At 37.0% G+C, this 72,089-nt stretch overlaps 1 protein-coding gene across 2 annotated transcripts; it reads right to left on the bottom strand.

Moving 5' to 3' along the window:
* Window positions 1-13,755: 13,755 nt before the first annotated feature.
* VSTM2A (V-set and transmembrane domain containing 2A) lies at window positions 13,756-37,626 on the bottom strand. Of its 2 annotated transcripts, none has more exons than XM_030445517.1 (5): window positions 37,548-37,626; window positions 34,772-34,938; window positions 33,837-33,887; window positions 30,152-30,488; window positions 13,756-14,336 (listed from the first exon to the last, which is right to left on the bottom strand). In XM_030445517.1, exons 1-5 carry the CDS (start codon window positions 37,624-37,626, stop codon window positions 14,260-14,262), a joined length of 711 nt encoding a protein of 236 aa, XP_030301377.1. In that variant the 3' UTR covers window positions 13,756-14,259. The 2 variants fall into 2 exon arrangements, with proteins under 2 accessions (XP_030301377.1, XP_030301376.1); XM_030445516.1 differs by having other exon boundaries at window positions 13,756-14,214.
* Between the last annotated feature and the right edge of the window lie 34,463 nt (window positions 37,627-72,089).

Here is a 72,089-nt window from a genome sequence, read left to right as displayed (position 1 = left end):
TATAATTGAAAACCAATTACATTTTCACTGTAATATATTGACCTCTTTTAAACTATTGTAAAATTGTTGCAGGATGTTATTAGAGAGTTATGTTTCAGATGAGATGTGGAGAAGTACAATGCAGGATGAAGTGATTCTAATGTGTAGTTTAAAAAGTACATGAGGAGTGCATAAACAAAAGGACTATACGAATGAAAATCATCGTTATTATTCATAGGAAACAGTATTAATAAAGAGAGAAAAATAAGGAAGTGATATATGGTAAATGATAAAATCCTAAATAGTGAAATTGGATACTGAAGGAAAATTTACCATCCTGGAAAACAACCAAAGATGATCTTATTCAATGGAAACCTTTGTGTTACTTCACATCATCAAGGTACAGAAAAAATATCTTTCCGAAAAAAAACTTTCCGAAGAAGAAAACTAATTGAGAGATTGGTGGATTTCCACAGTTACACACATTTTATAATGAAGGAATTACTATTGCTCCCCTGTACATTAAAAATAGCAGATCATGACTGTGGCTACATGAGCTGTTCAACTGGATATCCATTGCTCAGGAAATTCTCTCATCTTGTATACACCCTTTTTTTTTTTCTTTTCTAGAATCTATTCCAGACCAAAGTCTTGTCAGAGTAGCCTACTTGAAGTATATGATTAGCAAGAGATTAAGTGTTGTCCAAAGATATATTCTCTAAATAAATTGTGTGGTACAGAACGTTTACTATTGGGAGATAAAACTATGGAGATAAAAACTTTCCCTTAAAATCGAGATTAAAAATTTTATTTTACTTTTAAAACTTTACATGTAGAATTTTTCAGAGGTCAGTAAATCTTTAAAAAAATTCTCTGCTTTGTGTTATCACTATATAGACTGGCAAGTTTCTTCTCTCGATTACTTATCTAAAACTGATTCTGAGCAGTGCAGGGGATGGAATTAAAAAGGAAATGTGAATCCAAGAAAAAACTGTTTAGAGGTGAAAACTGATACTTGACTGAAAGAAGTATTGCAAATTTTCAGTTGGCAGGTAGAAGCAAAAACATCAGAACAGAATGTGATTTCAGAACAACTGTAAAATCTCATGCATAAAGGACAGAATCTCTGGGAAGCTGAGAGTGATAGGAATAACAGGCATGGAAAGTTTGCTGAAGAGACAGACAGAAGAAAATATGGATGTTAATATGAATATGTTATTATGGATGAGAATATGTGTTTGGGCAATACATTAAAAATGTGACAGATAAATAAATCTCCCTTATGAAATTGGTAAGAATAAAAAAGAAAGTCATTGCAAGTTATTTAAGAAGTTGTAAGAATTCCTATAGTAGTTATTAAGATTATATTGAGTTAATAGAATCAAATACCTTTGAAGACTCTTTTACAGTTTCACCTGGAGACATCAGTGAATGACAGCAGCTAGAGAAAATAAAACAATTTTAGCACCTGTAGTGGCTCAAGCCAAAGGCAAAGTTGTGTGCTCTATCCAACAGCATCCAGAAGTGAATGGCTTGGAAAAAGGAAGAGCAAGACAAGATTATAATACGAATACTTTTGCCCAGTGCTAATTTCAGACTCCAGCTATTTTCACATCTCCTGACTCTATGTAATTCTATACATATATAATCCACAATTAATTTATCTTCCATAAAACTTTTCAGTCTCCTAATCAACCTATATGAATCTAGGATTCAACTCAGTTTTAGCAAGGTCTTTTGCATCTTGTCGTGTTTGCCTTGAACTGTGTTTGTACTGACTTTGGTAGACAAATCCTGCTTCCTGCACTAGAAAAAAGAGTGGATAATTTCAGTCTGTCTCATGCTACACCATTTGTAGATTTATTTTCGAAATTTTTTTTATTTGTAGTTTTATTATCAGACCCCCTCTAACATTTCTATTTTTCACAAGGGAACATGACAGTAAGCAGAAATCATACACAGGCATATTTGCTAATGAGATAAAATATATTTCCAGTATGTGGTCAAATTCACAGTACAACTATTTGAATGGTGTGATTAGCAATTTAGCATGCACCAAAATAACTGGAGAAATATGACATTTTCACAGAGGTTTAGCCAGATCAATATATTTATGTTTATTTTATTGGCAGCATATAGAGTTTCATGTGATAATTTCTGCTCCTTTCCCATGCTGAACTGAGCAAGTTACAAAGAGTGCTTTTTTTTTATTTCTATCTTCACTTATGTGTTATGTAGTTTAACTACTGCCACAGAACAAGATTAAGTACAGAGGCTACTGATTGTTGAGCTCATGAATTTCCTCATCAGATAAACTGGAATATTTTGCATTTCATTTTTTCTTTGTTCCAGACCACTTGTAATAGGTTCATTGTTATCAGAATTTTCTTTATCTTCTGCTTTTTTTCCTCTTCACCATTGAACTACCAATTTTATCTTTTTTTTTATTATTATTATTTTCTTTCTTCCTATTTAACAAAGTCTGAACTCCTTCCTTTCATACATTTTTTTACCTTTGTCTGTATGAGACCACTTCAGAGATATCCCCCATGCTATTTAACACTGTCATTATCACTGCTCAGGCCAACTGTGAAGAAAAGTTGAACTTGATTTTACAGCAATATGAGAGGCAATTCATGATCCTTGCCATTTGTCACTACAAAATCCTCTTCAGAAGAGTCTCTGAGGAGAATTTGACATTGAAAAACCTCCTACCGGCTAAAAATTTCTCTCTTGTTATTGTTGAAGTTCCTTGACTAACTAAGAGAAAAATGTGGCCTAAGCATATAGTAATTTAACCTGAGAATTTTTGTTTCAAGACCAAATTCTAAACCTAACCACTTAATTTCTTTAAAATGCCATTTATTGTCTGGTGATATTTTTGAAGTTTAGTAATTATTAGATTTCATTACTGTATTACCTGAAAGATTTGAAATATCATTCTTCTTTCATCTTTACTTTTCTTCTAATGACTCATGAAGGAATTCTTTTATATTGACAAGATTCACTCAATGATACAATCTTCAGTCTTTGGTTGGCTTTGGACCTTCCTGGTCTTCAGATCTTAGTTTTTGAGTGGCTTCGAGGCAGCTTTAGTATTGCTGCTCTGTCCTTTTTAAAAGGCAACATTCTACAGAAAATAAGTCTTATTTTCTCTCTCTAACATGACACTGTCTGTGTCTTCTCACCCCAGCACTCATTGCTGAACAACCTTACCAATTTCCATTTGAGAATAAATATTTCTAGTCAAAAGACACATCAAAGCTTCTTCTTCTCTTTTGCTTTTCTTCCTTTCCCTACGAGACACAAAGAACTGCAATGAAAAAGAAATGCATGAGAAGAAACATTCAGGAGAACCCAACAGAAAATCACCCTGCATGAAAATTGAAAAGAGCCATCATCCTTATCAGCAGTAAGTGACAGGCGGTGATGTGGGAAACAACTAGGTCCTTTGAGGTATATAACCTGTATATGGCAAGGATTTCTGGATACAGATTTTTAATTTGTTTCTGTGACTGTTGCTTAGGGAGGGTGAATTTTTTAGATGACAGATCTCTATTACATACCTTCTACATTTTAACATCAGCAACTCTTGAGAGATTTTAAAGACGTATTGTAGCAGGATTGAGAGGATGGGTTTTTTTGCAAAGTTGTTGTAACTGCATGTATGGAAACAAGAAGCCAGAATGGGAGCGACCTTCTATTTGTGTGGATTAGAGCCGAATGGTCCAATACACTGACAAAGGCAAAGGACAAGGTTGTCTGTTTTGTTACTGACAGGATGCAGACTAGATCAATGGGAGGTTGCCCTTGAATACAAATTCTGGTACTGTTTAAATAATGCTTATATATATTATTTTTGCTCTAACCTGTGATGAACCAGGCAGGAAGACATAGTTTCACAAATGTCTCACCTATGTATTTGAATCATTTGATTCTGAGATCTGGACCTGTACTCTGGAGCATTTAGCAAAAATCCTAGAGACAACCAGAAAAGGTTTTGTTGAAATTGAAGTGAGTCACATGTAATCCAATGGATTTTGTAACTGAGAATATGTCAGAAGATTGTAACTTTTTTTTTCACTCCTCTTAGGAATAACAAGGACAGCTGTGATGGATTGGTCCCAGCTGGCAGCCATACTCCCACTCAGTCACTCTCTGACTCCCTCTCCTTAGTGGGACAGGGGAAGAAGAGGAAGAACAGAAAAATCCTTTGGAACAAGATGGAGACAGGAAGACCACTTACCAATTATCACTGAAGGCAAAAAAGGCTTGATTTGGGATAAAATTAATTTATAGACAATAAAAGAATCTGAAATCACAGATTTGGATATTGTAAAAAGAACACCAAACCAAAATTTTACACACATAGAGAAAAAAACCTTTCCTTCCCTTTTTCCCATGCTCAAATTCAATCCAAATTCCTTTCTTTCCTCCTTGTTATTGCTCTAAGTTACATTCATTCTCTCCAGTGAGGCAACACACCATACGAGAGTGTTGTTGGGGTAGACCTATATCCATACAGAGTGGTTTTCCTTTGCTGGTCCTTACTCCTCACTTTTTTCCTCTGCTCTGGTATGGGCTCTTCATGGGCTGCAGTCCTTTTAAGGACTTGTTCTTCTTACTTGTTCTTCCATGGAGCACAACCTCCTCCTCTGACCGTGGTGTTCCCTTGGTAGCTTCTTATTCTCTTGCTCCATCCCTCTTTTTCTCCTCAACATTGTCTGAGCTTTCTTATATATATTTTCCCAAAGACATGATACAGGTGGCTGATGGAGTCATCTTTGACCAGTGGTGGATCTGTGCCATCTAGAACTGGCAGTGTCTAGCCCAGCACAGTCCCAGGGCAGTTTCCACCGAGACCATCACTGGAGCCCCCAAATTACCAAATTTTGTCATTTTACACTCACTCTGAGAGCAAGGGAAGCAATATCTCTTTTTATAATAAGATGCTCCTTATGGAAGAAAAATTAGGAAAAAAATATACCTTAGGAGTCCTATTTTGCCCTAACTATTAACAGCATCAGTTACAGTTCTACTACTTATTTTCTCCCTCTCATTTTAAATAATCTGTTCTGCAATGCAAAAAGAGTGTTTTAATAAATTCTAATCAAACCCCTTCAAGGTGTGTCCTGTCCCCCAAAAGCATATTGTAATTTAAAGTGTTGCTTTGTTTTCTTCCTAATATCAGTCCTTGTCTAGTTTGTAAACTAGACAAACAAATTCTGTAACTGCATTACTTTCCAGGCAGTTTAAACAGACAAAAAGTTCTTTGTACCAGTTCACCAGAGGAAAGCACCTGAGTCTGAGATGGGCTCGCTTCACTCATTCCTTTATTTCTTTTTAAAGTGAGCATGAGCATGCCTTACAGCTTGTTAACACTTAGAATTCCAGCCTGGTACATCACTGATAAAAGTCAACAGGATGCAGCTGATGAAGGAGCTAGTTCTTTTAGGTAAAACTCCCAAAGTGGGATTTAATTCTAAGCTTTCTGTGCATTTTTATTTCTAAGTTGCTTGCCGATCTTGAATGATGCATGATCAGTAATAGAGCACATCATATTTATGCATTCCTTTACAGTAGATGAATGAACAGAAAACAGAAAATGGAGAGGGAAATGAAGGATTAGCAGCTTGGGATACTAAAAGGCAAAAATGTGTTTCCGTGATAGGTCCTGCAAGAAAGACATGAACTGTGAGTCATGATTACTTTTATGTTAATATATTTGTGTTTAACATTCACACATTGTCCAGTTCTGGAGTTACCAGCATAAGAAGGACATAGACCTCCTGGAACATGTCCATAGGAGAGCCACAGAAATGATCAGAGTATCTCCTGTATGAAAATAGGCTAAAGAAGTTGGAGTTTTTGAGCCTGGAGAAAAGGAGGCTCCAAGGGAGACTCCCACCTTGCTACAACTTTCTTTCAGGTAGTTTTAAAAGTGGTAAGGTCTTGCCTCAGCCTCCTTTTCTCCCCTGTTCCCACACCTGCTCCTTGGAAGACTTGTGCTCTAAATCCTTCATCACTTTTATTGACTTTCTTTGGACACAGTCCAGCACCTCAGTGTGCTTCTTATATCGGGGGAGCCCAAAACTGAACATATCATTTGAGGTGCAGCCTCACCAGTGCTGAATAGAGGACAATTATTTCCCTAGTCCTGCTGGCCACGCACCTACACAAGCATATTAAAACCTTCCAATGGATCTGTATATTTTGTTATTATCTTCACAAGTGTACAATTTCAATTGGAATTTTGTTATCTATCTTAAGTACTCTAGAGCTACTTCATAAGAAACAATGGCTTCAGTGATCACAGCTCCATTTTTAGGGTGGGACTGTGTCTAAATGCCACATTCTGGTACAGATGCTCTCAGGGATTACAAGTACAGCAAAAAGATGTCATAACATGTCATTTTCAGAGTTTATTATGTATTTTATTTCATACTTTTCATAACATATTTTCCACTTTTTTGCCCTTTAACCACTACAACTGTGTTTTTGTTTAACAAGTATTTCTCTGGAATGACTATGGTTAGTATAGAAACTAACCATTCAAGCATTTGGTTCAGATTTTTAAGAACTTGCCATTGTAACAACACATTGAAATCTATATCCATGATAAGTGTTACTGGAAGAGCCATTTGCAGTAGATGGAACCCAGTTGCTGTGATGTTCATCCTGACTCCTAAGTGTTGTGTTTTTCCACTGTCATAGCTTCACTGACACTCCCTTATTTTTTTTCCTGTTTTGTTTTTTTTTTCATTGTTGTAGTTTGGTTTTGTTTCTTTTGGGGTTTTTCTTGTTTTGTTTGTTTTTTATTTGTTTTTGAGGGGGCTGTTGGTTGATTGGTTGGTTTGTTTGTTTGGATGACTAGAAATAGCTGTGACTGTTTATAAAAAAATTCTACCACTCCACCTGTTTGTTACCACCCTACAGCTAGGAAGTCAGCACCCTCAAAGCTGATGAAGCAGATCGTGCAAGTACTTCTGATCCATTCCAGCAATGTTCTATGGCTTACCAGTTTAAATTGATGAAACAGAATACAGTACAGAAATCCATGTGAAAATGAGGATATTTTAGAATTTTGCAATGGGAGTGTTTTAAGTAGAGCTTCCATTGTGGTGTACATGCTGGCGAATCTTTCTGAATACTGTCTCAAATATGACATATATACAAGTCTATCTTACAAGAATAACATGAATTCTTTCCTTTCCTAAGGGTGTTTGGCCTAATTTTATTTATCCAGTGAAAATACTTGGAGACACAATGTTCTATACACTGTCTGTGTTTTTGCATGTTCTACACATTTCTGAGGACTACCAAAAGTCTAGCCTGATGAAGAAGGAAAAGTGGCTAATAAGAAAAAAAAAAATCATTGCATGTATACATTTCTGGTGTAGAGACTGATATTACTGCTGGCACCTACTGATTAGTAGGAAAAGTGTGAAGAAAACATGAGTCATCCATCTGTTTCACCCATCTGCTGAGAAAAAGAACTGTGTTAGCATTAGTAGGTCTGTCCCTAAAGTTCTGTGTGTTCTGTGTACACCTTCCTGAAAAATATCTTGAATACTTATATTGCTTAACTTTATAGTTAACCATACTAGCTAGCATTTAATTAACCAAACTACAAGAAGATCTAAGGTTGTTATTTTGAAGCAAATAAATAATAAAGTCCTAGATGTATCCTTAAAGTTTGTCATGGTAAATGACTGTCCATTAAGAGTTTGTGCTAGTGTTAGATATACTTGGCAATTTGTGTTTCATACTGTTTTGAGTGAGATTTTTGCCATAATGCACTGCTTTCGCTTTTCTTTATTTGCTTATATTCTATTTAAATGCTGACATACCTTTCAAAAGTAAAATCAATAAAGTTTGGCTATCAACTTCAGGTGAAACAGAATCTTCCAAGTCTGTGGAGGTTATTGCTGAGTAAAGCAGCTCTCTTGAACTTCCATATTAGAAGTGTCAATTGCAAACACAGAAAGTGAGAGACACACCTGAAGAATTTTGTTCAATATTCTTTATTTCTCAGCATTCTATATTTTATTTCTTGTATGGGTTAGGAGCCTTAGAAAGGGAATATTTTTCCTAGTTAGGTAAATTCCATCCAGAGGCAGAAGCAGACAATATCTAGTAGCTCCTTCTGTGATGTGTGATGAGATTTCCAGTACATGTCAGGCACATAGAATTTTTAGAATCCAGATAATGCCAAATATCCTACTCTTCTGCACAGTGTAGTTTGAAAACTCAGTAGGTCCCGCACAGGACTGTCAGCAGTACTGCATACATTATTTATTCTGCTGCACATGTACAGAATGTCCTTTCAGAATTTATTCCCTTGCTTGGTCCAAGAAGTATACAGGAAATGTTTAAGACAAAGATCAGACCACCATAATCAGAATCACTCAAATGGCTTTCTCCTGGCCACCTCCTTTCCTTAGAAGTTTGCATACCTGATTAGAATGAACTCCAGACCAGGAGTTGCTTTTTTGTTTGTTTGTTTGTTTGTTTGTTTTTCATTAATGCAAGTAGCTCTTGCCAAACATACATCTTTAGAATGCTACTGGGTCACTTCTTAAAACTGTTGTTAACTTGAGTGTTAAGAGAAAAAAAATTAAAACAACTCTATGATCTAAATTATTTATGATAGTATGTAAATATAGTCTTACTTTTAAAAAGAAAATTAGTTCAGTGATGTAATAAGATTTTTCTTCTTTAAAGCTAAAAATTGTCAAGACAAATATAGAAAATAATTATTCTGTGTATGCATCTCCTGAGTGCTCTCATCACAGATACTTAGGTGTAGGGCAGTGGTGGTGGAGGGGAAGCAGCTGACAGTCTCTTCAGGGTTGTCACTGTGCAGTTCCAAAAGGCAGACAAAAACTCCTTGTACAAAGCCTTTGTTAAAAGACTTTATTAGAGATCACTTGAGAGAGTCTTAGCTTTGGAAGAAAAACTTCTGCATTTTGCTAGAGAAATCACATCTAATTTCACTGAGTGTTTCACCTTACTGCAGAGCTGAACTATCAGTATTTTTTTTTTACAGCAGTGATTTTTGCTTCATAGTCCCTGTAAAAAGCCTTGATTGTTGGCTGCTGGGAAACAGAAAGAATCACATCTTTTGTTTTCTGTCTCTTACTCAAGACTCCAATTAGTAGGTGAAACAATAGGATCCAGATTTCCACAGCTTTTCTGTTAGTACTTAGCCACTTTGAGGTGATGCCATAGATGGACAAAAGTAATATAACTTATTCCTGATTCACCAAAGAAAAAGACATTGAGGTGGTTTAGTAAATACGTTGACATTTATTTTTAATAGAGTAATTTTGCTTAAAAATCTGAACCCCCATATCATTTAAAAGGTCATTGTTATGCCAGCCTTTTTAACAAGGAATGTTTGAGACTTTGCTTCTTCAAAGATTTAAATGAAAGTTTATTTTAAGCAGCCAGTTGTTAAATGCAATCTTCTCTCTTGTTTTCCAAGTCCATGGTACATAAAAAGAGGAGAGGAATTAATAGTCCATTATGTACATTGTGGCTTCCTTATGAGCCATCCCTGTAATTAGCCTCATATACATGTCTTCTTCCTGTGTTGTGATGTTAATGCAAAGGAGCATTTCAATAAGTGGCAATTTCATTTGCTCCCATCTGAAGGATCTCTGTATTGTCACCATGATAAAGCTGGAATTAAATCCAGAGTATTTATAGTCATATGAATAAGAGTGGGCTACAATAAAACTTGAAAAAAAATCCCAACAAAAGCCTTTTTTTGTATAAAAATATTCATGATATTTTGAAACTTTTGATACTATTGATATTCTTCTATACTTGTTTATGGCTTTAAGAACTGCCATTCCTCATAGCATTTATAAGTGTATGGAAAAATATTCTGTGCTGCAAGTATGTATAATTTCATAAGTCAGACCAAACTTTCCCTGCTATTTACAGAGAAAATCACTATATTCGTGAAACTTACAGAAGAGTTCTGTCCTTGGCTGTCTGATGACTATTAACTGACAACACTCTTAGATCTGAGGAGTCAAGCTGAAACAAAAAACACTTTCTCTGTCATTTCTTCACTGTAAACCTATGAGCAGAGATATTTTTGGGTGATGTTTTTAAATGAAAAGATACTTTTTCCCCCAGCTTCTTTCATAAAAAAGATGACATTATTTTGTCCACCGTCGTCTTGTAAGGAGTAGTAAGAAATACAGTACTGTCTAGTTTCCCAGGTCAAAGTGCTAAAAAAACACAAAATAAAAGAATAGCCTAAAAATAAGAAAATTAAATAAGGCTGTAGTTATACTTGACTCTCAAGAAAATGCCCTTCTCTTTCTTTGCAAGGAACTCTTAACTATTGGTTGTGATTCATTATTACAGACAAATTTAACTTTCTTCTTTGCTATTGGCTTCCTCTATTGTTTAGATGAAGAACACTAGAAAAACTGTATAATCTTTTCACAATGTGAATGTACATTCAGACTTTAAGGCTGTGAAATCAAATAAATCAGTATTTAGGAAGCTCAGAACAAAAGACCGAAGACATTTATGGTGACTTGCATTAAGTAATTTACTTTGTGCTTAGCATTATTTAGATAAACTAATAATGGAAGATTAACCTTTACAAATTTATATTGCAAAGTAGGTTGATCCCATTCTTGATTCTTAATGCTTTTAGCTCTGTAAACAACATTTGACATTTACAGAAAAATGTTCCTCCATGTTGCAAATAATGAAGATTTAAATTCTTTTATCTCCCTTTTTTTTGATGACATCACTGCAGAGATCATAAGAATTTCAATGTTTAAGACTGAAAAATATTAGGCAATCATTCAGATTTTTGTGGTGGTCACTGTTTCCTCATTTTATTTGAATGAAGTGAAAAGCTTTAAATAATTAATGGAGAAAAACTGGTTCTAGGGCGTGTTCTGATCCTAAATCAAAGTGACACTGAATTACATGCATAGGTATGAACCTCCAAGCAGTCATATTGCTTATTCTGTGCTGCTTTATGTTTTTAAGCCTATTTTTGATTTTTGCCTTTGGGTAGTGCAGTTATATAAATATTCAATATTGAGAAGGGAAAAAAACATAACAATCACCTCCCTAGTCCTGCTGACCACACTATTTCTGATGCTGCACAGAATGCTGTTGTCTTCCTTGGCCACTTGGGCACACTGCTGGCTCAAAATTATAAGTAACCTAAGGGTGGGTGTCAGGAGGATCAGAACAGACTCTTTTCAATGATGTCCAGTGACCGGCAAGGAGCAGTGGTCACAAACTGGAATACAGTAGGTTCAATCAAAACATTAGGAAAACCTTATTTACTGAAAGAGTTACTGGAGCACTGGAGCAGGCTGCCCAGAGAGGTTGTGGAGTCTGTCTCTGGAAATATTCAAAATTTCCCTTGGATGCCATCCTGTGCAACCTACTCTAGGTGAACCTGCTCTGGCAAGGGTGTTGGACTAGACAGTCATCAGAGGTCCCTTCCAACCCCTAACATTCTGTCATTCTGTGATTCTTTCTTCTGAGTTATTATATCACACTAGTCCAAGCAATCTAGAATTCTGCTTTCAATTTCAACTGGTTCTTTAATCTTATTTCCCAGTACATGGTGTTTTATACCTAAGCAGATAACATCATAAAGCAAAACACAGTATCAGTTCAACATAGTAATCAGAGGCTAACTTTAACAATATGAGGCGAAACAGCTTCTAAGAAATGCCACATGTCACTGCAGGTTGTCTATGACGATGTGCATACATGGGATTTTCATACAAGAGATTTGTAAAGTAGTAGACATATGAAACATGTGACATAGTATTGGTAAAGACCAATAGAAACAAGTTTTCAAACTCCACATGGGAGACTCTCACATCATCCAATCATAGATATCTACTTCATGGGAAAAATGTAGCCTTTCCTCCAGAGTTCTGAAAGTTTGGTTCCATAAGTGTGTTCAGAAAATCAGTCTTCAAAAAGCTCTGGCTCTTTTTTCATTTACTTCCTCTTTGATCCACCATATTGGTTTTGATTTAGAACACTTCAACAGGGACTGTTTCTATTTTCTTTTTCAGTAGGTTGATAAGCTATTATTACTAGGGAGCAAAACCTTTTCACTACACAATATTCCTAGTGGGCTGTAAATTTTATGTTGAAATAAAAGAAGTTTTTCCCTTTTCCACTCATCAGTTATTCCTGATTTGCCTGTATTAGATCAAACTTCTACTCTCTTTATTACAGCTAAGGCTTTACTAAAACAAAACAAAAGACAAGCTCATGGTACAGAATAGGTGTTTTTGTAGAGGATTTGCACAAATATCTTATCCTATTCCAAAGTGTTGGTGTGTTACCCTTTAATTTTATATTACCATTTGTCTTTTTGCTTTGAAATTAATAGGGGAAGACTTTGGACTTACGGGCATCTGGAAGCAAATTAGACCTGTAGGCCATGGACTGGTGAGAAGAGTGAACACTTTTTACTTCCGTCTACATTACTTACAAAAAGAGGAGAAATCATGCAGCTGACCACACTGCAGCTACTCAGTGCTGCTGTAAATAGATCATAATAAGCATGTGTTATACATGATTGTCTGTACTGATAAATTAAAGGGTGTAGATTGTTCAGCATCAGTGGAAGGCGGGGAACAAGGAAAAAAAAACCCTTCTGATTGCAGCTGCAAATGGTAGCAATTTCTCCTTCCTGCATTAATGAATGTAATTCATGTAATGCATATTACTTCATTCAACAGCAAAATTCTTATTCAGTTCACAAAGTATTTTAATTAAGAATATCAATGAAGAATGACAATCCACTTCCAGAAAAAGCAAAGAAAGACATTTCTTTGGCCATGTCGAAGGAATATGAATATACTCTATCAGTGTAATAAATTCACCTTCCTAAAACCCTTTATTAAAAGAATATCCTTTAAGTTATATTGTATTTTCATTTTCCCTTTCTAACCTTTTTTGCATGCAGTATTTGACTGCAAACCTGCATTTTACAATCTTTAGTGATCAAACCTCTTCATCCTCCATAAACAACATGAATTAAAAGAGATTTCAGCATTTGAACTCCAACACAACATACACAAAACTAAAGTAATTCATTGGCTAGAGACCATAACAAATTTTAATGGGTCAAACCAGTGAAAGTGAAGGTATGCATTACAAAATTGACACAGTACTGAATTAAAACCTAAAAAGTGATGTTTTGTAAAGAAAGGAAATAAACGTGTCTATTGGTGGCACGACATATAGATAATATTAAAAACTGGTTTCCATGAGGACCGAAGTATGTCTACTCTGAAGTTATATCACACAGACTGTAAGCAATTTACAGAATTTAACTTAGTTTTGCATATACAGGAGTTGCAAAATTAAAGAAAACACACTGAAATATAGAACGCACACAAAAAAAAGATGTATATATATAAACCTCCACACAACCATCAGGGGTTGGCCTAAGTCAGTAATTGCCACCATTGAATGAGAAACAAACAAAAAAAGACAAGAAAAAAAACCACAGGGGAAAAAGAAAAATAATTTAAAAAAACCCCTAACAACTCAAAGGAAAAATATCCTCATTTGTTTTCCATAAGAAAGGTCTTCTAGTCTGCTTTGTAGACTTCCTTTTCTCTTCCCTATTTCTCCTGAAAAGAAACCCAAAACAAAACAAAAAACAAACCACAAAAAACCTCAAACAAACCTACAACATCAACAACAAAAAAACCAATCCAAACCAAACTGAAAAAAAAAAAAGCTTCTGGATTGGTGTCAAATCACTATTTTTTGTTTCACTGTTTGGCCTCTGTTTGCTTCCAGGCTGGAATGGTTCTTTCAGTGAAGGAAACCAAATGTCATCCATGTTTTATTCTGTAATACTGACGACTTGCAGGCCAACCCCTGAGAAGTCAAGGATGAGGCTTCTCCTTGCCGAAAGAAAAGGAAACTAGGTCTTGCTGTTACAAAATGTTTGGTTACATCACACCAGTTCTCTTCAAATAAAAGATCAGTGATACGCCAACAAAAAGCTTTATCAAGAAAACATGTGGTATCCTCTTCTTTTTATAATATTTACTTATTTATTTTATTTAGTATTTTTGTTTGTACTTCCTGAAGAAGGTGCTCCTTGTGTAGAGATTTAGAGTACATTGGGTGCAGAGTGGTGGTTGGAGGTTAGGGTCAACTTTGCTGTCCGCTCCGTGGATTTTACAGGCGATTTGCTCTTTGCTTTAAGAAGAGAAAGTGATATTGGAAAAAGTCAGCACTTTTAGATTAAAGCAAAGCACCCTTCACAAAGCCACAAACAAGAAGCAGGACAGAAAGTCCATGGCTTGTAGCTATCCTCGCACCTGCGGAAGAAGTTATAAGATATTCGCTCATCTTGCAGATTTCCAATGCTCCTTATAAGGCTGTTTTAAACACATACATTTATATATTTAATTAGCTCGCCAGGTTGGCTCTGGTGCCCATGAATGTCTTGGCATGCACTGCAAATAACAACACATACAAAGTATTTCAGTCCCAGGGAGGTTTTTTGGTTTGCTTTGTTTTTGTTTCTTTGACTTTTTAAGAAACATTATCCAGTGTAACCATATACCAAGAGGCACAAACCCAAACACCTTCCAACTCAGAGTCCTTTTTACATAATAATTTCCAGCATTACAACATTGCCTGCTAATAACAAAGTAATCTAGTGGCTAAAGAGACAGAGAAGATACTGGCAAACAACTGTACAATTTACAAGGGGAAAACAGAATGCTAAAATATTTTGAGCATTTATTTTGGAGAAATTATTTTTTCCATATTTCCTGTTTTCTATATAAAAAGATATAAAAACAATGGTACATATCATTATTTCTAAACCCAAAACTTTGTATTTTAAATATATTATCAGAGCAAAACTAATCAGAACTAGAGTAATTAAACTGAAATATTTGCACATTGAGATTAGTAGTTAGATGTCCTACATAACAAGTCTCAGTGCTTGATAACTCCCTATATCATAAAGAATTACACTCAGAATTTGAAACCTATTACTTGAGGTGAAAACATTAAATTTAATTTGGTCACACTATTAAAAAAAATTCCAATTATAACATTCTACTGCAGGATTAATAGATTTCATAGATGTGTTTATGTTTGAAAAGGATGAAAGATATTGATGATTACAGGCATCAACTATAACAAAATAATAATGGTGTTATTAACAGTCTATAATAACGCTTAACTTAATAACTGGTTGGTTTAAAAAAAACCAATTTTTTATGTATAAGGCTTTTTTTGTAAAGTATTTAATATTTAACTGAATGCTGGATTCCATTGCAGCTCCAGAAAGCATATTTATGTTCTAGTCAAGAATATAAACCACAAGGCAAACACTGTTTTTTAAAGTTTTCAGACTTTCACCAGTAGAATATTTCTCTGCATATGCTAAGTGTAAGTGTAGCAAGAAGTATTTCTGGTCCTGTCTTTAGTATGTGTTATCCTTCAAAAATAGGGATTGAACTAAATCCCAGATCTCTAAACACTACTTCTTTTTTTAAACACGTTGTGGGACATTGGCTGCATATAAGTTGTCATACAAGACTCTTTGTCCTCTGTCACATGCACAAGAGCCAAGTAACAGTGATATTTCAATTGCCCACGTGTGAAACAAATTTCTGAATGAATGCAAACTTTTAAATAGAACCACGGCTCAAAGACATTACTAAGATTTTCAAAGAAGTCTGAGCTTAATTCCTACTGAACATAGATAGGCACGGGAAGCCCACATTTCTCTTGCTCATCTGTAAATGCCACCCTACCTGCACTACCCTGCAGTAGTTCACTGGACTTCTCAAAACACTTATTCTGTAGTAGGAACAAGGAAACACAAGCATATTTGCTGTTGTGCCTTCCTGTAGGTTGTTCTCATACAGATGGTATTTACAAGCATGCACCTAAGGGTCAAGTTCAGTTCCTGGTTTTGGTTTTATTGAAGTATTCATTTATTCTTTCTTTTATATAGGGTATAAATTTGTCATTTGACAGATTTGTATAAAGGCTTTTATTTCCTAGCCAGGTTAGCTGAACTGAGTAACAACTTTTGCTAGTCTTAGATGATGCATTGAATTATTTCAACTCATTTTATTCCATTTAAATATTTTTTGATTGAACTAGAAAAGAACACTGCTCAAGATAATTCTAAAAAGGTCTTTGGAGATACATTTCTTCTGCACAGAATATATACAATTCAAATAAGGATAAATACCCAGAAGAGCCTCGTGGAGTTAAAAGACTTAAAAGAGTTTTGTTAACTATTAATGGCACTATAATTTGAGAATTTGCAAGCTGTAATGTGTGGAAGAGAAGCAGTATGATACAGATTAGGTTTGACTTAAACTATTTGACAATGGAAATCAGCATTATAATATGTGATGGCAAAGCATTCTTTGATTTTTTGTTTTGGTTTGTTTTCAATGCCAATCTGTAGATTACCAAGTCAGGGGTCGTATACTGCATACTATATTTATAACCTTTTTATTTATGATGTTTATTCTTGCTATAAATTGCAACCTCCCACCAATGCAAAAGACATGTTCCACATGCATGTTCTGTAAACCATAATTCTGGGGTTTTTTGTCTTGCCAGGGATTTAAGTAGACTACCCATGGTAAGTACAAGTTGAGGCAATACTAAATACATGATAAAAATTTAGGGGAAATACAACAAAAACAACTTCAGATTCTAAGTGAAAAAAGAAGCTGTTAGAATCATAGAAATCACTGTCATGAACAGCGTCCTCTCCATGGTTTTGGGAACTGATTAGTATATCCTAAAGTCATATCAGACCTCTACTAGCATAATATTTTCCAAAATGCTGTCTAACCCAAACTGATACATTTTGAGTAATATATTACCCCCAATTAAACTGACTTGCAACATACAGTGAAATATATGGCTATTAGGTGCATTCTCATATTTTCAGTAGTTATGGACTACAGCTGGAGTTTAAATACACTCCTGTTTCCTTTCTTTCTTTTTTTTTTTTTTTTTTTTTCCCTTTTTTTTTTTTTTTGTAATGGAAATGTGTAAAAGCACTGTATTTGTCCTCTCATGAACCTAAATATTTCTTGAGATTTTGGAAGAGTAAAAGCTGCAAATGCAGAATAATGACAGCAAAACCGAAAGCAGCCTTTTTAGATTTTTTCTACTTTTTCTATTATGTCATATTTACTCAAATTATGTTATATGGTTTCCATTTAACAGTATGTATGCATGCATGCATTGTTCCTACATTATTAGTTAGACCCTACTTGATGTGTATCAGGGATTCGTATGTTTTAAGCTATCAGCCACTGGGATCCAGCTAAATTCTTCCTGTAAGGTGTAAATGCCTATCTGTTGTCTTTTGTTTCTTGCTATTGACATACATCCAAAAGAGAAAATTTCCATAAAATACTTAACCTTCTACTGTAAACAAATGGTGCATTGCTAAAGGCATGTGAACATAAGTTTGTGTACAACAGCATGAAAGACTAGTTCATGCCATTAAATTCTTCCAAATTGTGATTTATTCAAATATGTGTCTTACTTAAATGCTAGGAAAAGATAGAAAAAAAAAAAATTGATAAATAATTGTGATCTTAGCATTTAAAACAAAGTAATCTGTCACAAATGCTGAGCCATATTGGATGACTCACAGTGTATGGATTAAGTGTCTAAACACCATTTTTTCTGGCAATGACATTAATTTCAGAGCATCTAATATAAAATAAAGCCAGCAGAAGTTATAAGTTGTTAGTAAACTGTAACTGATCAAAAAAATAATTATTTGTTGAATGCCTCAATTACTAAATCTCTTGGTTCCATTGCAATATTGATCAAATTTTGTGAAAAAATAAATGAGATTTTGGGATACAAGCAGAGAAAAGAAAATGCTGGTTTCATAATTTCACCCCTTTATTTTTCTCCACTGGATAAAACACTGATTTAAAAACCAAGCCACTGCCTTAGGACCTACAGTTTTAGAATCCATTATTTTAAGGGTACCTTACATGGTTAAGCATTGGGGCATCAATCAATTTGCATCTTGTCTTTAGTTAGTAAGCCAGTGATCACAAGTGATGGATAATGCCTCAACAGAGTCCTGGTTTAGTGCTGACCAGTACAAGAGCAATACAGCCAGTCACACAAAAGTCCATTCTAGATTCTCTTTATGCATTACATAAAGCTAAAATATCTCTGCTTATGGATGAGGTATATGTCTGGCTTGTGCTTAACAAAAGTTAATTTTTGGGTATCATTGGTTTCTGAAATCACAGAGGTGTTGAAACCTTGAAAGTGTCACTTTTCAGGAGCTGATATTTTCCATCTTTAAGTGCATGGTTCACTGTTTGGCAACACTTGGCTTAACTTTATAGTGCTAGATTTGAACCAGCCTCCTTGCCAGCCCTGGTTGCAATCAAATGAAATCATAATTTTGAATTATTTCTCTGTAAGTAATAGTTTGTGAAATGCACACCTTTGTTTTACTGCAGGTATTAATGGACCTTAAGATTTATTAGAATATGTTTTCAGTTTTACATCCATAAAGATAGGTAAAACCAAGTATGGTTAATTTTATTTGAAATTTTATTTGAATGTCTCACACAAATTTTAGATAAAAAGATTCTGCCTCTATTGCCTACCAATTGCTATAACTTTCATTCCCCTGAATTACAAAAATCACAGTTACTTAAAGCTCTCCTATACTGCTGGATGATACATGCACATTTAGGAGGACAATTTCCCTTCCATAAACATAAGGTTCCCCTTTCCTTCCTCAAGTGTGTTTTGAGGTTCAATCACTTGTTTTATTGTGGGAAGCTGAATGACAAAAGACAAGCAGCAAGTACCATATTCAAGCCTCCTAATGTAGATACTCTTAGTTAGGCTTCCAGTCCACCTTTCTCCATTGCCTGTACAGTTCTCAGGCTAAAACAGTGTGATTTCTTATCACTGTCTTGGGCAAACATAGCACATGGGGCAAACAAATTCATTTTACAGGCAAGAAGAAAAGTTCTGAATTTCTGATATATTTTTTTTTCATTTTGGAAAAAAACTACTGCTTCAAATTGCTGGAAATTTAGAATAGACTATGTGATGAATTTTCCTGGTCTACTTAGACTTTGAGTCCAGTGTGTAGCTCTGTTCATCTGTTGTGTGTTCCTTTTCTTTTGATGCCCAGAAAATAAGGTGAGGAAGAAGGATGGGATGGATGGTTATTCCCTACTTTTCACTAGGTAAGGTGCCCAGGTGAACAATGGTGTTCACTCCTGTCACGGGGCAAAAGAAAGTGACAGCTTTCCAACCCTGAGTAGATGAGAGCTTTGAGCCACAGCAAGTCCTGGAGCTCTTCCTGGGGTAAAGCAGGTCACAGACTAACTTGCTTCCAGCTACACCTAAAGCCATGTTCTAACACAAATTTGAGCTGGAAACACTTGGGAGAGAAGAAAATCTGAGGACACTTTGCTCCAGATAGTGGCCCAGAACAAGCCATAGGAAATCTATAAAAGGACAATAGATAGCAGCTTGAAGGGAGAAACAAAGAAGATTGGGACTCATTCAATTCCATGATGCCAAGATGGAATAAATGGAATTAGAGGTACACTGGTTTGAAAAAACATAGGATTTTACATTCAAACCACTTTCCACATCATTTCTTACATCAACCCCTCTCTAGGGAGACATTTGAATATTGTTATTCCTCTGCAGCATATCTGAGTCATTGTTTTCTTTCTAATTCTTTAAACAGTGATCTTGCTCATCTCTCATTCTTTAACCCCTTGACTAGAATAAGGCTTCCTAATTGTGTCATGCACTATGAAAAAGCTGAAATGGTATCTAATGTCTTTCTCAAAGATGCAAACGAGATTATCAATAATACCTGACTCTAATGTCCTTTTACCTTGAACAGACAGGAGAGAGGGGTGAGATCACTGAGCATATAACTGAAATGGGAATTGCACCAACATTTATAGATTTTCATACTGCTCTGATGAAAACAGACAAAGATCACTGCTGAGTTTGAACACAATTTTTCAGAAAGACGAAATGGATAGGGTAGTTAGTTTAGTCCACCTCTAGTGTCATTTTTATTCTCTATTTTGCTCTCTTATGTAATTCACAACTTCCATTCTTATCAGTGCATTTCCCTCTGCATTGCTATGTAGATTTATTTAAATCATGCTAATAACTAGTTCAGGACTGCATAATATTTCATATACTAGGAAATTCTGACAAAGTTTTGCATGAGTTTCATGACTGTCATTAATTTCTCTGGTGGTGATCCTAAATTTCTTTCCTAAGCTTATTCTTCTCAGAAACTTATTTAGTCAAATTTGATCTGAAAGTGAGTCTGGACAGATTATTCCATTAAAAATTCAGCTTCTGATATTCTTAATTCCCTATCATTTTAATGTGATACTCTTATAAACAAGTTTAGAGTAATAAAATGGCAGTAAGTTAAATACTCATTCAGTGAAATGAAGTGTAGATGAATTATTTCTGCAGGTGATATGTAAGAGTCAAAATAGTTGTGTGAGAGTCCAAATTATTTTTGAACCTAAGGCACACAGCTTTCAGCTTTACCCAGAAGAATATTTCTCCTTCTAGCAGCCTAATTGCTTTTAATTTTAATTTTTTAAAAATTTTTTGTTTTTGTACACGGCCACCTCAAATTTCCTGTCTTCAGCCAAGTATATAGTGAGTTCTTGGTGTCTCTGAATTGTTTAGTGGTTGTACAACGACTGCTTACATCACTAAAAAACATACTGTGGAAATTTTATTTTTTTTTTTTTATATTCAGACTTCCCTCACTAACTTTTCTTTCTTGGGAGAATGACATTCTTTCTACCAGGGTATAAATGTTAAGGCATCAGCCATTTTTATCAGACATTCTAATTATCATTCTTTAGCCAGTGCTTCATCTTGCAAAATTATGAAGTTTTTTAGTTTTTTTTTTTGGTTTTTTTTTTTTTTTTTTTTTTTTTTTTTTTTTTTTTTTTTCTTTTTTCTTGACATTGAACATTTCACATGTATAAGTAATGCATTGACTTTAGCTATTTCTATTTCAGTGAGAGAGTACTTTTTTGGAAAAGGGTTGCTAAGAGAGGTGTTGACAAAAGTCTGTGAAACATCTGTGCTAACTATTTAAATAAATCTAATGTTTGCTGCAACAGTTGAAAACTGAGGTGGGGGGGAGGCAAGCTCAGGATAATGCAGGCCCTAAATTGTTTAATTTGTATTGTTTGAGAACCACTGGAAGCGTGGTTTGTGACTGCTCTTATCACCACTGGACATCTTTCTGTCTCATCTTGCCCCTGAAAAACATAGATATAAAATTTCTTAGACTATATGAAATGGCTGATTCCAAAGCAAATGCAGTTTCTTGTGACTGTCCCGAGCTAACACATCTTCAACCTTTTACTTACATCCAGTCATGAATATCCTGAAGGAAAGTGGGAATGCATCTCTTTAACAAAAATCATTCTTGAACTGACTCTTTTGTTAGTAACCGGTTTCTACTGCTGTAATGAAACATAGGTCCAGCACAGATTGCTCAGCATTTTTGTAAAATATATATATTTGTGTATATTTTATATATGTCAAGTTATAATTTAACTCTTAGCAGAGTAATTTCTGAAAAATATCATAATGTTGCAACAAGAGCTTTATTTGAGGAAAATAGAATAGAACTCTTTATTTTGCTCCTGTGCTTTTTTTCATCTTGCTCATCATGTCATCTATCAGAAAAAAATCTGAAGTGGGATGATACATAATATTACTCTGTCATCTCAACAGCACTATCATACCAAGAAAAACATGTACAAAGAGAGTTATTATAACAGAGACAGAAGGAAAAGTATAATTTTTTGTAAATATTTCAGCATGAGATACTCAATCCATTTTCTCCCTTTTCACACCTGACACTGCTTAGGCTTATATTTGACATACAGTCAGCCTGATCTCTTTCTATTTATATCATTTATATAAGAGCTATTTTCACGAAACTCAGCTAAGCTTCCATTTATCTGTACCCATCTGGATGAGTCTGTTTTCTTCTTTCTCATTCCTAGATGTTAAGTGTTTTGAGGCAGGGACCATTCTTCTGATCCTTTGTTTGCCTGTTGGGTGATGCAGTTGTGATAGAGATTAGAACAATGGCTCTGACTAACAGAACATGCCTCTGTCTAAGGCTTTGACTCACAAGCTCTTAATGGTTTTAGCTAAAGCACTTCAAGATGATAGTGCTTCCATCTCTTGACCTCTCCCTCTTATGGAAATTAAAACCCCAGTAGCAGGAGTGAGCAAACCCCCTTCCACCTTTTAATCTATCTCAGTTTAAAAACCTGGTATTTTAGTTTACCAGCTGTCATAAAGACTTAATTTTATGCTCAGCACGGAGCTGACGGAGCTGGGGAGTGGGCACCTGTTTCCTTCTGCCATTCAGGTTTGGGGCAATAACTTTTGATCAGGGCAAGAGAGAGACTTTAGGTAGCAAATAAAGAAATTATAACATCACTCCTTTAACCATAAAATCTAAAAAACTTCATAATTTTGCAAGATGAAGCACTAGTTGGAAAATAGTGGATTGTGAGAGCAAAGCTTGAAGTATTTGTGCTGAATCCTGCACTAATTCTATCTCCTTCACATTCTGTGCTGTTCAATTTTTTTGCTTCTATTTCAGATTTTTTACATTTCTCATTACAATTCTGAGATGTGGGACCAACCACAATAATGAAGTGTCAGTCAATGTTATTCAAAGTCTCTTCAGGTGTAAGACAGTCAATCATCAGTATATACCGTATGCATGTGAAATACTCATCAGAGTACAAAATAGGTAATTGAATTGTTATTTTGGCAGAGTTTCAGACAGGTACAATGCTATGTAGCCATGTATTACTCTAGTAAAGGTCTTCGCACTATCTGAATGTCTAACTCTTTGTGCTACCTTCTGTTAGCTCTTGGCTTCATAATTATTACTGTTCCTTGACAAAATATCTTGCCCTTTTAACCCTTTTTCAGCTGCATAGAATGAACTGGGGGTGAATACGCTATCTCCTGTAGTCATGTAGAAGTCACTTCCATAGCCCTAGACTGTAATTCGGCCTCACTCAATGTCACAGGCAACACCAGCAGCTGAGGGAATGACAGCAGCAGAAATAGGACAGGATGCAGAAGTAGTATCCAGATTTGCTATTTGTATTTTTATTGCTGCTGATGAACACAGAGATCTTATGTAGAAATCATTGGGAATGCTGACTATGGAATTTTTATTCTTCTGATCACATTAGGCAGCTTTGTTCCAAGAGAGTAACATTTGTCAGTAAGTGACAAAACAAAATTTCTGTGAGGGGGATAAGACTGGGATGCTGATACACAGACAGGATAGCAAGTTATGCTACTAAAAAGTGATGGGAGCCTTCCTACAATATGGTAAAATGAAGGGCTTGGGGCAGTCTTTTCTTCACAAGACCAGAAGAAAGATCATCAGTGCTCTTCAAATGAGATCAGCGATGCAGGATTAATTGATTATTGCTGTAGCTGTAAAGGTTATGTGACTGGAATCATTGAAGCATTGAATTATTCAAATGAAAATTCTTTGTCCAGAGAGTAAGAAAAATACTGATAGTGTTGTAAAAAAGTTGATCAGGGTTAAAAAAGAAGCACACAAGAAACCTGAAGAAAACAAATCCAACACCAAAAATGCTTCCACCCTCTGAATCTGAATGAGTGAAAATAGTAGTTCAAGTGTTTTCCTTCTTTTCATTCTGCTCCCAGACATCTTCACTGTCTTAAACTTCTTTAGGTGGTTCAAGCTGCATACAGCTTCTATTGTAATTCATTCTCCCTTTATGAGTAGAATACAATCCATCTTCATCCTCATGATTGAGCCATTTTGGGGTTTTTTTGCTACTGTAAATGAATGTCATTATTATGGCTTCAGCAGAGTTGTAACATTCTGACCAGCAGATAATTCTACCCATTCTTTTTAATTTTAAGTGATGCAAAGGATTTTCATAATGAAGTAGGGCACCATAGACAGGTAACTTCCCGCTTCTTGTCTCCAACAAGAAAAATGTCCTCTCCTTTGCTGTATATGTGCTAAGTAATAAATGAGTTGTGTTCTGAAGCATGGAAATCCCATCAGTTATTTCAAGTATAGGCCCTGTCACATATGCTGCGATCTCTGATGACCCAGTGCAAGCTGCCTGATTGTGTAGCAATGAGAAGGAATTTGAGTGAGCTGACAAACAATTCACAAAGAGCTTTTTTTTTTTGTCCCTCCTGGTTTTATTTTCTTTCTTATCTTTCTTTAGTAACTGTGTGGTCCTTATGCAATCTTTCCAGTAGATAATTAGCAAAGAAAGCTATATCAGGCTTGAAGAACAGGAGTGTGACACTCAGTGAACACCTGTGGTGTCCCCTACCAGATCTTTATAATTCTGTTTTGTTCTAAATGTGGGGTGAAGTCTAACGGGTATATTTTTAAATAGCTAAAAGAAAGTTAAATATGTGATTAAGTGCATACTTAGCAATGTCAGATGGACAGTGAAAGGTAGTGGTAAGATTACTAAAAGAATACGAAAAATCTCAGTATATATGTGTATAGATAAACAACGTAGATGAAGAAAGGGCAAACTAAGTTTCTTAAACTATGTGCATTTAGTTCTTGCTCTGTCTGTCCTCACTTTTTCTGCATTAGCTTCATAGGAGAAAAATAGGTAGAGCATAAACCAGGGATAGTTTTCCTTGTTTTCATGCATATTACGTGTACGGTACCAGAAAAAGCAACTGGTCTGGAGTTGTCCAGGCTATGCTTGAATAATAAAAATGAAAATCTGCCATGGAATCCTCTTTCCTCTAGTATTTTTTTTCTAATCTGCTATTACCTACTTTTTCAAATTCCCTTATACTTCTGTTTATGTTTAACTAAGGTTATCTAACGTCTTTCCAAATGCCACTACTTTTACAAAAACATAAACTGAAGTGGAGATATCATGTATTTAAGGACAGAATCCATTATAACCTCAACAAATCTAAGAGGACCATGATTTTCTTATATGATACAGTATTAGTGCTTAAGTATGGGCATAACTAATGATGAAAATAATATTTTTCATTTCAGAGAGGATATATGTGAAACTACATATATCCAGTACTTAATGTGGCATGGACGTGTGGGATTGAACAGCTGCTAAAACTTGTTGAACAACAAAAATTAACGCGTATTAGTTGTCAAGTGTTTTCTTAGTTCCTGAAGCTGTGCTTTTATAAGAGAAATAGAAATTAGTAGAAAGGTGAAAGTAGCATATTATTAGTTATTGCCAATAGCAGTGAGGGATGTTTACAAAAAAGTGGATATTTTAGAGTTAGAACTGTAGTTAGGAGTTAGAACTGTAGTTCCAACAAAGTAACTTTCTGGGCTCTGCTCTCCTAAGCAGTGGAACAGGGGTTCAAATACTTGCAAGTATGCATATATAAAAAATTAAGATGTGAATTTTTTGACATAAATACAAGACACTAATGACTTCATTTTGCATGGGAAATCCTGGCTGAAAAGGGGTGTTAGCTTCTGTTAAGAACTTGCTTTGTCAGTTAGGTTATTTGGAGCAGATTAGAACTTCTCCGAAGATGCTTACAATTTCAAGGTCAACAACTAATTGGCTAATAGAGCTATATCAGTTTACAGGTTACAATTTTTTCCATTATTCCAGAGAATAATGAGAAGTGGAGTGACTTCCTTGCAGGAAGAAAGAACCAAAGTGTAAGATTAATGTAAAACCAGAGATAGCACTGTATACAGGTGTAAAATGGGATAGTCCTTAGATCATATTTTTGCAAGAATTTTTGAGAATGGCTGAATAAGTTTCAGAAGAAGAAGAATAAAGCTCTCATTTGGCTTCTGATTTACTGTAGACCTTAAAGAACAGAGATGACCTTTTGCTCTACAACAATCACAGTAACCATTACTGCCTCCCAACATTATGGGTACACAGTTCCTAAAAACTCTGCCATAAAAGCAGTAATGTTGACTATCACATTAGTGGAGGCTGCAGCAGACTTTTTGTCTCTTCACTTTAAAAGAGATATCATAAAAGAAAAAAAGTAAGAAAAAAACCCCAGAACCAGAAAAACTCCCTCCCCCCAAAAAAAACCCACAGAAATTCATTTATATCCAAGAAAATTCAAAACTTGTGCTTACAATAAGTTGATAATAAAAGATTCCTGGATCCTGTAGATAAAAATGGAGACTAGAAGGCATGTCATCCATTTATCAATAGAAACAGACTGAAGAAATATGTTTTCTTCATCTTCTTTTGCATTCATGACTGTTGATCAGTCTGTAATTGTGATTTATGATGCCAAGAATCCAGTGCATTCCTTTTTAGGTAAGTACTGACTTGTCCTTTGTGCTTCTTTTCAAGTCATTCAGTGCAACTCTGCCATCACCATCAGAATGATGATGTAGTCAGCGTGTAGTCAGGTTGGTTTGTTACTTCAGAAAAGAACAAAATTTTCTGGAAATGTGTAGTCTGTATGTAAGTAGTCAGAAAATGGATCCAATATCACTTCTTCGTTTGTAGCTGTGCCCTCTTGGGTTCTCCAAGCCCAATCTTGTATCTGAAAGAGTGCTTTAACGGAGCATAGGGAGGACAGGAAGACTTTGGAGCATGTACAAGTTTGCAGCACAAAATTCTGCAGCTCTTTGTGCTGCTGTAAATGTTGAATGGCTTGAATGCAGGCAGGAGAGTTTCTTTGGGCTTATATTGATGAAACAGTGAGATATCGTGCAGCCTGCAGCTTATTTAGCTTCCCTTTCCCTAAATTAAGCTCCTGGACCTAGGTTTATTGAACATTGCTTAGTTACAAGGCTCAGTGGTAGCTCTGTACATTTACCTTTGGACTAAGAAACATTGTTATAAATTATGTAGAAAAAAAATTGTCAGTCACTCCACCTACATAGGACACTTCTGGATATATGCAGATTAGCCTGTCACATTAGTCAGGTTCTTGTTAAACTGTGATGGAATACTTCATTTGCCTCAGCCATGAATATGAAATGAAACGGTCAAGCTGTGTTAGCACTGACATTTGCTTTCCTGATTTTTTTTGACTTTGAGGTGGACAGGTAGCGCTTCTCAGTATATTATCTGAAGGCTGATTGTGGGAGATCATGTCTTAGCTTTCTTCCTATACTGACTCTCCACTCCACTAACAATAACAAATGTAATTTTTACCCTCACATAGCATTTTTCAGAGCAGCACGAAATGCTGAATGGACCTCATATCACTTCTATTTGTCAGCCCTGGCTATATAGCTCCCTCATAGTTATCACAGATATTCTTACTTTTGAGTAAAAGAGAAGAATGACAGAAATATCTGTTCAATTAGAAAATGCTGGCATTTTAAAATGGCAGAGACTGCTTTTCTAGAGCTATGTATTTTATATATACTGTTAAGAGATAAACTCTGTAGTATACTCCAGGATAGAAAGAGGTAAGTAGAGCACTATCTGCCTTTTAAGAATAAATTTTGGGGATGAAATATTCATATAATCAGAATCGATCTTCCTTATATTAGTAATGGAATTCTTCAGAAAAAGCTGTATAAAAATTTCCCAGCAATTTTGCAGTGCCATGTTTCCCTCTGCTGTACATGTATTTCACAATAGTCTGTGAGCATGGCAGCAAGATATATTGCTTGCCAAAAACTATGCACTGGCTCTCTGATATTGGAGAAAAATTGATACAATTACCTGTGGTCAATAGTACTTCTCACAGTATTGTATATTATATACCTGTAACAGTATTGCTGAAGTCAATGTAATACTCAATACGAACAAATTGCCATCACCCCATCTCTCATATACGAAGGTCATTAATAATGATAACTTTCTGTTCAGCTGTATTTCTGTGCTCTAGGCCAGATGGATACCTGCCATGTAATCACACAGCAGCCTAGTACATGCACATAGGGCTAGCATGATGTTTATGAAATGTTTCTCCTCTGACAGTATAAGGAGATTTGATATCATAAAAAGGCTGTTACTGTCCATGACACTTCCTTCCTGCTTTTCTGAGGTCTCACAACTGATGCCTCGCCTTCTGAGCTGAAGTTGCCCCTCAAAGGCACACAACCCCCACTGACTTGTGTTCCCATGGGTATCTCTATTTGGTGTGGAGTGAGTGTAAAATGGAAATCCCAAATCACACCATTGCTGGAAAAGCAGGGTGAGATTATCACAAGTAATGGAAAGCAAATCTTGGTTCTCAAAAATTAAACTGATGTCCATAAAAAATTTTCACCAGTAAATACTGTGTAGTAAGTGATCATTAAACTGAAATTAGCCTCATGTGGTTTCTCAATCTATTCCTTGCTTAAGGAAAAAATTAGATTTTTTTTTTTTTTTACAGGAACTTTATTACATTAGTCATGTAATAACTGACTAGCTCTCAAAGAACAAATGTCCTGAAATCAGGTAGTAAGGATAAACAATAAGACATAAACAATATTATGTATTCAGTTATACATTCAAAATAATTAGGTGAATAAGCTGTGATGTGCACATTTTGACCACAATGCAGTGTAGATACTTATTTCATAAACTTGTGACAATTTAGATTAATTTCACATGGTACTGAATAGAAACCAGTTTTCACTTTAAAGACAATTCTGCTGCTTTGAAATGGGTGAGTACAGAGGGGAAAAAAGCACTATATGCATTTATCTGAAAGGAAAATTGGGCAAGAATGATTATTTTAATTCATTTGATATATCTTTGTTTCTAATAGCTTAAACCTTTTCTTAAGAACTAAAACCTGAAAGCAGCTTCATTTAAGGAAAAGAGAACTGAATGTAACTTTAAAATATTTGGGGTTCTTTTTGAGTATGCAGAGGAGAAATGGTGTTAACATGTGTATATTTTTTTCTAATACTAATAAGAGTAGCCAAATATTTATAAAACCATATTTATAAAATCTGTAATGAAATGTATTTTCCTTATAAAACTGTTTTCCTAATAATATGCCTGTAAGATTAAAGTGTTTTTTACAACAGATACTTCATTGAATTTCATGTATTCCTAGTTTTAATTTTGATGACCTGGCATTTGCTAGCAGAAAAATCATGCATCAGAACAAACTAGGTTAGCTTCCATCATATGTTCTACACAAGGTTTTGATCTCCTGGCTTACAATGGGTCCTCAGTGTAAACAGAAATAAGACTGCAGCCTTTAAATTCCCACAGTTTGTTTTTTAGGGGATTTTTTGATCAGTTACAACATTCCTACATTTTTTATCCTTTCCATCCTTCTACTGCCATCACACAGTGGTCAACAGGTGCACCTTCTGTATGTTCATGCACCTTTGCATAATTGGAAATTTTACTGTATCAACGTAGAAAATGCAGGCTTATATTCATTATGGGTTGTTTGTACAGTGCTGTAGAAAATCTCTGAATCAAAATGTGTGGTATGTTAATTTCTATGTGGCAGACAACTGAGGCATTGCTATTTTAACATTTGATTTAAAAGCAATGGTCAAGCAGCTGAAGATGACAAACACCTCATTCTCTGAAAAACTCATGATCTCCCTAAAGCTTATATACATGGAGAATCAATATGGTATATCTAAGGTCTGCTTAGACTTGCAAGTCAAGTTCCTTATGGAACTAGGATTGACATTAAAAGTAGATTAATTTCACCAAATGTGAGAGATTTAGAAGTAAGGTGACTGCTATAAGTTAACTTAGGAAGAAACACTCCTGGTGGGTGTTTTATTTAATTTATCATGTACGGCCATCTTAAAATGAGCTGAGTCATGCATTGATATGTCCCTCTCTTTCCACACACACTACAGGGAAAGCTAAGGTTTGATTAGAGCTAACCTTAAGTGTATAAAACCAGTAGAGATAAAATCCGCATACAGGAATTAAAGGATTTTTGCTTCTTCTGCCCAGAAACTTATTCTTCAGCTTTTAGGAAGCAGGGAGATAACAGGAGGAATAAAGCCAGAAAGAAGGCAGAATAAATGAGCACCACAATCCTTCTAGTCACAATTCCTGGTTACCTTGTTGAGTTAGACTCCTTTTGCATGCTGGTAGGCAATCAAATGAAAGCTCAAAATGCTTTACCATACCTGATTGTGGACTTTGTTTCGGGATTTTGGCTGCTGCTTCAGGGCTTGAGGTGGCACGCACACGCTGATTGGCAGAGCTGTGGATACTACTCGGAGCCGCTGCTGAGATGTTTTTGCGAGGTTTCATGTCTTGCAGCCACATGGGAGATGCCTCAAAGGCTTGCATTCGCCTTGAGTGGCTGTTAGCATTGACTTTGAGAAATGCCTGGGCCTTGTATTCCTGAAGGTCTCCATAGTTGGCGTCTGTCACCCTGCACTCGTACAAGCCTTCATCCTTTTTCCTCACTTTTGAGATCTGCAGCTTGTGGGAGATGTCATTCCCTTGGACTTTCACTGTCTGCAAATTTGCCAAAAAACAAACAAACAGAGAAATGTGTTGTCAGGTATTATTCTTTCTCTGGCAAGTCTCTACCTATGTAGAGCCTGTCCAGAGAAGCCAAGCACCAAATTAATCAGTGGTGTGATTGTGCTTACTGCAGGGAAGTTGTGTCAAGAATGAGTATGTTTATTTGTAACCATGAGGATGTCTGACATCTTCTTTTCAAAACTGTTTAAATAATTTGCTCTGAAATGTTAATTGGCCTCAGACAAACAAACCAAACTACTGTGCTCATTCCAATTAATTGCTTAAGAACATGAACATTCTTAATGAGCTTTCTTACATAAGCCTAGTATCTGTGCACTTCATTAGTTAAACCTTTCCATTTAGTTGGCTTTATTGAATAATTCAGTTTTGAACTAATGTATTAACATTGTTTTTGGAGATGTTTTCCAATATTTAAACTTTTTTGATAGCAATTTATTAGATTAACTTGTAGCCTTCACTACATTAAAACTGCATTTTTGGCATTCATTTTGTCTAATTTAGGCATGTCCAAAACTTTGTTATTTTTTGTATATTAACCATAACAAGACATTTTCTGTCAGATAGTTCCTTTTTTCTCATTTATATAAGTGAATACATATTAGTCATATATAACTTCTGCGGCATAAATTCAAGCAGCATGTGTTCAAGATAATTTAAAAAGTTGTCAGCTGAAATAAGACTCCTTACTGATTTTTAATTTCTTTTAATATCTGAGGGTGGCAACATATTTTTTTCTCATATAATTAAAGCACACGAGTAACTTATGCATCCAGAAATGTGTGATAGGTATTAAGATGCACTAGGAAAGGCAACAGATTCCTTTTTGTATGTTCATCCTTGTAGAGAATTTATATTTAACTAATTAATATCTGTTGCCCCAGAAGAAACCAGTTAAAAGGAATTCAATTGGACAGAAAACTTCAGCTTTAAAGAACTTTTGAACCTGTTTTACTGCCACCATTACATGAATATGGATGCAAATGTCATTTTGTGTCGTATCAGTGACAGACAGTGAGGAAACATCAGGGTGATGAATACATGGTGGATCACAAAAATGGAAAACTGCTAGATTGAAACTAAGCAGGTGTTATTGGTGATTACACAACACCTTGCTTCTGAGAGCTTGGCATGCTGTAGTCATCAGTGCTGGCAAAGAACCTGTTCTGCCTTCTTGAAAAATTGAAAAGCAATACTTGTGAATATACATCACTGCTTGAAGGTACTGGATGGACTTTACAGCCTGTTCTGTTATATTGGGCACTGAGTTTATACTTGGCAAACAGATGAAAGTATGGATTGCATACTTTCGAGCATAACATATGCAATATTAATTACACAGAAAATGCTGTATAGTCATTTAAACCATATTCAATAATAATAATATATCTCTATTGAGCAGATCAGATTCAGCAAAAGGATTAAAGATGTTCCATATGAATGAAAAGAGGATCTGTAGGTCACATTCTGCCTTTAGTTGCTCCAATGCAATATCTGCAAAATTAACTATGTTGCATACCACTAATTAAAGACAAGACTAAGTTTGGGTTTTGCATTTGAAATTTAAAATTGATGCAGAAATGGTATATTTAGGTACAGTTTAAAAACATGATTAGTATATTACACATTTTTTTTAAAGAATTTACCAAATGCACTTAAATATTTGTTCTCATGAAGGCACTTTCCAGTAGTACTAATGAAGAGCCCATGCATATCTTCAAGAAAATAAAAAAATGGAAGGCCACATTTGTAACAAGTGCATTTAAATTGTCAAACTTAATCTTGACTTTTTTTTTTAAATTGAAAATGTAAGATGTGTTTTGCAAGCTTATAAAAACACTTTATAAATAGCCTGTTGTGAATTATTATCATACATAATGAGAGAAAGATTTTTAGCTTGAAAGATGGGACAAGCTTTGCTTGCTTGTCACATCTTATAGATTACCACAGAGATTTTAAATGAGCCAGTATTGATAAGGAATAAATTGGATGCTAGCACTATTTATAGTGTAAGAGTATCCAAACATCACATGTATGTCTTCTTTGTAAGACAGTCTACAAATGTAACTGATGATATGGTCCATGACACAAATCATTTACAGTGTATGGTGAGAAGTTTCATAAGAAATGTAAGTATGGCCAGAATGTATATAATTTTGAATATAATGCACTTGAATTCTCATTTATAAATGACCTTTAGCTATACCTATCTGCACTTGATGGCTTATAGACCTGATGGCTAATTATTTGTAGGCATCAAAAAGCGTCAGAGTAAAGGATTTAAGAGACATGTTTCACATGTATCTGTTGCTGGTTTAAGCTTTACTGGTTCTCCTAGGCTTGGCTGCATCTAAAAGGCACTTCAGGATGGATTGTGTGTGAGAAAGGGAAAAAACCTTTGGCTCATAAGAAATATGCATGCTGCAGTATCTGCTAAATATGTGTCTTTTCACTGCAGTGAACACCACACCATGAGCACATCACCACACATTTCTTCAGACCCTGAGTGAGGAGAGTCTGAACTGTCCTGAGGTCAGGGGCTGTGGCAGTTCCTGACTCAGGATATCTGCTCAGGACAATATCCTTTCCCTGGACATGGGCTGAAGCAATGTCACTTATTATTTACTTGAGAAAATGTTCTGGTTTAATCTCCAAGTGGCAGATTGGTAATGGTGATATCAGAATCCACAATCCTAAGAGTCTCGGTGGACAAGAGAGATTATTCTCCACAGGGAGGTCTTGTCCAAAGACCTTCCTTTCTGAGCTTTTTTTAGATTTTTTTTTTTTTTTTTTTTTTTTTTTTTTTTTTTTTTTCCCCTGCCAGCAGATATGAACATGGGAAAGCACCCATTTAAATAGTTGCACACCCCACTGAAGGAAAGTGCAGCTTCATGGCAGAATTTCAGCCTTAAAACCAGCTTGGGACACCAATACAAACTCAGCAGTTGCCCAGGATAAAAGAAAGCAGAAGGTGTAAGGATGGGTGCAGGTTGTCTGCTTCCACAGAGTGGAAAGAGTCTGCCGAGGGTCTGGACCTCGCTTGCCGATGCCTACACGCTCAGGGGTCCCCAGGGGGTGCAGGCTGCGTGCGGTCGGGATGTCCTAGCAACCTCTGGACAATGTGGGAGAGGAGGGAGCTGCGTGATGCCAGCCTCTTGCTCTCTTCAGCCTGCGATGTGTATGCGGAAGGGATGAGGGGGGAGGCAACAGCCTCTCTGCACCCCGCCGCGTCCACCGCGGGCCAGGGCCCGGGGTGGGTTCTGGCTGCGGCGTGACCCGCCGGGCCGGCGGGGGCTGTCCGCGCCCTGCGGAGACACTTACGCTGATCTTGGTCCCGTCGTTGTCCAGGTCCCGCTCGGGCAGCAGTTCCACCTGCGGGGAAAGGAGCGTGGGTCTCCATCCCCGGCTCTCCTCCGGCCCCCTCCCCGCCTCCCCGGCCCGCTCTGAGCTCCCCGCTTCTGCGGCCGCTCCCCCAGCCCGGGGACCGGCGCACCGCGCCTGCCACCTGCGGGCCGCGACAGGGAGAGCCGGCACATGCGGCAGGGCACCCCCAAAAAGCGTGGCAGGTGGGTAATGCCCTACGGACCGGTGTGGGCACCTTATCGGGGCAGCTGAACGCCCAGATCAGTGCGGAGATGGCAGCGGAGAAGGGAAGGAGCGCCCTTGGATAGCCGTGTAAGTGGAGGTCGCCCCCTCTGTGCTGTTTTATGATTTATTTTTTTTTTTCTTTGAGGCATTGATTTTCCCCCGATCTTCCTCTTGCTCCCCTCCTTCTCTCCCCCGTGCCCTCTCCCCAAGCTTGTGCCCTCCTGTGGCAGCTGCATGCAGAGTTAAGGCTGCCAGGAACTCAGCTGCACCAGCTGTAAATTGGAGAACACGTGTAGGATCCTGCCGTTTGGGAAATAAAAAATTCCCTCAAGGTACAGCTTCTGAACAGCTGCTTTCCAAAATGAGAGAGAGAAATAAAGAAGAAAAAAACCCACAACAGACTCTGGAAATCAGTGAGGTTTTGTGAATGTCCCTAGCTGCATCCTTTGAGTGACAGGCACCAAAGGCACCATCCCCTGAGGTGGGCGGTTTTCACTGCAGGTTCCTGCACTGCTATTTCATGGTCAAAATCTCTCTCTGGGGAGAGCCAGAACCTCCCTCTGCTCCCTTCCTCTCCCTCCCACTTCTCCTCTCCCTTCCTTCCTCTCCACCCCTTCTTCCGTGGCATTCCCTAGTGGTTTGTGGACCTCATGGCAGAGTATCAGTACCTGAGTGCCTGTAACCTCAGCTCCAGCCTCTTGGTCCTCAGCTGCCCGCAGAAACCACCACTGGATTTCAAGGTACACCGAAGTGGAGCCACTTTGGAAAGCACAAGACATCTCCACATTCTGCCCTTCAGTGGCCGTGACATTTCGAGGAAACTCAGTAAATTTTGCTGAAAAAAAAAAACCAAAAAACAAACCAAACATAACATGTTGGGATCTCCTCTTAGCTACTCCTTGTTTATTCTCTGGGTTTGGTTGTTGTTCCTTGTTTTGTGTTGCCTTTTTTCCTATCTCTTTTTTCCTTTTAAATTCATTAATTACTGTTTTCTTTTTCACATTCCCCTTTGTTTATGATTTTCCAATTTCCCCATATGTCATCTGCCTGGTTTCTCTCACACCTGAGTATACCTTTCCTCCCCTATGCACAAATCCACCTTACACATACTCTGCTTATGGGAAATGCTGTAGACGCCCCTGCTTACTGAAGTTTCATGTAAGTAGGTTCAAATACCCTTGGGCAGAATGCAGTATTTCACCAGACTCACTGAGGGAAGTTGTGCAAGACCAATTTGGAAATGGAGAAAAAAAAAAAATCAGACTGATTTATTGTATTTCACAGGACTGAGCTGCGGATATGTAAGTTGATAACTGTTGGGTACTCTTCTGACGTGTGGGTTATGACCATCCAGGCTTTACTTGACTTAGTTACTCTTTCTCAGAACCTCTTCTAAAAAGCAGACCAAGATGCAATGTATCTTCAGTTTCTCTGTCCTGGAGGACACTTCCTAAAGTAACCTTCACTTTTGCATCCCAGTCCCTTAACATACAGGATCTAGACATTTCTGTACACCACTGCTAGGCTTAAAAACTAATCTTGATGGACATTTTTCAGGACATTGCTATTTTTTTAGCATCGCATTCTTAACTGTCTCTCACTTTTAAATTGTGCAACATAATCAAACATGATAGAGAAGTGAGGGGGCTACAGTTAAACAATGTAATAAGTAAAGCCTATGTTTCAAGAAGAGAAAAATATGGAAAGACTCTGCAATGTTGCTTTCTGTTATGTGTTACAGACTGACTGGAATGTATTTTGATGCAAAGAAATATTGCTTACGGTGTCCTTCCCTCTTTTGCTCTCTTTGACCAGTCTTTCCAGCTAGCCTGGAACCAGTGGCATAATATAGCAATAAGCTCATCCAGTATTATTTCTTTTTCTCCTTGCATTCATGCTTGGCAACAGATACTTAACAAAGCTACTACCTTTCTATTTCACGATGTCCCTTTCTCTGTCCCCCCCCCCCCCCGCTACACACACACACCATTTAGTGATTGCTAGTCACCAAGTAAGTTGCCGTAAGTAAATTGCCGTAAGGACTGTGCTTTTTGTGTATTCGGGGCTTGTAAGTTTGGTGGGGTTTTTTGGTGTGGGTTTTGTTGTTTGGTTTTTTTTGTTTGTTTCTTTGTTTTGTTTTTTTTTTTATGGGGGGGTCGTCTGTTGTGGTTGGGTTTTTTTGTTTGTTTGTTTTGGGTTGGTTTTTTTTTTCCTTGTGTATTCCATTCCTCCCCTCCTGATCAGCGTCTGAGCCGTGTCCATCCCTCCCCTCCTGATCGGTGCGTGTGAGCGGTGCGGGTAACGCGGCGGGGAATGCTTGCAGCACCCTCCTCGATCGCACGGCCAAAGGCTGCCTGCGGGGAAGGAACAGCGGGCAGGGAGCAGGGGACGGGAGGAGGAGGGAGACGGAGTTGGGCAGGCGGGGCCAGCGGGCAGAGGGCGGGGGTAGCGGGCAGGAGGGAGCGGGCAGGAGGGAGCGAGCAGGGGGAAGGAGCGGGCAGGGGAAAGGAACGGGCAGGGGGAAGGAACGGGAGGGAGCGGGCAGGGGGCAGGGGGAAGGAGCGGGAGGGAGCGGGCAGGAGGGAGCGGGCAGGGGGAAGGAGCGGAGGGAGCGGGAGGGATCGGGCAGCCGGGGCTCTGTCCATGGTGCTGACGGCGTCGCCGCAGCTCCGGGTCCCGGCCAGGCGGACCCTGCAGCACTGGGGCTGCTTGAGATGCACGGCGCAGCTATCGGCGGGGAGGGAGGAAGGAAGGAGACGGGGGTGGTGGTGGAAGTTGATTTTGTCTTTTTTTATATATTTTAATCCTTTTTTTTTCTTTTTTTTTTTTTTTTTTTTTGGTCGGGGGGTTGCGTGGGCAGAAATACAAAGTCGCAGAATGGAAATGAAGGTCTGAGTCGGAGGATTGCATACAAGATGATAGGAGGGGAAAGGGAATCCAGCACGAAAAGAAAATGCAATATTTTTTAAAGGGAGGCAGTAGATTTAGCCATATAGTATTTGGATTTGGAATGCGGTAGTTATGAATGAATGAATGATTGGGTAGGTGTTTATTGTATGTGTGGATGTTTATATACAAACATGCACAACCCAAACACATGCATGTCCTTTCAATAACACCCCTCTACTCTTCTGCAAGGTGCCTGTTATTTCCCTCTGTGCAATCAAATAAGCGGAGACTTATTTGTTTCATTCCCACTTTGGGGAAACTTCTCCCCTCTCCTCCTATCCACAGACAATTTTTAAGCAAAATGTAAACATGGTCGTTGGTGTCCTCATCTGCTATCCATTGTGCTTGTTTTCCTTCTTTTTATTTTCTTTTTCCTAGTGCCTCAAGCTCTTCCTCTCCCCCCCCCCCCCCCCCCCAATCCTGTTCAGTCAGTCAGTCTTGTACTGGTCTAACACAGAAAAACACACACTCAGATTTGACAATAAGTGATCTTACCTTGGGTAGAAAGTCCTTGTTGAATATACATAACTGAAAAGAAAATGAATCCAACATAAGCTAGAAAGATCCCCATCATTCCAAGACGAAGAAGAAGTCACATCAGGGTAACAAAAGCCAAAAATTCCCTCAAAAAAGGAAGAATTGATATCTGACTGTATATGTATCTTTAAATATATGAGCAGAAAGAAATTTTTAAATGTTATAAAAAGGCTTTGTATTGTAGCCCTAGCTGCGACACTAGCAGCATTCTGCTACTCAGTGGAGTCTTTTTCCTTGGGAAGAGCGAGTATTGCAATACAGTGTGGTTCAGATGAGCTGTCTCAGGCGCTGTGTTGCTTGAAGTCCAGATTCAGACTGAAAAAAAAAAAACCCAACAAAAAAAAAACAAAACACAAACCGTCGTTGAAAAGTGGGTATCAGCTGCTTTCTGTGCCTTTTTTCAGCTACCTGTCAGCTTCGTCCAATGTCAGCTCTTGCTGCTCAGGATGGTGTGATGACTGCACTCCCTACACACTGATCCAGCTTGGGAAGAGAGGAGTGGGGGAAAGAAAGTGCTGGGGGGGAAGCGGGGGAGAGAGAGAGAATTCTACTGTGCTTGTATTGCTTCAACTTTTCACTCAAATGGCTGTGATAATGCTTTTAACCCTTCCCTCTCTCTCTCCCTGTTCTCTGCACCTCTCTACCTGTTCTGACTTCTACTGGTTCTGATGCCACGGTAAAGCTGCAACTCTCTCTCTCTGTCTTTATTTATTTTTTTTTCCACCCTCTTTTCATAGTGTACAGCTTGTCATTGTAGAGGGAGCAGGGAGCCTTTATTGTACTGATGTAATCTTCAGACTTACATCCCAAAACACTCAGTGGCTAAGAGGGCAATGCAGTGGTTTGATTTTTGGTGAGTTAAGCTGTTTCTCTTTTCTCCTTTTTCTCTCCCTCTTACAGGGTCTGAGGGGAAAATAGTTACTCAGTAATCCTATTGCACTTGTTATTTCTGGCTGCACATAACTGCTTCTAGCATCCTATATTAAAATATTGCTTATTTTGTCTTCAAAATCAGATAAAGAAGATGCTGCTTAAAGTGTGCTAAGTATACATGTATTTGTATAGATTTTTATGGAAAAATATTTAGCTAGGTAAAACTGGATTTTGGTACTCTACAGATTACTCACAGTAATATATGTATTTATGTAGAGAAGGTGTTTACAACATATTAAAGAATGCTTCCCCCTGTAGTGAATGTTTCCTTCTCCCTTCCCCTATTTTCTGCCTATATATATTAATAACATTTAGACTAACCTTGACTATATTAGATATTCAAAACACCCTGAAAGAATCTGCACTGGGGGAAGTTCTCTGACAAAAATCATCCTGCTGCTTGTAGTTAGAAGCCATCTAGAAAGTGCTTGTTGCACTAGGCAAACATCAAATACCTCCACAAGGCTGAGTCAAAGACAAAATAGAATCTGGAAAGAGCACCTGATAATCACTCAGACTGCCAAATAGCTGTACTTAACTGGTAATCACAGACTGAAAAAAAAAAAAGATACAAGCCATACCAAGTTAAAGATAATATCTGCATGGGCAATATTTTTTTTTTCTGTTGGATCAAAAACTGGACAGGCTCTGTAATTTCTGGCAATGGGAGTGCAGCAGTTCCACAACAGTACAAGATGCAAGTTTCACCTTACTGCACCATCCAAATTATTATATGCATAGAGGATATCTGACATAACTGCAGAGATCTCTTTCACACAACTAATGACATCTGATTGGAGAACAGACCTTTTGCCTATTTTTTAACATTTAAATGTGTTATATTTGCATGAGTTCTCATCATTACTTATGAAAATAGGGGAGGCACTTACCCATGGTAATGATCTATTCCACTGATGTCATATCTTAAGCATAGTAATAATTCTTAGTAAAAATGAATGAAATAAATAAAATTTAAATTAATAAAATGATGCCCCAAACAGGAAAATAATTATGTTTCCTGAAAGATGTTCTATTTCCACAGAGTTTTAATTAATTTAAAGGAGGTAATGATGGATATATTCAAAGCTAAAGAAAACCTGTAAAGCAAAAGACATGCACAAGTTTTTAAAGGTAATGGATCTAAATTATCTGAAGTAGCCAAGGACTGTGAATGATTCAGTGATTAGACATACACTATGGGGGTCTTTACAGGTTCAGATGGTAAATTTTTGAATAATTTCTGTAAAAGAAATCAGATCCTTTTCAGATGGGCAGCCAAAATCCTAAGTCACTCCTGAAAATGAAGGCTGATTATAGGATTCACTTGAAACACATGAACGTCATCAGTAATCAGTTGCAATTACAAATTAGAGACATATTATCAGCAGCCAAGTTAAATGCAAATTTGACAGGATGAAAAAGAATCCAAGCAGCATCACCTGGTTTATAAGGGAAGAAGAAAACAAAAATAGATATTTTTTTCCTCTTTTTTTGCCTATTCCAGTTTATGAAACTTGATAAATAAATTAAATTTCTTCAATTTATAATTTAGAAACAAGAATCATTATCATAAATACCTTGCAGTCAATGAAATTTAAAAAATCATAAATTACTGTCACAGGGAGGTACAAAATAAGATAGATAGTTACTAAAATATCAAAAGAGAATGCATTTGTTCGGATATGGATTTAATTTAAAGATTCATAGAACTTGGTTACATGTTCCTTATTTTTACTCTATTGATATGCTGGAACAAGCTATGTGATTCATAGAATCATAAAATGGCTTAGATTGGAAGGGACCTTACAGATCATCTAGGACCTCAACAATTTGAGAAATGGGCCAGTGCAAACTGCATGAGGTTCAAGAAGTCCAAGTGCAAGGTCCTGCATCTGGATCAGGCCAGTCCCAGGCAGAATTACCAGCTGGGTAGAGGGAGTAGCCCTGAGAAGAAGGTCTTCGGGCTGTTGATTGATGAGAAACTCAAGATGATCTTGAAGTGTGCTCACACAGTTCAGAAGACCAACTATATCCTAAGATGCATCAAGAGGAGTGTTGCCAACAGATCACGAGAGGTGATTCTTCCCCTGTGCTCTTGTGAAACCCCACCTTGAATACTGCATCCAGTTCTGGTGTCTCCACCATAGATTCAGTCAAGTATTTTAAAAGGAAAACAGAAATAATTGACCTCATGATTTTGGGTTGTTGTGGGGTTTCTGTGAAATGAACGGCCACAAAGGCCACATTGTGAACAAGCCATGAGAAATACTGGTAATGATAAACAATGTGCCATGAGAGTTATGAATAGACAGTGCTGGCAGCGTCAGAAAATGTTATAAGTTTAGACAATGCTGTTTTATGCTGTTTTACAAACTTATGCTGTTTTAACCCTAATGTAAGACAATGCTGTTTTATAAAAGACAAGGTGGTCTTGCAAATTATACTGAGCTAAAGACTTTGAAGCAACTGAAAAGTTACAAAAGAAGATGAGCTATGTGCAGAAGACAAGGAGATGTGGGAAAAGCTGTTGCAGCTAAATTGTGGACTGAATTAGCATTATGTAATCTGTAGGTGGTCATAGCTATTAATTAACCAATTAGCATTGAAGTTAAAAGTACAGTCATATACTAACCAATCAACAAGTAGCTTATATATGAGCAAGAGACAGAAAGAATATATAAACTGAGCTATCTTGGCAATAAAATGGGATTTGCTTTCAATCATACTGATTGTGTTGGCAATTATCCATACCCTCTCGTCATCACACAGTCAGCCATGCTGTATGAATCTGGGTGGTGAACATGTCTAGTCACTTTGTATGTACCTCTGCCTTTTGTGCTGTAGAAAGAGTTTTTTATGTTGCCCAGCTTAAGTGAGAAGAATCAGTTGTGTTTATGGCATGAATCATACAGTTTATGTGAAATTTTTATTGCCTCTTTTTCCCCCTTTCAGTTATTCTAACAAGTGAGTTATCACTGGACACTTACAGGTCATAGCAAGAACATCCATGCACAGGGGAATGATTTTTAAATAATGCCAAAGAAAAGTAATATTGGAAGACTTATTTATGCTGCCTTGGAACTGAATTGTATGGTTCATCCTGTGTTTGGTTGCTAGCTCAGTACATGTTCCAGATCCAGTGCTCCTTCAAAACCATAAAAGCCCAGGCATGTTCACCACTCTGCCTAGTTTAAAAACCCCAGGTCTGTGGATCTGTTTTAACTATCAAGGTAAACAAATGCCTATGGTGGTTATATTTCCAAGTTCAAAAGACTTTAGAAGTGAAAGTTATCATACTGCCAGCTAGCAACATAGTTGGAATGCTTTGGTTCCAGACATGCACAGGTAAAGGCTGCTTTGTGCTGCTGGAAGCTGGACAGCTGATGACTTAACTCTGCATGAGACCATGACTGAATGTTGCTCTTCAACAAACTCAATTAAAAATGAAACAATAAAAAAAAAAGTTACTTGGTTTGATATTATGTTGTTTTATTGTTCGATATTTTCAGGGTTTGTTTTTTTTTTACTTTTATTTCAAAGATTTTTTTACTATTTCAAGGGAAATTTTGCAATTTCTGATGATATTTCTGATTTCTAAAATGTAAAAAAGAGGTTGATATCCTTCACTGAGGGCTGCTGTTTGTTATCCCAAGTGTTCATATGAGGTTCTTCCAGAATATTACCCATGTCTCTGCAACGCTATCACTGTACCTATGCTACATGTAATTACAAGAACAACCTTGGTTGTAATGGGGAAAAAACCCAACCAACCAACCAACCAACCAACCAACCAACAAATTCAGTGCTTCTATACTTGCAAGTTTAGCAGAACTTGTAGCAGCATAACCACAGTAATAATTTTGGTAATAATTCCACAATAAAATTGTGGAGGGTTAACTTTCAAACCTGAGACTATCAATGGGACTTCTTACACAATTACATATTTATTAAGTTTAAGGGGAGATAACACATGCACCAAATTACAACTACAAGACCAGTGCTAGCATTGGCTGTTCTCAGAGAATTTGTAATCTTTGAACAAGAGAGAAACGTTGCAAGAATCTATATTTTATGTATTTTGGGGACAAGAATTTCTCAGATCTATTTATGATGTCACCAAGGAGTCCCAGAAAAAGTAAAGCAACCCATAGCTATCAAAGTAAGGACGTACCCTTAATCAAGGCAGAAAATAAAGGTATGACCTTTCAAAATTTGTAGCATTTGGTTCACTTGCCAATCTGGAGAAGTCCTGACAAATAATGATCATTTGGGTTGTGATATATCTATGCTAGCTGTCTCTCAGGGTTTGAGATTGTTATATTTGGAGATTTTACATCACTTTTTTCAAACATATATAAAATACCTATGAAACCAACAGTGGAAGAGGAGAGAATTATAACAAAGAGGAGAGAATTTCTAATTATTAATTAGAAATAATTACTATTTTACCTTTAAGATTTTTATTTGAAATATCCTCATATGCTTACTCTTCAGATCAGTGATATTTTATGGACTTACCATTTGTGTTTGGACATTGTACCTTTGACACACTTGTGCAAATTCATGCACATCTGGTCATACCCAAAGGTCTGAAAATTGATTGCACGTATTCAGTAACATCTCCTACCCCTGAGAAGCCCATGTTTGTTCATCGTGCCTAAATTCACATCCTTGAATGCTGACTAATTGCATAAACAGAATCTTCAGAGAGTGAATAGAGATGCAAAGGGACTAGCTGAGCAAAAAACCCTGTAGTTACAAGCTGGAGAAACAGGAGAAAGTCAAGAGAAAAGAAAGATGTGACAAGGATCTGAGGCACAAGTGAAGAGGTTAAAAGTTAGAAAATGTCATAATTAAGTTTTTCCATTATATTAATTTCTTTTGTTCCAACGCTATTATGAGCAAGCTCTGTTTCAGTTGAACCTTTCCTGTTTTTAACCTGAGCTCACACCTCACTCAGTAGGCAAAATTGTCCTAGTCTAAGAATGGCTTCTTGCTCAAGTCTGAGAAGTAAAGTTCATCATGTTCTGCTCATGATACTCCTGCCTTATTTCTTACAAGTATTGAAAAGAAAGGATGGCTTCCACTCAGGGCAGCTAAGTTCTAACTTGGAGAAGCAAAGTCCTCCTCTGACTGTCAGAATTCCTGAGTGATGCTGTGTGGTCCCTTACATCAGATGTTTCACAGATGGTCAGGAGTGGTGTTTTTCTCATTTCTGAGTGCCCAAGTCAAGATTCCAAGGGCTGAGATGAAGAAACACTGAGCTGCACTTAGGGTGAATGGATGCTGTGTTTGAAAGTGTAAAATATTCCAAAATTATTACAAAATACAACAAACTACCTGGTTCTTGGGAAGCTCAGCATTGACTGCTGCCTATGTGGTTCTGCTGCTGCTTGTCTGTAAAGTGGAATATATCATCATGTGACTTCAGAGTGGTTTTGTTATGATAAATTAACCTTCTTGAAGCTCACAGAGCTTTGCATTATGAGCACCGTAGGGAAGCCCATAAGGAAATGAATAATTTTGTCTTCAGCTCAGGGTTTGAGTGGTACATGTGGATGAGACCTAGGGACTCACACTGAACAATAAAAACAATGAAAATATCAGAGACTTTCTCATTACTTGAACTCCATTCTTCACATGAGGGGTGGGGAGGAGGCTCTAGAAAAAAACAAACCAAAACAACAACAAAAATGTCATGGTGTATTAAAAGACTGCATGACATTGCACAAGGGAAGTAAGGCTAATTCTTACTCTGCTGTCTCTTGAGTATTTGATTTTTCAACCTTAACAATGCTGTTTCAGTACAGCTTTTTATGTATGGTGTTCATTTTATTGCTCACTCTCTACCATTGTCTCTCTCTGCCATTAAGTAGCTGAGAGACTTTTAAAATGGGACTTTGGGCATCAATCCAAATGGATTTTTTCCTGCTTTTCTCTTTGTTTTTATGAGGAAAAAAAATAGGGAAAACAAGCAAAAAAACCCCCAAACCAAACCAAATCAAAAGTTGTTTAAAGCACAGTCTGTAGCTTGGGATTATGGAAAATATATGACTCTCAACATTCTATACAGAAAATCTTAATGCTCTGTTACTCTTCTTATAAACCTCTGTATTTTTTTTCCTCTCTTCTTTTTTTTTCTTCCCAGTGTGTTCATACCCAGAATAGTTTAGCGATATCTTTACAGCATGATAAATTCATATTTCTGGATTGAGTTTTTGAAAAACTTTAGTTCCTAAATTGCTTAGTATCATATAGTGAGGGCTTTTTTAGCAAAGCAAAAAAATCAGATGCAGAGGTCTACTGCAGAAGTTTATACTTTCTGAACTATGGATATTGACTGCAGCTTTTCTAAACTCAAGCTTCTCTGAAATTTGTTTGATTTCTCCTTTTCTTTGTATCTCTGAGAGTGTTAGTTCCAAATGCAATAACAGTTGAAGGGATTTCTTGGAAGAAAAGGATGCTAAAGGGCAGAACAGTGGCTCTGGCAAGTTAGTAAGTGGTGTGCTCATCAGGTGAAAAAAAACGGGGAGTTATGGACAGCTATCAAGATGGTCATATAAAAGACAATTAATTTCTTTGAACTATTCTAAGGTAAGTCACACTATGTCCATGAAAAAAACATTTTTTTATTGTGGAAGTAATTCCAAAATTTACTTGATTCCTTAAGGTCTGCTAGTTTGAGGAAGGAAAGAAGTATCCTCATCATGCTCAAAGAGCATACTTAATTTTCTTACTGAAGTAACAAAGAATGCATCTTTTGCACCTCTTTAAGTTTCTCTTTTTCCCCTACCTTAACTGTCATTGTCATATTGGGTTCAACTACACGCTGAAATGGCAGCAAAGAAAGCAGAAGTGTTGTGTTGTTTATGTTTGTTTGTTTGCTCATTTTTCTAGTTAGAATGTTTAAGAATCTTAAAGGTGCAAAGTAGCCTTAGGGAAGAAGTGTTTCCTTGAAAGACAAGTTCCTTATTTAGCACTAGAAAATATTTGTTCTGTTGTTTCATGGTAGTTGTTATTTGCCTGTTTTTGAAAAAAAGGTTGCTTATTGAATAAGTCTTTATGAACAACACGTCTCTGTGGTAATTTTTGTTATATTGTAAAATCTAATGGCCAGTTAAGTCTTATACATGTACAAATTTTACACATTTAACTGTCTGAAAGGCTTATGAATTTCTACCTACCACAGAAGCTCTGTTTTAGAGAAATCCCAATTCTTAATCTGTGCTCCTCTTATGGAGACTTTTTTGGGGAAGGAGACAGTGAGGAGCAGCCAAGGATAGGGACAGTTTGCAAGCAAGACAAGCAAGATGGGAAAGTGGAAAGTATGAGAGTCAGTGCAACTCATAGACAAGTCAGGCTGTGGAAAGTACCAGTTGATCACTGCCTGTCTGTGCTGAACTAGGGCAAGATCACTGGGCACTATTTGTGATTATTCATCCAGAAAAGCATGAAGCACTTACAAAGCTTTCCATCTCCAGAATTCAATTTCTTCCAGCTTTTTCCCAAATGCTTTTATATTTCTTTTAAAATTTTAAGGACAACAACAACAACAACAAAACCCTCCAAAGAATAGCATTTTTCATAAAACCACATAGTGAAGTATACCTAGACAGAAAAGGGAGAGCTTTCTGATTTCATAAACCTGTAATACTTCATTATTCTGCTGATGAGGGTAAATATAACAATTTCAAAATAGAACAAGATGTTTGTGTTAACAACTGATATAGTATATTCCTTTGAAGTAAGCTAGTAACAATGCAAAACGGCCTTTCAACACATAGGAAAGCTTCATAGAAGAGGTGGTGAAAAACATTGGGATAACCTCAGCTATTTGCATACAAAATTATTCATTTTTTTCTGTAAATAAATCCCCTTTAATAATTTTAAGTACATATATTCATATGGCTCTAATATACATATACACAGAGAGCCATATTCATATGTCTCTAATTTTTATGTAGCTCAGTAAAATAGTTACTGTAGCAGTTTCAGCCTATGAAAGGAGACATTTTTTTGGGACTAAAAAAGCAAGACTTTCAGTGTTTGATTTTGGGCATTATTTTACTGCATTTGCCCAACAGTGAGACTGTAGCTCTCAAGCGGATTCAATAACTGTAAGTCTATATTCATGATGCAGGGCCAAGAAGTCAAGGAGGAATGAGGGCTTCAGAGATTATTTCAGACTAGGAAAATTTTGGGTTCAAAAGTAGCTGGTAAGCAGAAACCCATCTGAATGGCCTTGAATGAAGTTCAGCTATGAAACAATAAATCCATTACACTAAGCAATATCCATGGAACAACAGTCCACAATCCAGATGGAAGCGGCTTTCTCAGAAATAACTTATCAGACATTCGCTTTCTTCAACATTCAAAATGGGATTTAAAATGGAAGAAAACCCTTGTAATTTTGATTATACTAACCTATTTTAAGGGACATACTTTTTAACAAGTAAATAAACTTTTGATTGGCTAAGTACAAGTATTAATCATCTTCTGTACAGGAAAAGCCTTAAGGACTATTCATGATTCTGCATTTTGACAACACAATTATTAATTAGAAGCTTAAAAGAAGAAGTGGATCCATGTTTAAGTGTGAATATGACTGTGATTAAATATTAGGATTTGTTGATTGGAAATGATTGATAGGTTGCTTTGTTTTTCAGGATGATTTATCAAAAAGACTTAATTTGAGTATGTGTTCGGGTTTTTGTGAGGTTTTTTTTTTGGGGGGGGGGAGGGTTTGCTTGGTTGGGGTTTTTTGAGGGGTTTTGTTTTAGGACTATATTTGGGAATATTATTATACAAGATAAGCCATAAAATAAAACAAAATGAACCTTTATTAAGCTAAATTATTAAAATAGTTCCTGTGTTCGGGACATTCCTCGTATATCCTCATATTCATTTTGACACAAAGCTGACTTAAATTGACAGGAGTCTTTATTTAACATCAGTGGCCTTGGGTTCACAGTTTCTCTGGCTGATGAGTAGTGTTGACCATATGAAAACCCCATCTGTCTCACTCATTGGACACTGTCAATGTGCTTCTCAGAATCAAACAATTTTAAATTATTCTCAGAAAAAGCATTCTTATATAAAAATAATATTTCTGGGTTGGCTTGTCAATCTGCCATCCTTGACAGTTTCAAGATCAGGTGGTCCCATATTTTTGGACTATGATGAAAAATTTTCCAGGATATATAAGGCTTGATCCGAAGTCCCATCCAATTGAACTGGAACAAATTCCTCAGAATCTTTTTAGTCACCACCTGCTTTTTCTTCACTTATTCTTAAGCATTCCTTTTCTTTCAGGGTAACAAAGTGTTAAGTAACTTAGAAATACCATTTGTAGATAAGTAGTTTTTAAAGAGCTTCTTTGCTCACCTTGATTACTAGCTTGAGATCTTGACAGAGTAAGAAAAATATGAGCTGAAATAAAATTTCTGAGTCTCTGTAGTTAGCTTTCTGTTCTTTTCATTCTTCTCTTTCATTATTTTTTTTAAATTCCATTTTTTTTTTTAAAAAGGGAAATTCTGGGATATAGAAAATACAAAAAGCCACACAGCAAACCTAACATTGTAGAGCAAGCATGACTGTAAGTGCCCTTCTTTGAAATGCTTGTAAAGGATATAATTCAGGCACCAGGAGGGGAGACCTTTGAAAGGAGCCTGAATTCGGACACAGTATGCTATGTAACCAAACAAAAGATTGTTGCCTTTGATTGTTTAATATCCCTAGCAGTAAGGTGGTACCATGTAGAATGCTGAAAAGTAACACATGGTGGGGTATATAATTAAGTGAAGCCTGAAGAATAATTATGCAACTACAGCTCAGCGTAACGAGGATCCAGGGTTGGGGTTTTTAATATCATATTTTGACAGTAAGTAGAAAATTGAAATGTGATGTTAATGCATCTGTTGGAAATAGAAGGAACCTGCAGATACAGGCATTTCAAAGAAAAAGACTATTTTTACCTTCTGTGGAATGGTAGCATTCCATGTTTTATTTAAGTAAAATAAAGTTTTATTTATTAAGGATTTGATATAATTTCAGAAGAAGAATGGGAAATTATCCATTGATCTAAATGGAAACTGGCTCTATCCCTCTGTTGAAATATTTAGATTTTTCTCTGTATTCATACAAATACAACGGCACTATTACTCTGAAAACTGCAATGCATACCAGTCAAAGCCAAGTTTCTGGGCTGTTCAGAAGAAGATATTTTAAACTGAGGATTTCAGCATAAGCCTGTTCACAAGAGACAGCTCTAGGGTTGCCACAACAGCAGCTTTTTGCTGCCACTGCAGAAGATTACAAGAGAGTTTAATTAATACAGCATTTGGAAAAGTGAAAAGATGTCCGTCCAAGATAATTCTGTAATTCTGGGACCTAGCTTGAGTGGCAGTGGGTTTTTCTCTCACTACGTGAGGTGCATTTTAATGTGAAAACCAGAAGGTATTTGAACTTCATCCTTGCTGCTGCCATGGTACTCTAAGTACAGTGGTTATGAACATCTCTTGACCCATCTCTTCCTGGTTCTGGTTGGATATTTAACACTGTTTTGAAACAGGGGAGCAACCCAGCTGTGTATGCAAAAGGGGTCAACTGCTGTTAATAGGTTCCGTAGACCATCCCAGGTGCTGGCATGGGGTTGGCAGATGCACAGTAGAACTAGTGGAATAAGAAATAATAACATGGAATATGGATATAGAAGCTGTGAAAAATCCAAATGAATCCAGGTGGAAAATAATGTTTCCTGAGAATGCAGTTAAGTCTCTCCTTAAATCCATAATGTTAAGATTTATCAACAAAGGAAAGTTTTGGGAAAATTATTTTTCTCATACTGAGATCAAGAGATTTTTCCCTTTATCTCTCTTAGATTAAAAAGTATATTTAGTTATTTTCCTCAGGAAGATTTTGGCAAGGTTTTGGTAGAAATATTTATCTCTTTAAACTGTAAAAGCTTCACCTCATGATGTCAGTAGAAATGTTACTCCATTGATATTTCACCCTGAATTCAACTGGTCTCTTGCACTCCTAACAGTTCAGTTCTAAAATTTCAGGTGAGTATTCTCTAAATAGCTGGAGGATCAATTTTGAGTCTGTGAAAAAACAGGCCTTTGAGTTCACATGCCTGTTCAGGCACCTTCAGCATTTGAAAACTCCCACCAGTAGAAGACTTTTGTATTTAATTGTTTTAACTGATATCCACTACAGGTAAATACCAGTGGTGTGTGGCTTGTATCATTACAAAGTAATGCAAAACAAATGCATTTCAAATGAATTATCAGCACAGTACCCAAAGGACAAAGAAATAATAAAAAAAAAGGGCTTTTACATCTATCTATAGGACACACCCACTGGATTGAAGATAATTTAAAATTTAAATGTTAACTTTAAATTTTGTTTGGAAGACAAAGAGATAGGTAAGGTGATGAGAGAACAAAATCATTTAGATCTCTCCAAGTAAAAATGTATGTTGCTTTTTGTAGCAAAGAAGCTGGCTGACCCTTCTGTTCATGTCTAACAACCTGACCCATAAACATTAAGAAGAAGCTACCTGCCAAGAATGCTCAATTTATATTGTCTGCCACATCTTTACAGCTGTAACAGGAAGATACCTAAAAGCTTTTTTTTTTTTTTTTTTTTTTTTTTTTTTCCCTCCTTAATAGCACAGAAAAAGTCTGCTTTTACTTGAATCTGAAATCTGAAGTAGGACAGTGAGTCATCCTAGATCTTTATACTGTAAAATTGGAGGCAATGCAGAGGACACTATTCTGTACTATAAAACCAAAGGGAGCATTTCAGGTATAATTCTCTCCAGTTCTGGTGTAAGTACTGTGATGGTAGTTACTGCATAATGCAGACTGCTGCTACACAAGTTGACCCCTGGGGAGCATTTAGTAAATTGTAACAGTCTGTGAAAGCACAAAGTAAAGAAAGATGGACTTCTGAACACACTGGTCTGATTCCTGCAGGTACCTCGAAGAGCTATAAGGAAGTTAAAAGTTGCCCAGCAGCAGTGACACTTATGGCACTTTGTGCAAGTCAGCTCCATCATTGGTCTTGAAAAGTGCAAAATGATGTTGCAGAGGGATGCCTTCTACAGCTCGCAGGAGGATTGTGGGGTCAGAGAGCAGGGTGACTTTCACACCATGCCTATAGTTTTTTTGTTTGATTGTTTTTGTTTTGTTGGGTTTTTTCTGTTTTGAGATTTTACAGGTTTCTCTGTTTGTCACTGTCCCACAGCATGCACTGGCTCCACCTTTTATTTGTGTGGTTTTGACTATTCAAACAAGAGTAGAGTTAGATTCAACTAATTAAAGAGAACTGCCAACAAATAAAATAAAGGGCTAGCCTTCACCCCAAATGTGATACTTTCATACATTAATCTGAAGTGTTCACAAAATACTGGGAAACAGCATTCCACCATATGAAATTGTTCTGCTCTGAGCTATGTAGGTGTCCAAATGCAGTTTTGTAAACTTTTGATTAAAAGCTACAGTTCAGCCTGCTGAACTGCATCCCATCAGATATGCAACCAGAGGACCTCAGCTCTGATCCTTGTTCTGGAATTGATTTTCTCTCCTTTGAAAATGATGCATATAATTAGAAGTCCTTTGTCCAAGTTGAAGTTAAGGATGATAATTTTTTCTGAAAAGCTCTGGAATTCACATATGAAAGCTGAGGTACTGGCCCTTGGTAATATATGCCAATGGCCACTTGTTGTAACATTGCATCACTGCTTCTTGTGCCCAGTTTCTCTGCTGTAATATCAGAGCCTGACAGAGATTTCCTAGTGTGGTATTGCACTTCTTGAAGTGCAAAATCTCAGAGGAACTATGTGAAAAGACTGCAAAACAAATCCTCAGTCCTGTTCACTTCAGTGAGTTGCTCACATTTCTATCTTTTAGAATCTTAGTACTGAAAAGGGACAGAGATAAGCAAATACTGGCAAGAAAAAAGCCAAAAACCAAAAAACAAACCAACCAACCAAAAAACAAACAAAAAAACCCCAAAAAACACAAACCCCAAATAAAACCCAAACAAACAACAACAACAAAAAAAACCAAAACCAAACCCATAAAATTTACCAAGGTTTTTCTCTTCCTGACTTTGGAAGGATAATAAATGGGAAAATGGATTCCCAAAAAACCACAAAGCTAACCTTCTCAGCTCTTAAGTAAGCCTTAGTATGGAGTCTCTTTGAATCTGTGGTGCAGGTGTGCCTTTTTCTCCTGATGCTTTTCCTTAGTTAGTAATAAAAATCTGCCAAGGCTTTTCACAAAACAAATTATTTGAAGATGTGGTTTTTTAACTCATTTTTATTTATTTATTCTGAGAGAAAGAGACGGGTAAAACCTCTAAAGCTAAACAGCAGGAGCAAGCCCAGGCAGCTAATGTAGCATACCAAGTCTTTTCTTATAATTTCTTTCCCTCCTTCCCTCTCTGTGCCCCTCTCCACTGTAAATAAAGGACTGAAGAAAGAAATAAAAGGCTTACACAGCAACACTTGCATCCCTGCCTTTAGTTAACCACGCTTTTCTAGCTTGAGGTAGTATGCATTATTGAAGAGTGTCCAGCACTCTCAAGTAAATACATGCCACTCAAATAAATAACTACCTACTATTCTCCTCTGAATTCCTGGGGAACAATCCATATGCATCCCAGTTTTTGTATTCCATCCTTTCTTTCATTTTTCAGGAAACAATTTTTTCAAAAAATGTCACAGATACACAGAGGTCGACCTGAATGAACTAACAAATTATATTTATTGTTTAATCAACACAGTAGCACTTTGACAAACCAATAATCAAATATAGCTGCCTGCTTTCAGACATCTAAGTTCATGTTCAGGCTAGGGATTTGTACAGCAGCTGGTCCAGTGAGCTTCTGTGTGTCTAATCTCAGGTGTTCATCTTAAAATATTCAAGTTGCACAGACATGTAGTTATTACCTAGGAGTTAATTAACCAGTATAAATTACTTTAGGAAGATCTTCCTTTTATTGCAATCTGACACAATAAATCTGCAACAGTATTTGGTAAATTACCACTTGAGCAATTCCCTATTTAACTGCATTATTTCTCTCATACCTTTGCTTCCCTAAGTTGTTACACTAAATATTTTACTGCTTAAAAATTCGGATAATTATAATGGGCTGGACATTGTTTGTGATTTTGAAAAAAAAAAAAAGCTTATGGGAGTGCTGTATAGTTGCCCCTCCTTTTTATGAATATCTGATAAAGGTCAGTCATTTATGATTTACTTGAATTGTAATTCTTTTAACTGGTATCTACCTGTATGGTGTTTGCATATGGCAACTGGTCTGATCTACTGGTAAGATTTAATTACCCCAAGGTTATATAGTTGAACCTTTCTGATCATATAAGTTGAGTATTCCTAGGACACTACAAGTTTGATATTTGAGCAGCCTTCAAAAACTTCAGAAAGGAATTTAAGGTGAAATTCTCAACATTTGACCATATTGTAAAAGGGCATCTGGTGTATTTCCAAAGGAGATTAAAAAAGATAATAATTAGCTACTTAACATTTTCCAGTTTCTTTCAGAAATAATTCACACTTTATTTATTATTGAAATGACTGCATTATTATTGTGTATACATATGTATATAAATACATAGGGAGAAAGTAGGCAGGGCTTTTTCTATGTGTCATTCAGGTGTATTGAGTAATATCAGTGACACTTTCTCTATACCATCTGCTTCCAGCAGCCTAGTGAACACTTTGTGTTCATGTTATTTATGAACTGTAGAAGACATTATTCCTTTATCCCATAGTCACGACCCACCCACAAGGTGAGTACGACGCAAAGTGAGCACAGCAGGGGGGTGGGCAAATCAAATATCCCAATGAGTGTGTACAGGGTTATGTCCCACAGAGGTGGGGGTCGACCCAGGGAGATTCAGAGTGGATCCCCTTGCTCTCTAAACTCTTTCAGAAAGGAGCCTTGGTGCAGCTGGGCCCAATCCTCTGCCTTTAATTAATCTCTTTTAACGATCCATTAGGTGAGATTAAGTTCCATAATTCTCTGTATGGTACTCTAAGAGTAAGATTACCCAGGAGGTTTGTACAAAACACAGATTTTACTTAAAAGTGAGTAAGATTATAAAGCATGTCAAAAAGACATCACAATATTTCTCTCAAATCAACAGATTACAACTAGCAGATTTAGAAATGATGGTACTTTCAAAGCAATGGATTAAAAATAGCAGAATTTAGCAAAATGATACTTTCAAAGCAATGGATTTGAATTTAGTGAAACTTAAGGAAATTATCAAAAACAGGTTACAACTAACAAAAATGTAAGAAAGCAATGGGTTGCAAAACTTAACAGTTAAGTTAGCAACTATGTTACTCTTACATGGTAAAATAAGGTTAGAAACAGAGAAGAAGGGAAAAAAAAAGTAAGATTGAAAAGATATCACCACTCTTGGATTCAGTGATGATCTTGGTGGGAAGTTGTGGTCCTTGGATGGTGGGTGCACATCCAGCATTTCAAGTCTACTTCTTTTATGCTACCTGGCCCTGCCTATTTTTGGGGGGTGGGAGGGGCTGGTTGATCTTGTGTAGGTAGGTGTTCACTTGGGTCCCCCAGTTGGGGTGACTGAGCTATAACCCTTATTTCTGTGCATGTGCATAGGGCACACACAAGATGTCACTCTGGCTACGCAGAGTGCAGCCTGCCTTCCCCTGTCCCTTATGGAAGAAGGGCAGTGTCCTGCATATAAGGGTGGTCATCAAACAGAGCTCCCCTTGAAAGAACAGTTCAGCTCATCAGAATGGCCACAGGAGGAGGGGCTGCTCTTGCAAGACCAGGGCTCAGTTGATCAGGGTGGTTACCCAAATGAGGGTCTCTCCATGTGAGACCAGAGTCCAGGTGGCTTATTGGATGAGGGCCTCACCCAAGTACAATGTCCATTTTGTGAGGGTGGATGTTTTGAGATAATCGTTCATTTGGGGACTCCACAACCATGTGGATAAAATGCTATCTATAATGGGAAATCGACATGATCCATTTGAGGTGCCAAAAGGTTCTAATAATCTAAAAAGCTTTCCTGACATATTCACTATTTTGGATTCTGCACAACAATCAAGGTCTGAATTTGTGCATCTGGTTAAAAGTACTCATCCTCTAATGTACAGGTTTCAGGATAATTTCTCTTCTTAATCCAAGAGTTTCAAATGCATAGCTCTGTCTCACAAAGAGAATGTCTGACACGGGACTGTAGGCTACTTAAGATACATGTATTTATTGCAGTCCTCAGTTGTGAGACTTTTAACTATATGATATTGTACAGGGAGGAAAAAAAAAGTTCCAAAAATGAATGATCATTGGTGACTCTTAATGCATTAGCCTTAATGAATCTTCTGGCTTAAAAATAATAATAATAATAATAAAAAATAAATTAAAAAGCAGTGTGGATAGGTGGAAATCTTAAGCCTCTTTCTGCTGTAATTCAGAAAGTGATATCAGTCCATATTTCACATTTCTTATACTCTTTAAGCAACCTCTACTAACTGCTGTCAAAGAGAATACTGAGTGACCTTTGGTCTACTCCAGCATAATTGCCATTCTGTTCTTAATGACACATCTCTGCACTCTTTCATACCACAGGGCCCAACATCAGTCTCAGGGAGGGTGAACTTGGCTATGGAAATGAAGTGCCTTGGAGCATTAGGGAGGCTGCTTCCTCAGGGCAGCTCTTACAGAAGCTGGAACTCCTGCCATACCTGAGGCAAGGCAACAAAGGTTACCTCGTGGTGAAGTCGTTGAGAAGCTGGTTTCTATTTCTGTCCCTGACACTGCTGCAGAATTTTTTCCTGATCCTAGGCAGCTGCTTAAAGCATTTTTTCAGAGTGCTGACTAATGCCCTTTACCATTTCTCTGAGACCTGCTTTTGATATTTGTTGGTAAGAGCTCCCAAATAGGAAGGCAGCCAGTGTTAATGGTTTGGTGTGGAGGCTTTAGTCTTTAGAAGCTGTGATTTGAGCAGGCAGAGCACTCAAGTCTGTGTCATCCCAGACATTGGGCTCCCCAGATCAATGGTTCTTAATCTTGGTGTTTTAGCTACTCAGTGTAAAATGAAAACTGTATTCCAGTAATACTTTATAGGCAGCTGTAAAAGTAAAAGCCTTCCTGTACATGAAATACAGTCATGGGTACCACAGAGAAGTCTAAATAAATGGCTTCAAAGGAGAGTCTGAATAAAACAGTGCTGACCAGACCAAAGGCCACACTTTAAAAAAAAAAAAACAAAAAAAAACAAACCCAAAAGAACCCCAACTTTTTGAAGACCTCATTGCTTTCCTGAATGTAATCCATCCTTGTACTGAGCAAGGTAGGGTTCACGTGTAAATATCTGACCAAGTAATAATAAAACACCCAAGACCAAATTAACATTGTAGAGATGACTTTTTCTGCATGTCAATCATTTGCTTTTATTTTCAGGCACTGGGGGTTCTTTTTAAGATGTCATATGTATGAAAAACATATACAAGCCAATATGAAAATGAGGTTAGCTTTTTTCATGAAACTCTCAATAACTTCAGAAAAATTCAGGGACCTTCTTGTTTATTTTTTCCTAGTTGATATAATCAAAAGACAAGGTAATTTGTAATTTGAGGACCAAGCTGCTAACAGATCATTTTAAGAAAAACAAATGATATGGTGATTGCTGGAGGTGGTAGGGCCCCTGTGTCACCTGGTATTAACAGCCATCTGCCAAAGATTTTGGGGGGTATTCCATTGGTTTCAGTGTTACCATCAAAATCAAGAGAATGTTCTCTGATATTTTCTATAGATTGCTTAATTTTTTCTAGATAAGCACTTTTGTACATCAGAATATGGTTCTAAAGATAAATTAGGATAATCACAGCAAAAAAGTTATGCCTTCTCATTCAAGGAATATCATATAAAAAATGGAAAATTTGGGCAAATGAATCGGGAACATGGGAAGAGACTCTAGAGAAAAAAGTGTGATATGACTTGTACACAGGATTTGGAAAAAAATCCTCAATTGTATCAGCTTTCTGGGAACATTTTTTCTTTTTTTTTAAATGAGTAGTGTCTAGCACATATTTGATCATAGAAGCTTCTGTGTTGCCCTAAAATAGCCATCTAGAAGAGTAAGAAAGAGTAAGAAACAGTCTTTACATTTTGCAATCTTGGTTTTAAAACTTTTACTGGACTTCTGGTCTAATATCATCTAACAGATTTCCACAGAGAAACCACTGAAGTTCCCTTGTGTGTCACATTGTACATCTCCTATGTGTAAAATGGAAGTAGCAAAGTAAGATCCTTACTAAAAGAAGGGCAAAGAAACAAAGAATTACAAATCATTAAATAGCTCTCAGCCACATATTTTTCCTGCTATTCACTGTTAAAACATATGATTCCTTCAAAGTTTTGTGAATGTTCTAGCTTTTGCTTCTTTGCCTATTTTTTGTGGTTTTTAATCATCATGATGCTTTCTAAGTCCTGATGCAAAACAGAAACAAGCAATCATTTTTGTTTTATACCTTTTTGAAGAAAAAGTCTGACAGCTGATGTCTCACAGTTAGATCTGATCCAAGAGATACCCCCAAAGACCAGCAGATTAGCCTTAAACTGGAAACTGCCTGAGGTCCAGATGACACAATTACATCTTGGCAAATTAACTGATGTTGATTCAGTTCTTCCTAAGGCTTGTTTGTAAGTCTATAACATTTTTGTGTTTTATTTTTCTTTACTTTTTTAGATTGAAATTTGACATGTATTCTTAAGAGTGAAAATCAGCAATTATTTCTGTTTTCTGATCAAAAGGAGAGAGAGAAGCCATTGTCTTATGTAGTTTTCTTATCCAGTCTCATGTCATTATACATCTAATGGTTCTACTTAGAAATTAAGATGCTAAAAGAACAAATTCCTCAGGTTTCAGCTGTGGATTTCATGTGTGTGTGGAAAATTTGCTGCCCTTTTTTAGATCCAGGAGATCTTAAATATATACATACTATATACATGTATCCTGATTTTTTTCACTAAACAGTGATCTACTGGTTTACCATTGTGCCTGATGATGAGATACTGTACAGACAGTAAGAGAAGTCTTAGAAGAGTTGCAGGTGGCATACACAGCATTGTAGTGTAACAAGGCAACCAGGTGCCCCTAATTGCCAGGGAGTGGGCATGAGCTTGTGTTAAGCCCACCTGTGCCTGATTAGGGCGGGCCCGCAATGTGCATGAGCAGGATCAGGGGGCCAATAAAAGGTGAGTCCTGAAGCACAGGCTCAGCTCAGTCCTGAGCATGTCTGCAGAGAGGCCAGTTGCTCTTGGAGCAACAGCATTGATCTGGGCTAGTCAACTCTGAGAGCCATAGGCTTAGAGTATTGCTCGTGAGTCTCTGCTGGAACACCTGGTTGCCTTGTTACACTACACAGCATCCATACCCTTTATTTGGCTATGGTGCTGACCATTCAGGAATAAACAGGGAACACTGGTAGACAGTCCAGACTCCAAAAAAACTGTCTGTACAATGGCAATATAGTTCTGCTTGATACAGATCCTAAGAGGGAATGACAGATTTCGGGTAAGGTAGGTAAAGAGGTAGATGTCTATATAAATAACCTGTGCTACTGACTGGAAAAAAAAAAAAAAAAAAAAAAAGCTTCAGAAACTGATGTCATTAAGCACAGCAGAAAAGTATCAGTCCTCTTGATAAAGAAGTTATGCCTAAAAAACTTCACACCTATACATTCATATGTGGTGTGGATGCTGGAGAAAAAAAGGCTCTTGAAATGATGTGGAGTAATACTGATGCGAATTCACATAATTCATTCTAGGCTGTTCTATATATCTAACTTGAAATCTCACATCCACAAAACACATATTCCCTGTTTCTCAGTGAAAGGCACCTTTTTCATAGACAGAGGAAGAACTTCAACTCCTCACTTTTGGTCTTCTCAATGACATTAGTAAGTTTCAGGACCAAAATAACTGATATAAATACTCTCCATTGTCTTGTAATGATTGTCTGTTTTTTGTTTTTTTTTCCTGTGTATGAGTCAAAAGGTTAATTTTTTTTTAACTGCCTACTGTGCAAATTCAACTAGGAATCTGCTCTTCCTCTCTGTTAACCATCAGTAATAAATATTTTGCATCTGGAATTCACTTGACAGGTTTGCTTGTGAGATGTGAGCAAGAGTGATATTGTGTGCAATCTTTCAGAACTGTCTTGGTTTTGCAGTGCTAACGGTACAAAATATCAGTAAAGTAAGCAGATATACATAAAGTCCATATGGGGATTAGATCAGTTGGGTAAGAATATAGTATTTTTAATAATAATTTTTCATGCTGTAACTGCACTTTAATCTTTGAATGTGGTGATACAGCTCGTTTGACAGCATCTCCACTTTAAACCTTTTAACATCTCTGCTGGATTCATTAGCACACCCAGCTTTGCCATAAAAGAGAGGTTCACATCCAAACCCTGAAGTAATAAACAAAGTATTTCCACAAAAATTGTCAGCAGCTAACCACCCACCCTGTGCCTGAGGTAAAACATTTTCAGCCACTGAAGTTCCACTCACCTTCTCCTTAATTAGGAAATACATTACAAAAAAGGGACAGTTTTAGGTATTAAGAGTGCTCTTGAAATCATATTTAGAGTACAAATTTGACATCATCCATGTGATATACAGAAAAAGAAAACAAGTCCTCTGGAATTTCAGAAACATGCCCTAGTTCAGAGTATTTTGTCATAATAATAGTTTGCAATACGATATCCTTTAATTTAATTTTCTTAGACTTAGATATTCCATATTTATTTTTTAGAGAGAGAAGTAGATGTATGTTCGTGCCTGGCATATGTTGATGTATGTACTTATGTATGGTAGTTTTGTAAGTATCAATTTGCTTTGAAAATGCATGAGCCTTGCATGCCTTTGTAACTTAATCATGTTTCAAATGAAATAATGAACAGAAGAACACAATTCTAGATAAGATATTTTCAAGAATTCACCAAACCTGGAACAGGCTGCCCAGGGAGGTCGTGGAGTCTCCTTCACTGGAGACATTCAAAACCCGTCTGGACACGTTCCTATGCGAAGTGCTCTAGGTGGCCCTGCTCTGGCAGGGGGGGTTGGACTAGATGATCTTTCGAGGTCCCTTCCAACCCCAAGGATTCTATGATTCTATGATTCTATGAAAAGCACAAAACCTTTAGGTACCTGCCCACTAAGCATGCAGTTCATGCTTGTTTATGGATGACAGTGTAGGAGTCAAACAAAGCAATAAAAATTTTGCAGTAATGCATTTTCATAATTAAAAATTATTTACTATTAAAACAGCATGAATTTTATTTCAGAGGGGACTGAATCTTTATGCATGCTTAAAATTATAATAACTGCTTACAAGGTGCCAAGAATATATTCATTGGAATCAGTTCTCTTACTAGAATTAATGCACTGCTGTTGAAATAAGAACTGGGCATATGGTGACTACGTAGATTTGTAGTGAAAAACCACTAAGAGTATGGTACTTTTGTGCTGTCACTGCTTAAATCCTCTTCCACTCTGAATACCACAAGGATGCTTATCCATTTAGTTCAGTATATTTGAGGAAATATTCAATACTAACAATAGTCTTTGTAGTCTTACAGTGGAACACTGAGTATTTGTAGGCAGATGGGCAGTGTTGCAGGTTGACACATATAATTTTGTTGTTGTTGTTGTTATTGACCAGAATTATTTTTAATTTTCTCATATTTGAATTTTGGTTCACAAGAGCCTATCTGAGAAACTATAGAGAGAAAAAATTGGAAAGATTCATAAAGATTGTTAAGTCCAACTATTTTATCCAAGTAGATATGTGCTGTGCTTTATCTAATTATGTTTCTCCAGCTTGTTCTGGACTATTGCTTCACCAGGGGAATGACATTCTCCAATCTTCTCAGGCATTTTTTTTCCACTTTTTATTCTTCTTTATGAAAACTGAGTATGTATATATATTTTATTTGTATATTACTTGCATATATACATAGGAAAATTCTAGTCTCAGTTCCTTTCTTTAGATGAACTTTATTATCTTTTGTTCTATCCCTAGCGGCATGAAGAAAGTATCTAGTCCAACCTCTTTATCAGTGAAAAGTACCAGAGTTCCATATCTACCTCTTCACCTTCATGTTTTTCCATCCCACTTAACACAAATCTAGCTCTTTCACCAGTGCCTGCTTGTTTAGACCACTGATTTGCCTTGTGCTCTTCTCTTATTCCTGCACAGCTCTTCTTTTTGTTATTGGAAAGCTATGCTTTATATCTCTACAAATGGTCTTTCTTTCTAACATGGACTGAATATTGTCCAAAACAATTCTTTGAAATCACCTACTCATATCTCATTTTTCTATGTTTTTTTTTTTTTTTTTGAAAAATATAACCTAGCAGTGCAGAAAATATGATATCACCATTGCTGGTAACAAGTCACAGGCTGCACATTAAACTTATCAAATGCTTCAGTGCTTGTATTTGAACTTCTCTTGGCCTTTCTGGAGCTGTGCTTTTGTTTATGTAACTAAAACCAACCATCTAATGACCAGGGGACTCTTAGTTACTATGTTTGAGCTTTTGAACAAATCTACGGTGTATATATGTTATAAACACAAGTATCCTTATTTTTATATATATAGATGTATACCTAGTAGCTTGCAATAATAATTAATTATTCTATGTAAATGAGAAACCCATTCTAGAACAAAATGCTGCATAATGAAGTATGGACATGAGTTGGTAGCAGAGGTGCAGGAGGGTTTGAGAAACTCAGGGCTGTGGAGATCTCAGTTGGTGTGATTAGTACTTGTTAAAGACAAGTAATCTTGGGAACCAGCTACAATGGCTTTAGGGACAGCTAAGGAAATAAAATGAACAACTCTCAAATATAATTTATCGAGTAACTTTGGATGTAAAGTGGAGCTGTAGACTACTGAAGAGCGAGCAAAGTGGAGAGCGTATTAGTAAACACATAGAAATTTCCCCAAGTGGACCCTATAATGAGGAAGAAGAAATTGTCAGTGCCATACTTCTTACAGCACAGGACATGGGACACTTACCAGTTTGCCTCAGCTGAAGTCATGGATTGACTAAAGAGCCAAGGAGCAGTGTAAGGGTGAGCATAATGGTAAAGAAAGACAGTAGACACTAGAAAGTTTGAGTGCATATATGGGATTTTAAATATGTTTAACTTAAAGTATAAGTGTCATTTTACTTTTAAAATTTATTTTTAAATTTACTTTTAAATTTTACTTTTCAGTTAAGTATCTTCTAAGTAACTGAAATTAACCGTGCTTTTTTTTTTAAGTCAGGGTTTACAGAACTGATAAAGCTTGATGTTTATTGTTATTGCTGAAAAATGGTATGTAGAACCAAGGCCACTGCTCTATTCCGAAAATCATCTTACAGTTTGGAGACAAAAGGAAGTAAAGGAGTCACACCTGTGACCCTCCTTTGAGGAGCAGTGGACCAAACATGAGACAAAAGTTGAACAAATGAAGTATTCCATCCGATATAGATCATACCTGGTATAAATTCAAGGGATTACAAGGGTCAAGTTTTGTCCATTGCTGGCATCCTGGGAGGACTTCATTGATTCATCTACCTTTGATCTTGATCTCTGCCCTCCTTAATCTAGGTATTCCTGCATCCAGCTCCTGTCTGCTGCTGATAGCCTGGGACTTTTCTAAGGCCTGCCCTGCAGCCTCAGTAATGACATGAGCATCGTTTCAGAGGGAATGTGATTAGCTTGTATACATTTGTATATATTTAATTATTTTCCCTTTCATCACTATTGTTTCATTAAAGCTGTGTAGTTTAGTTTCCAACCTGTAATTCACTCTTTATTCTCTTTCCTTTCTCTACAGGGGAAGGGAGAGGGGTTAATAAAGAGCATGTGTTATTCACTTAATTGCCTGTCCAGCATTAAACTGTGATAGTCTGTTAAGTTTTAATTGGACTAACAATAAAATCCATATGTAACTTTTGCCCACAAGAAGATTTTGACTCTAGTAAACCACTAAAAAATAAAGCACTCTCTGTACCTTTGTGCATTAAATTAATAACAAATTATTTAGAAAGCTAGGTATTTCCAACTTGTAAGCAGTTTTAAAATGTAACAAAATAGTAAAATAAATATACTTCTCACCAATTTATTTTTTATTAGTTTTCATTTGTTAATGAAAACTAGCATTACTTATTGGCTCCTTAAAGCAAGCTAGTGAAATTAAGAAAAGGTTTGTTGTTTGTTTTTTTTTAATATTTGAACAATCTTTTGAGATTTGAGTCAATGGCCTGAGCCACTTGCTCAGCGGTAACAAACTTAAATTTAAAGATCAAATCACTGTAAGCTTGCAAAATGTTTTCTGTTCATGTATATATTTTATTTCATAGTTCATTATTAATCAAGGCTGTGCCCACACTTACTAATTGCAGTGTTCTCTTACTGGGCCTGTTTGTGAAGGATGCTGATTGCTTTGGTACATGCAGGACCCAGGTTAATTTATTTCTTGAAGGTAGAGCTGAGCAAAATAACCAATTATCTATTTGCAAATATTTGATGTATTCCACAGGTGTTTTTAACTTTGAAATTTCTGTTTCCTATTTATCTTTAGGGCTTGTAAGCCTCCCTTACTAAAGTAAAAAGGAATCATATGAGCAATGTCACACTCAAGTGAGTTATTATTTTTTATATATTCTGTGAATGGGGGAACCTTAAAACTGTTGCCCAGGCATGTGTTCAAAGGAAGGCCACAAAAATGATCAGAGGGCTGGACCACCTCTCTTACGAAGGCAGGATAAGGGAGTTGGGGTGGTTCCTGAAGAACAGGAAGGAAGAAGAGAAAGGTCCAGGGGGACCAAGTAGTAGCCTTAAAATAGGTGAAGGGGCTTACAGAAAAGTTGGGGAGGGACTTTTTACAAGGGCTTTTAGTGAAAGGACAAGGGGTAATTGAGGAGGAGATTAAGGTTAATTTAGGAAGAGGGGAGATTTAGGTTAGAGATTAGGAGGAAATTCTTTAGTGTGAGGGTGGTGAGACGCAGAAACAGGTTGTCCAGGGAATAATGGAAGCTCCATCCCTGGAAGCATTCAAGGCCAGGTTGGATGTGGCCCTGAGCAACCTGATTCAGTGGGAGATGTCCCTGCCCAGGCAAGGGAGTTGGAACTGGATGATCTTTAAGGTCCCTTCCAACTCTAACCATTCTATGATTCAATGATTCTAAATACTTACATAACATTACAGTTAACCTATAGTTACACCTACTCTGAATTACAACTTCCGATTCTTACACCTACAAATTAAACTGCTTTTTGATACACAATCCTGTAATAAGTGAAACAACTTCAGAAGAGTTAGAGATAAAAGGTTGTCATGAACACAGAAAAAAACAGCCTTGCCAGATTTACTTATATTTGTACCTTGTCTTGAAAGATGGTGATGGTGTATACAGGAGATGGAGGCTCACTGTGTTGATTTTTCTGCTGTGACTCTCTGAGTTAAATCATTCCCACTGATCCAAATACTGGAGTAGTGTGATAGCTTGAAACCCTGAAACATGCTATTTGCTAGTTCAAAGCTATACGCCTTTTGTTGGGTTGAATGTGCACTGAAATATGCTTTCAAGACTATATAAAAACAAAAGCTATGTTAACTGTAATGTGCTAAACACAATGAAACTCATCTCCTTAACTTCAAAAGCAGACATTCTGTCAAAGCTACGAATTGAAGATCCTTTTATAACCGCTGGAAAAAGAGGGTATAATTTAAATATTTGTTTTAAGATTAATTACATCTTTGACTCCATTGCTCATGGACTGATTTTTATTGACTCTGAAGGAAGCTTACAGTGAATAGTTCAGATATAGATCTCTGGTTAAATATTTCTACGTTATTCAGATAGCCCATTACACTCAAAGTATTTTATTGATAAAACAGAAATACACCTCACATGCAAATCTAAGTATATCTTGTTGCAGTGTTGAAATCTTAAAAACCTAACGAAATAACTATTAGTACAGATCTAATTTGTACATGTAAACAAAAAAACCAAAAAAAACCACAACCAAACAAAAAAATTTGAATCACCAATCCAAAGCCCTCTGAGTTCTCAAATGAGTGGCTTCAGTGACTGGAGGTGGAAGAGTGGTTTTACAGGGAGCTGGCAATATCCCAGAGTCTTCATCATGAGGCCAGTGGTACTTTTGCTGAGTTTTATTTCTGATTTTTGGGAGGTTTTTTTGTTTTTTTGTTTATTTGGGGGGAGGGGAGGGCTTGTTTGTTTTTTTGTGTGGGTTTCTTTTGTTGTTGTTGTTTGGTTTGTGGTTTTCTGTTGTTGGTTTGGGGTTTTTTGTTTTGTTTTGTTTTGTTTTTGTTTAGTGTTGCTTTGTTTTGTTTTGCCAGAGAAATACAGACATGGTATGAAAGCAGAGCCCTCAGAAGTGTAGACCAGGGGTGCAGTGTAGAGGGCTCTGCTTTCATACCATGTCTCTATTTCTTTACAATGTACCAGTATGCTGCAGTTTCAAATATTCTAGTTTGCACAGAATAGTGGTTTATTGCTACTATGTATGTAAGTAATATGATCATACCATAAAAACTTAAGAAGCTTAAAAAAACAGACATAGCCACCTGGCTACTGTAGAAATTGATGTTGGAACTAAATATGCTAAAAAAAAGTTCCATGCAGGCAAAACTAAAATTTGGACAAATAATCTCTGAAGGGCCTCAGTCTGAGGACTTCCAGTGTCAATGGCCTGTTTCTAGCCACAGCAGTACTGCTTTACTGGGCTAAAAGTCTCCCCCATCAATGCCCACAGTACCAATGCCTGGAGGACCAGGCATGATAGCAGCAAGGTTGGACTGCTTAGATCACTTGGATTAGTGACATCTCAAATAATGAACATATTGAACTTCCAGGTGGGATTTTCAGAAAAGGTTTTGTTCATTGTATGAATATTGCACAGGTTGTAATGAGAATTTACACTACAAGCTGATGGTTTCTATATTTTTTCTAGTTGCTGAGCTTCTCCTTGCACTGATTGCACAGTACTAGCTCTATTCATCCATGCCACCCTACAAAAAAAGACCACATAACTATTTCTAATGGCTTGAATGTGGAGGGATTTCTAACCTGTGAAGGTGTGATAAGAGGATGTGGGAAATGAAAGGGCCAGATTAAGTCATAGTAAAACCAGCTGGGATTTAGAAGAGTGCTTTCACCAGTTTAAACATGAATTTACCCCGTATAGGAAAGAATAAAGAAAGTATGATTCTGAGCTCTTGAGAGAAAAATAATAGCATACTGTGACAACCACTTATAAAGTGAAGTCCAGAAAGGAATCGTCTAGGAAGGGGAACATGAGATTGTTTTCTTCTGCTATTGACTGCCGGCTAATAGTACCAGCAAGATTTTGTGAAATGAGGAATTCCAAATGACTGTGGAATGGAAAAAAGTTAGAATGGATATCTATGGATTAAGAAATGGTATAGTGAGAGATCAACAAGAGCTATTAAACTGCTGCAGTTTGCATTATTTTTGAAGGAAACACAAAAGTCCCTTTTAGTGCATTCCTGGCTTGCTCAGCACAGATATTGCAGGGCAAGAGATGGTGCATTACAGACAGTAGTGAAAGGAGACAGACACACAACAGTCACAGTAGGATGGTGGCAGATGTCAGTGCATCTATAGATCCACTTGAATAGGATAAAATCCAGAGAGCATGTGCCAAAATTGCTTTGGTCAGCAACATATGTTTTCGTTTCTATTAATAATATGATTAATTCCCAATTAGAAGAAAAAAAAATTATCTCCTTGTGGGACACAATTGAAAGAAGGCTTCAGAAAATTATTGAAAAATTTAAAATTAATCTATAGCAAATCAAATGTCAGATAGTCTATTTTCACTTTACAGGGAACAAGTAACATGGAGCTTGGAAATGTTGTGCTATCAGGGGCTACCCTTATGTTATTTAAGCCTCTTTTATGAGTTAGAGCTCATTTCTAGGACTTTTCTTGAGATTTTGAATACGACTATTTTTAGTGGAATAATCACTAGGAACTGTTACAACCTGGTAGTGTTTATTGCTACATTAGAGAAAAAAAAATAGCGAAGAGTAGGGGTGAGGTTTCTGTCAGCCACCTATGCAAGCAATTATAATGCAAAGTGCATCTAAAGCAATTTAAATCCTTCAGCTGAAGTTCTTATCTACTCTCTAGTTAGAACCATTGCAGTAACAATAGGCAGATTTCTTTACCACACTTGATGTAACTTTTACCCTAAATAGAAATCCAATTTGAGTCCAAAAGTGGATATGTCCATTTACAAAACTTGATGGATTAATTCTTTAATCATACTTATTAATATTCATAAAATATCTGAATGAGTGAAAATCTGTTTACTAAAATCTGTTTGTTAGTAAAAGTCAGCATTCTTCTTAGTTATTCATTCCACAGATGTGATACTGAAAACAAAGGTAATTTTACTCATCCTCTTCTCTGCTTTCATTAGATGGTATTATAAATAGGGTATTCAGAGACCTACGTGCCATATTGCCCAATTCTCTATAAAGACAGTCTTTCTAAAAATAAATATGTATTAAATCCTTCTTAAAATATTTACAGATGAAAACTGAAAATTTACAAGTAAAAGTCTATTCTGTGCATTTCTAACATTAAAATTTAAGTGCAGCAGCGATAACTCTGTCGAGGGTTAACGACCTTTGTTAGAAATCACTAAAATGGCAATGCATTGGCTCTGTTACAGTTAAATCTGTGAACAGCCATTATGTTAATGAAATCATTAAAGCTCTGTTCGTTGAAATGTACCTTGAAAAGCTGTTTCATAAAGCTCTTCACATTGTGGGAATGAGACAGCCTGAAAATATTCATCCTCAGACATAAAGGGCTGGTAAGGAGATAATGCGGAAGGCAGATATCAGAACTCTGTTTACTTCTAAGGGTCTAGATTCAGAGTGGCATTAAGAGGCCAGAAAAAACACAGGGGGTGGTTTCATCACAAAGTCCAAATGAAGCATAAACACCTTTCCAAACTGGGATTTTTAAAAATTTTATGTGGTCCAGCATTTGATTCCCTACCAATATAACCTGGTGCTGATACTTCCATTCTGTGCTCTAATTTCTGACACCTGCTTCAACAGTATAATTCTTATTTTAAAAACCCCAGCAACTATGATGTTATTACAGTGTACTGCACATACAACCCTACATGATGATAGTGATCCAACTTGCCATCTCTGTGTGTAAAAATCATGACTGCTTGTCTTTAGAGGTACACAGGAGCTATTCGCAGAAACGTGTGTTTTTGAAACTTCTTACAAAAGCATAAAATGGTTTGGGTTGGGAGGAGCCTTTATAGGTAATCTAATCCAACCACCCTGTAGTGAGCAGGGACATCTTCAACTAGATCAAGTTGTACAGGAACCTCTTCAATATGACCTTGAATGATTCCAGGGGTGGAACATCTACCACCTCTCTTGACAACCTCTTCCAGTGTTTCACCATCCTCAGTGTAAAAAAAAAATCTTCCTTATATCAAGTCTAAATCTACCCTCTTTCACTTTAAAACCATCACCCCTTTTCCTATCACTACAGACCCTGCTAAAATGTTTGACTCTTTCTTATAGGCCCCCTTTAGGTATTGAAGAGCCTTAATAGACTTTCCCCAATGCCTTCACTTCTCCAGGCTGAACAACCCCAACTGTCTCAGACTGTCTTCACAGGAGAGGTGCTCTGGCCCTCTGATCATCTTTGTGTTCCTCCTCTGGACTTGTTCCAACAGCTCTATGTCCTTCCTGTGTTGTGGGCTCCAGAACTAGACACAGTACTCCAGGTGGGGTCTCACAAGAGTGGAGCAGAGGTTGAAAATCTCCCTCAATCTGCTGGCCACATTTCTCTTGATGCAACCCAGGATATGTTTGTCTTTCCAGGCTGTGAGCATACATTGCCAGTTCATGTCTGGCTTTTCATCCACCAGTACCCACAAATCCTTCTCTATAGGGCTGCTCTCAATCCCTTTTTCTCTCAGCCTGTATCGATACTGGGGATTGCCTCAACTCAGGGGTAGGACATTGCATTTTGCCTTGTTGAACCTCATAAGATTCACATGTGGCTACTTCTGAAGCTTGTCTAGGTCCTTCTGGGTGTAATTTCATCCCTAGGGCATGTTAACCACAGCACTCAGCTTGATATGATCTGCAAACTTGCTGATGGTGCACTTGATCTCACTGTCTCTGTCACTGATGAAGGCACTAAACAGTACTGGTCCCAGAAGAGACCCTGAGGGACATGACTTGTCATTGGTCTCCATCTGGAAATCCAGACTATTTATCCAATTTCTTATACACTAAATGCTCTGCTCATCAAATCCATATTTCTCTAATTTAGAGGGAAGGATGTCATGGGAGACTATGTCAAAGGCCTAAAAGGAATCCAGCTGTAGTTTTTCCCTTGTCTACTGAGGTAGTCAGTCCGCTATAGAATGCTATCAGGTTGGTCAGGCAGAACTTGCCATTGCTTAAACTGTCATGAATCACCTCCTTGTCCTCCATGTGCTTCAGCATAACTTCTAGGAGGATCTGTTCAATGATTATCCCAGGCACAGAGGTAAGGGTGACATTTTCTAGTTCTTCTAGTTTGGTGTCTTCCTCTCTACCCTTTTAAAAATGGGTGTGATGTTTTGGTTTTTTCAGTCACCAGGGGCTTCACTTTATTGTCATGACTTTTCAAGCGTCATGGAGAGTGCCCTGGCAATTACACCTGGCCTCAGAACTCTGGGATGCATCTCATCCTTGCCACTACACCTCTTGATATTTGACTGCCATGCAATTCCTTCATGGGCAGTAAGAGATTTTTTTCTGTGGTGTTTACACACCTCACTTAAATTGAAGCATTGACCTGATTATGAGCCATACAGAGATTTCAGACTGCATGATATTAAGATACTTCGTTAATTATGACTGAAAAATTATTGGTAGGTATTACCTTTTCAGTTCAGCTCTGGTCCCAAGTCCTGAGTGAGATTTAGGTAGGTATAGCCCTTGGTTGTTGAAATTTGAGGTTCTATCCCCAAAACCTTACAATTTTTTATGAAAATCAGACACAGAAATAGCAGCTAGAGTCCTGTTTCAGAGCATAAGCCAGTGATTATTTTTTCAGAAACTAAATTAGTCCAATGAAAAAACCTTAGTAAATACCTCCCTCTCAGGCTGCTACTCTGGCTCCTGAGGGTAAGGCGCCAGCCTAGAAATCAGAAAACCTGAGTTTATCTCCTTTTGCTGTTAGTAGTTGCTATGATGGCTTTGAATGTATGTCTCTGTCCTTTAGTTTGAACGTCTGTTCAATATAACTAATGATTTTCACACCCTTCAGTGAAGTGGATTGATAAACATATAAGAGAGAGTCTATGCTGCAGTGCAATATAATTTTATTATTTAAAAAGCTTTATATCTGAGGACCAAAAATGACAGCCCCTTCAGTGTCTTTTAGGAATGAGTTAAATGGTAAGGAAAGAAAATCTCTCCTTTCCTTGATCCCTTGCATGGAGCACCTCTGTGTGATCCTGTCCTGTTGAAGTCAAAGGCAAAATTCTCAAGGACCACAAGGGAACTAGGATTTGTCTAGGATTTTTAGTATAACAGGAGAGTTCACAGACCTGACCCGATACTGAAATCTAAAGCCCTTGTGAAACAAGAGGAGCAGCCTGAAGCTAGCCTTGCTTAAAGAAAAAAGAAGGGGAAAAAAAAAAAAAAGACAAAAGAAGAATGATGAAGAAGGAGGTATACTCAGAATGTATAAAAGGAGAATGCCCTGAAGAACCTGCTGAAAAGATTCAGGCTGTGCGCAGTGCATCTCGAAATTGCTAAAAGGCTTTCCTGTGAGGGGTCTTGTTTTTTCTGCCTCTTACTGAGCTGGAAACACCCTAGGGACAGCCTTTCATCTGTTGAAGTATTTTGCCATCTCTATACCTGGGAGTCAGAGTGGGAAATATACAGAAGCAAAGCACTCGTTACAGATTCACGGTAATAACAATAACAATATTAATAGTAATAATAAAGAATTCCTGCAGCAAAGGTCTCTTTGGATGCCCTTTTCACATTGTGCACTGCAAACCCCTAAAGAAACTGCAAATGATGTAGTGCTGTATTCTATTGTCATTGAACTTTGTATCTCAGAAAGTCCCATGCCATAGGAGAAGGCTGTTAGCTGTAGGCTTGCTTTTTGATATGACATCTTTTTCCTTTAATCTAAATTTCCAAATTCTACTCAAAGAAGGCTTCCAGGGATGTAGGCAATACAGATGTATTGTTTCTTTTTATACAAAGAAAAGTTTAATACTTGGATTAACACAAATAATGCAGCCCTTCCAGTAAAGCAAGGCTAGTAATACATCTTTCCATCAGTCATCAGAAATAAAAGACACAAGAAACAGTCATCAAATGAAGATATGGCAGAGAGTGTTCTAGCATTTTTTTCTGAGCTGTTGCACAGGCCTTCAGACGGCTCCTTTGCATGTGGAACAGCAGATGGGACCAAAACCCTACTTCTTGTCCCATACTGGACAGTGCACACCCATTGTTGTTCAATTTAAGAAAAGTAAATAGAAAAAGGAAGCATTATCACCCACATCTTACATTATCAAAGGACATCAGAATCTGGTATTTGCTATAAAAAAAACTGTGGAGAGCTGGAAGCCCAAAGATATACAAAGTCTCTGCCACCAAACCAGCTACTTCATCATCTTGCATGGCATCTCATGAACTTGTTAAATTCTAGAGCTGAAAGTGGAGTCAGTGGGCTCTTTGTAGGGGACCTATAAGAAATACCTAAGTGGCAGTATGTCTTAAATAAACTATTTCCAAGAGAATGATCTTAGAATAGCTGGAACAGCTGCATTATTTGAAAGCTGAGTTAAAATTATGTAGCATATTTTAAAACATTCAGGCCAAATAGTCTTTGCACCACACACTCATGAAGGTGTGTGTTTTATTTTAATTCCAAAAATTATAATAAGAATTTCCAGCTCATTTGGCATGACAGTGCATTTAAACTCTGCATAGCATATAAATCAGGAATACCTAAATGGTGTTCTGCTTCCACTGTGTGTTTCTGTCTATGAAGAAGTAGCTTTATAAAGAACAAGTATATAATTTCAGATCATTTTTGACCACTGAGGACATTACAGATCTCTTGACTAATGCAAGTGACCTTTTTTATCTGATCCACAAGTAGGCAGCTAATAAACAATGTGATATCACAAGCCATAGAGAATAGAAAGGAGACACTTTGTCAACATGTGGAATCTAAACTGAGCCAAGAGATTATTCATCTGCTCAGACTTTTTCTTCAGATCAACTCATTCACACCTGAAAAGAGGAACTTGACCTTGAACACAAAAATAAAATTATCCATAAGAGTTTTAAATTTCAAATACTTTCACTTTTCTTTCCAGACAACCATTCTTTCACAGACCATACTTTTATGCTGACCAAAAAAGGTTTTTCAAGAGTGG

This window comes from Calypte anna, chromosome 2 (genome assembly GCF_003957555.1).
Source record: "Calypte anna isolate BGI_N300 chromosome 2, bCalAnn1_v1.p, whole genome shotgun sequence".
Taxonomy (NCBI): Eukaryota; Metazoa; Chordata; class Aves; order Apodiformes; family Trochilidae; genus Calypte; species Calypte anna.
Note: the sequence above shows the minus strand (reverse complement) of the source record. Positions and strands in the feature narration are given on the sequence as shown.

Excerpts from the sequence above, each read along its gene's own strand:
- VSTM2A (XM_030445516.1), bottom strand. The coding sequence starts at position 37,626 with ATGATGGGGATCTTTCTAGCTTATGTTGGATTCATTTTCTTTTCAGTT. Across the intron at positions 33,888-34,771 it reads CTGAGGTTACAGGCACTCAG|GTGGAACTGCTGCCCGAGCG; the intron begins GTACTGATACTC and ends CTTTCCCCGCAG. Across the intron at positions 14,215-30,151 it reads GAAACAAAGTCCACAATCAG|CAAAGAGCAAATCGCCTGTA; the intron begins GTATGGTAAAGC and ends CTCTTCTTAAAG.